The sequence below is a fragment of the Quercus lobata genome, chromosome 10 (assembly GCF_001633185.2).
Source record: "Quercus lobata isolate SW786 chromosome 10, ValleyOak3.0 Primary Assembly, whole genome shotgun sequence".
In the NCBI taxonomy this organism is placed as follows: Eukaryota; Viridiplantae; Streptophyta; class Magnoliopsida; order Fagales; family Fagaceae; genus Quercus; species Quercus lobata.
This window is the reverse complement of record NC_044913.1, coordinates 10,866,388-10,938,476: the sequence shown is the minus strand read 5'-3', so window position 1 is coordinate 10,938,476 and position 72,089 is coordinate 10,866,388. Positions and strand designations below refer to the sequence as shown.

At 35.0% G+C, this 72,089-nt stretch overlaps 3 protein-coding genes across 4 annotated transcripts; all 3 read left to right on the top strand.

Moving 5' to 3' along the window:
• Positions 1 to 37,030: 37,030 nt before the first annotated feature.
• Positions 37,031 to 39,990, top strand: LOC115965382. Its single transcript, XM_031084589.1, has 3 exons — positions 37,031 to 38,050; positions 39,422 to 39,472; positions 39,880 to 39,990. The coding sequence occupies exons 1-3, from the start codon at positions 37,222 to 37,224 to the stop codon at positions 39,924 to 39,926; spliced, it is 927 nt and encodes a 308-aa protein (XP_030940449.1). The 5' UTR covers positions 37,031 to 37,221; the 3' UTR covers positions 39,927 to 39,990.
• A 14,329-nt stretch (positions 39,991 to 54,319) lies between these two features.
• LOC115965741 lies at positions 54,320 to 60,057 on the top strand. Its single transcript, XM_031085036.1, has 5 exons — positions 54,320 to 54,632; positions 56,895 to 56,961; positions 57,269 to 57,670; positions 58,638 to 58,981; positions 59,324 to 60,057. Exons 1-5 carry the CDS (start codon positions 54,552 to 54,554, stop codon positions 59,537 to 59,539), a joined length of 1,110 nt encoding a protein of 369 aa, XP_030940896.1. The 5' UTR covers positions 54,320 to 54,551; the 3' UTR covers positions 59,540 to 60,057.
• Positions 60,058 to 66,832: 6,775 nt separating this feature from the next.
• On the top strand, positions 66,833 to 70,423 carry LOC115962801 (LRR receptor-like serine/threonine-protein kinase GSO1). Of its 2 annotated transcripts, XM_031081674.1 has the most exons (2): positions 67,478 to 67,704; positions 67,905 to 70,423. In XM_031081674.1, the coding sequence occupies exons 1-2, from the start codon at positions 67,573 to 67,575 to the stop codon at positions 70,212 to 70,214; spliced, it is 2,442 nt and encodes an 813-aa protein (XP_030937534.1). In that variant the 5' UTR covers positions 67,478 to 67,572; the 3' UTR covers positions 70,215 to 70,423. The 2 variants fall into 2 exon arrangements, with proteins under 2 accessions (XP_030937533.1, XP_030937534.1); XM_031081673.1 differs by having other exon boundaries at positions 66,833 to 70,423.
• Positions 70,424 to 72,089: the final 1,666 nt, after the last annotated feature.

The window sequence follows — 72,089 nt, the reverse complement described above, 5'->3', positions numbered from 1 at the left end:
CTTTTTCTTAATCAAAATAATTGAGCATCAAATATGTGTTATATATATATATATATATATATTTGGAATCTATGCTTAACTTTACAAAAAGCTTTTGTCTTTTGATATGTAATTTTTTGGGTAACTCAATTTCTAGATTTTGTCTCAGTTGTGGAAATTAACTTTGCCTTTTTGTCAGTGATAATCATGCTTTATGAGAGTCGAGTTGCTACAATGGAATCGAGTCTAAGAAACTCGAGATGTTAGTTTGCTAATTAGTTTGAAAACGATGCTAACTAACGAATATGTTTGAAAATGGGTCTTATGTGCCAATTTTCTCCTTTGAAACAATGAAGCATGTATTTGTGCTACCAAAACTAATTAATAAATCATTGGGTGTTTTTTCATGACAAAAAAAAAAAAAAAAAAAAAAAAAACATTGAGCACATTTAATCACCAACCGCTCATCAATCAGAAGATTCAACAGCCTGTGATTAAAACCAAGTCATAAATTTGAAAGGTGTTCACGTGAGCTGTAAACACAAAAATCAGTTTTTTTTTTAATCGATTTTGTTGTTTTTCATTGTTAGCCTCAATCTAAATACTGTTTTGTGTTCTGTGTGATAATATAGCAATTAGAGGTACCCTGTTATTGCTATTGTTGGACCCATCCTACTTTCATTGCATGTGATGATGAGTCCCATGTCTGTGAAAGCAAGCTTCTTGATTGTCCTCTTGTAGCTTGCCAGCTTCGCTCTCAATTGTTGTTTGTGTCTCTTAAAAAGGGGTGTATAGCCTCCTAATGTGGTGCATCGATCATCTGAGATTGCAAACTGTAGAGATGTAGTTGTTTGTACAATTTCCTTTATGCCAACTTCTGGACGTGGCTCCAACTTGACGTACAATTCAAAATTTGCTACTTGGGACATGTTCTGCATCTTGTTAAACATGATCCTCACATGTTTGTCTTCTGTTATCTCCATATATCTATAATTAATGCATTGATTGAGGACTTCATGTGGAGAACGCAAAGCAGGGTTCACTTGCAGCTCTTCCATAATTTTTATCTTCAAATCATTCAGGGTCTTTAGCTTAAGGCGTATCATCATATAATAGCACTGGATACCCGAACCTTGAAATGGGAATCCGTCATAAGGGTTGGCATTGCCAAGGGGTCCACCGTAGTATTTATTTATATGGATTATTGTCAACCTATAGATCATCAAGTGTAATTGTGTTAGTGACAAAATTAATCACAAAACTTTGCGTATGAAATGCCAACAATACTAACCTTAACCAAATTTGCATATACTCACCTCAGATCACATACAAATATAGTTATTACCTATTTCATATTCTTTTAAAATTCCAAATCATTCTAGGGGCATGACTTTCAAAACCTATTCAAATAAGTTATGATGAACAAAAATATTATACCAACCCACTCATTATCCATTGAAATCTCTGTTACAAATCTTAAACAAATATATCTTGAAATAATTTATGCTAAAAAGACTACAAATACTATCTTAGGTATCAAACTCATAATCGATTTCATACCCATAATAAAAACCTAAAAGTACTAAATATATATACACAATTGATCACAATATTTAGTACTAAATATTCCCAATAATTAATCACAATATTAATTTTTTTTTTTTTTAAAAACCTAGCATATTATTAATCACAATATTTACACTAAAAAAAAAAAAATTCCCAATATGTTGTAATAACATAATTAATCACAATATTTGGTACTAAATATTCCCCCAATACTAAATATTCCCAATAATTAATCAAAATATTAATTTTTTTTTTTAAAAACCTAGCAAATAATTTAATCACAATATTTACACTAACAAAAAAATAAACAAATATTACCCATATGTTGTAATAACATAATTAATCACAATATTTGGTACTAAATATTCCCAATAATTAATCACAATATTAATTTTTTTTAAAATAACTTAGCAAATAATTTAATCACAATATTTACACTAACAAAAAAAAAATCCCAATATGTTGTAATAACATTAATTACAATATTTTGTACTAAATATTCCCAATAATTAATCATAATATTAAATTTTTTTTTAAAAAAAATAGCAAATTGATATGCTAAAAACGTATTGACCCCCTTGTGATAAATTAATTGATTAATTAGCCAAGTTTATTAATTAATCAAATTACATGCAATATGCGTGGTAGCACAAACAAATCACCAACTAAGTTAAATGCAATGGAAAATAAATTTGACACAGTGATTTGTTTACGAATAAAGAAAACCTAACGGCAAAAACCCCACCGGGTGATTTTCAGGTTACCACTCTCGAAATTCCACTATTATTAAAACAAGTGGTTACAAGTAAAGAAATCTTAGTACCTTATACCAACCTACAGTTGAACCCTTATCCCAATACCCAATTGGACTTGTTCTATAGTGACAATTTCCCCTTTAGATGCACGGCTCCCAAGTACGTGACTAACTAATGCGCAAATCCCAGTATGCTACTACAATCACCAACTAGAGAAGGTTGTTGGCTGCAAAGTTCTTCAGTTCATCCCAACGATAAAAATCAAGAAGATGCTTAGTCACAAAACACTACGGTGCACATACACAGCAACTTTTTCACAAGAATGATGAATTAGGGCAAAACTTTGTCTCCGGTTACTTATTGTTTGAACAAACTTTGCTCAACACTTGTGCAACTTGTGTACACTTTGACGGCTCTTAAAATAATCCTTTTATATGTCTAGGGTTAGAAGAAAAGAAAGCCCAAATACAAAATCACGGATTAGAGTCAAAACAGAACTGGAATTCTATTTTTCATAAAGCTCGACAGATACCTGTCTATCGAGATGTTGTTGAGTAGATGTCGAGCCACAGGGCTGGAACAGCTTCTTAAGCTCGATGGATAGCTAGCTGTTGAGTTTTAATGAACAACACTTCTTTAGCTTGAACCTTGGATAGACTTGCATGTCTTCAACACTTGATCTTGAAACACAGTTTCTTGAAGTATTAAACATATCCTAGATCTACCAAAATACAAGTAAAGTGCATTTTGTCAAAGGATAAGCTAATTATATAAAATAGTGACATATGTCCTAACAAGTGAATCACATATGTCCTAACAATCTCCCCTTTTGGCAATCTGTGACAAAACCACAACAAACAAATGAACATATGAGAGAAATCATAAATCAGTCAACTCGTATTCACTTGTTGAATACAATAAAATCTATCCTAACACAAACTCTTGAAAATTTTTGCAAGAAGAGAGTTTATGGCAAGTAGACTTTGACAACCTGTATTTCTGAAACACTTTAAATAAAACTCATGAAGACATCTTTGTGTGAAATAGAAATAATAGATTGCATACACATAATAAGAACCATGTGTATAAAGAAAGAAAAGAAAGAACACATGCAATAGTAGGTGAAAGAAACATACATCCTTATCTATAAAGAAAATAAGTACAATGTATGTCAAAAATGGTCATAAGACCCATGTACAAGAACAAATGTATCTAAAATAGAGAAAAGAAAAAGATACAAGTAATCCTCACTACATCCCTTAGAAAAATCAAAACTCCCCCTAACAAAATGTCCTATACTAACTCTCCCCCTAAGAATAACTAATCCCATATCCAAAACTACTCCCCCTTTTTGTCATGAGTGACAAAGGGTAAGAGTGTCAAGTAGACATCTCATCGGTAGAGCTAGCATCTCCATCATCATCATCCGAAGCATTATTGTCATCACCATCATCATCATCCTCATCCTCAGAATCAGAAGCCATTAGAGGAGGTAGTGGAGGAAAAGCCTTAAGAGCATAATCACCCATGGTCGCCTGTCGCCGTGCAATACGACCAACACTAACGTTCACCTGATACAACTCTGTAGAGAGTGTATCAAGGCGAGCATCAATGCCCTGCAGCTGCGCCATGATGTCTCCTAGAGTCACATCGCCCGAAGAAGAGGAGGGAGCGGATGTGGATGGAGTAGAACGAGACGGAGCAAAATGGGAGGGAGTAGCTGTTGAATCCAACTGCCGAGACCTAAATTGTGCCTCGCTACGTTTAACCGTAGCGTAGTCTATGGCACACATGACAGAAAAGTGGTCGGAAGAGGGAAAAGGAACAAAAAAATGGCATAGAATCCGTGTGATAGCCGAAGGGAAAATGAGCTTATCACGGGTATTCGTATCCCTATACATATCTAAGATAGAAAGAATAAAATGTGAAGGAAAATCTATAGTGAGGTGCTCTAACAAAGAAAGCAAAAATTGAGCACGAGGCTCTGTGATAGAGTTATAGTGAGAGAGTGGGTGCAAAACAAAAGTCATCACCATGTTCATGAATCTAGGACCTTTAGGAAAGGCCTTACATGGTGTAAACTGACGATCACCCCAATCTGCAGGACGCTCAAAGAAAGCAGAAATCATCTTGTCTTTGGACACAGTCCTCAAATGCTCATAACCGGGGTTGTCAGGATGCTCTACCCTCGGAACATGAAGCACATCCGTAACAAGCTGCGGTGTGACTACAATGCGCGTACCTCAAACATGAGTAGAAAAGAGAGGTACTGAAAAGTCAAATCCATATATGTTGGAGTAAAACTCCTAGATCAGTACAGATGGACAAGTGACCGAGACGTCACACAATGACTCCCATCCTTGACTGTGAATGACAGTGGGAAGGTCAGTGTCGGCGAAGTCCGCCAAAATGACTCGGAAATGAACACCTCATCGAGAAAAGTTCTCCGAGAAGTCCTTTCGGGCATCCTCATCATGGAACCGAATATAAGAAGGAGTAGGATCAGAAGAAGACGATGCCCTAGAACGCGAATTCGAAGGGTTCTAGGATGGAGCTGACTTACGCTTAGGTGCCATAGACACGACTAACGTAAACAGAAAAAGTGGGAGAGAAAGAGAGACAATCAGAAAAGTCCCAAAGCAATTCAAATATAATAAGTATATTGAAAAGAGAGTACGTATGCATGGGGAATGCATGAACATGTGACATGCAAAGTAAATTACACCATGGGCTCAGCCCAATCCAATCCTACCAGCACACAAACAATTGCGCACATCTAAAATGCATGATAATACTGTTATTATGCTAATGTGATGCAATGCATGAGATTTTAAACTCATTTAAGCAAAAACCCATCCCAAAATTTCAACAAACACTCATCAATTTTGAAAAACTCCAAAATTTTCAAAAATCCCCAAAACCTAGGTTTCAAAACATGAAATGCATGTAAATGAAGGAGATTAGAAGCTTACCAAGTGAAGGAAAACTTGAAAAAGCTTGAAGAATCACTGGGGAGAGGTTTGGAGTGAGAAAGAAAGGTGTTTGGGAAATGAACAGGTGTGGATAGATCGAAAGAGATCGAAGAAATGAGAACCGGATCACGAAGAACGAATATATAGATCCTTAGTAATTCTCGACAGATAGAGGTGTCGAGAGGTGTCAAGCCATCTGTCGAGAAAGGTGTCAAGAAAAACAACGTCGATAGATACAGCTGTTGAGAAGGTGTCGAGAAACAAAGCAAAGACATAAGAAGAGAAGCTCGATCGATCCACCAGCTGTCGAGAAGCTATCAAGGGTCTAGGAACTTTTTCATTCGATCCACCAGTTGTCGAGAATCTATCGAGATTGCAATAAGAAAAGACCTTAAGAACTCGACAGATAGCCAGGTGTCGAGGAGATATCTAGGAGGCGTCGAGATTGCTTATAAACCGTTTTTCAAGAAGGGAAAAACACAGATATGAATGCAATCAAGCATGCAACTCAACCAAAGATCCAATCAACATTTTAAGCTCTCAAAAACATCTCTCAACAAAAATTTTAAGCACAATGATCCCAAAAACACACTCACACACACTAAACAAGTCTAACCAATTTTATATTTCAAAAACAAGTTAAGACAGATTAGTGAGCATACATTAACACATGTAAAACCTTGTGATGACCAAATCACATTGTACCTGCACATGTATTAAAAGTAGCAAAAAATATTGCGTGTTGTGTGTGATAAATATCGCAAGATTGCATAAGTGTATACATATTACGACGATTTGAGATATGAAAAAATCACTTTAACTCACACACAATCATAACTGTTTGATGGGGACTATCAACTTCGAGGTACATCCTATAACTCCCACATCTCCTAGAATACACGCTTGCAATCATATTTAAAGCATTTTGATTCTTTTTGCTTTTTATTTTCTTTGCATATTTTCTTTTTAAGCAAATCATGCATGGGCATATAAGAGAGAGAAAAGAAATACCCAATTATGTGAAGCTAAACATCACAATTTTGCTATGCCTAAGCATACAGATGTTATATTATGATTGGCAGACAACAGTGGTGAGATGGTTATTTATGTCATTCTCTTAGGATTTTTTAGTTCTTCCCATCAAAAAAAGTGATATGAGTGTTAAGTACAAGAGATTACTTAATCTTCCTCATCACAAACAAAAGCCACAAAGCTCACTTGCTTAGTTGTGCAGAGAGATGCTTCTCTAAGCTAGAAAAGATATAAAGTTTTGAAAACTTTGTTTCAATGGCCATCCAAGGTACACAAGTACCAATGTGCACAAAACACACTGTTTTTGTATTTTTTTTTATTTTTCAATTTTTTTTATATGAAAAACAAAATAAACAAAACTGAAAACAAACAAAAATATGTTAAACAAAGCAAAGCATAAAAACTAGATGCAAATGAATGAAAGCATGATTCCAAAAACAAATAAGAAATCAAGAAAGAAAGTTCAACTTTTGGATAGAAAGAATTAAAGCAAAGGGACAAATAGAAAGACAATTAAGTCTTAGGATCCTTTATCACCCACATAGCACAAGTCTTTGGCAGTGAAGCTAAAAAGGCACGTGTTCTAGTATGGTTACTAAAGGACATAGAGGAATTAGAATTCCCCTGAAATTGAGTAAAAAGCTCAAAGCTTTTAATAACTCATCAAGAATAGGTACAGAGCCTTTAGACAAAGGATGAGACCTATTTGACACTTGCTTATGAGGAAACAACTTGAAACAATTAGGGCGAGTGTGACCAGAACCACCACAATGGTGACAAACATGAGTAGTTTTAAAGCTACTCGGTTTCCTAGAAGGAGGTCTAACCTTAGAGGTTGACAACTTAGGACAATTTAGCCTAATATGACCAACAATATGATAATGATGACAAGTGGGGACAAACTCAGAATTTTTATTCAACCTAGGAGGAGTTTTAGACATAGGTTTAGAAACTTCAGCGTTAACATCAGAATTTTTACCTTTGTCTATCCTAGCAATACTAGCCTTCAACTCTTCATTATTCCTTTTAAATGGAGGAATATAAAAATCTTTTTCTTTTGAGTTAGGCTCAACAAGTTTGACACTAGTTCATTTTTCAACTTCAATTTTAAATTCAACTAGTTGCTCTTCCAAACTCTTAATTTTGTCCACCTGAGATGAAAATTTGATTTTTAAAATTCTCATTCAAATTATTGGCTTCATCCAATTTTGCAATCAAATCATCTTATTCAAGTTTGACCTTTTTAAATTTAGCTTTTAATTTTGTAGAACATTCAAGAGATTTCATACAAAAATTATAAAGCTTGCAATAGGCATCTTGAATATCATCATCATCATTCAACATAAGATCATGCAAATCAAAACAATCAAGAGTTTCCATGACAACAGGGGTCAATGGATCACACAGCAAAGATTAAAACCTAATCAAAGTGTGCTTGTTCTGATACCACTTGATAAGTCAAAAATGTATTGACCCCCTTGTGATAAATTAATTGATTAATTAGCCAAGTTTATTAATTAATCAAATTAACATGCAAGATGTGTGGTAGCACAAACAAATCACCAACTAAGTTAAATGCAGCGGAAAATAATTTTGACACGGTGATTTGTTTACGAATGGGAAAAACCTAATGGCAAAAACCCCACTGGGTGATTTTCAAGTCACCACTCCCAAAATTCCACTATTATCAAAACAAGCGGTTACAAGTAAAGGAATCCCAGTACCTTATACCAACCTACAGTTGAACCCTTACCCCAATACCCAATTGGACTTGTTCTGTAGTGACAATTTCCCCTTTAGATGCACGGCTCCCAAGTACGTGACTAACCAATATGCGGATCCTAATACGTTACTTCAATCACCAACTAGAGAAGGTTGTTGGCTGCAAAGTTCTTTAGTTCATCCCAACGATGAAGATCAAGAAGATGCTTGGTTACAAAACCCTATGGTGCACATACACAGCAACTTCTTCATAAGAATGATGAACTAGGGCAAAACTTTGTCTTCGATTACAAATTGCTTGAACAAACTTTGCTCAATACTTGTGCAACTTGTGTACACTTTGACGGCCCTTAAAATAATCCTTTTATATGTCTAGGATTAGAAGAAAAGAAAGCTCAAACACATAATCACAGATTAGAGTCAAAATAGAACTGGAATTCTATTTTTCATAAAACTCAACAGATATCCATCTGTCGAGATGCTGTCAAGCAGCTGTTGAGGAATGGGGCTAGAACAGCTTCTTAAGCTTGATGGATAGCTAGCTGTCGAGCTTTAATGAACGGCACTTCTTCAGCTTGAATCATGGACAGACTTGCTTGTCTTTAACACTTGATCTTGAAACATAGTTTCTTAAAGTATTAAACACATTCTAGATCTACCCAAATACAAGTAAAGTGTGTTTTGTCAAAGGATAAGCCAATTACATAAAATAGTGACATATGTTCCTGACAAGTGAATCACATATGTCCTAACACAAATAATCACAATATACTAACAAATAAATTAATCACAATATTTACACTAACAAAAAAAAAAATCCTAATATGTTGTAATTTATAAATAAATAAATAAAAAAAAAAAAACCTAGCAAATAATCACAATATTAACTAACAAAAAAAAAAAAAAAAATATTCCCAATATTGTAAAAACATAACACAATAAATATACAACATAACTGAAGTACAAATTTATATAAAACTTTCTCTGTGAGAGAGTGTTGTTAAGGTGAGTGTTGTGTGAGAGGGTGTGAGAGCTGAGGAAAGTTATGACTGAGTGAAGAAGGTTGTGAGAGATGAAGAGAGAGTGTGAGAGCTGAAGAGATTGAGTGAGACGGGTAAGGGGAAAAAAGGGACCACTGGGACCCACATGCTACACGTGGAGGGGCTGGTGACCATTCATGAAAATCGAGTTCATTAGACTCGATTTTTAATAAACAGAAATCGAGACTAAAGGGCTCGAGTTCTGTTTGCACGTAGCCAAAAAAAGCATGAAACAGTCACTGGTGGGACCCCCTATAAATCGAGTCTAATGGACTCGGTTTCCATTTAGCAAACTCGAGTCCGAAAGACTCGATTTCAATGAACCAGAAACCGAGTCCATTAGACTCGATTTGCATGCCTACGTGGACAGTTTGTCCACCTCACCTGTTGGCGTAATGGGAAAATTGTGGTGACCATTCATGAAAATCGAGTTCATTAGACTCGATTTTTAATAAACAGAAATCGAGACTAAAGGGCTCGAGTTCTGTTTGCACGTAGCCAAAAAAAGCATGAAACAGTCACTGGTGGGACCCCTTATAAATCGAGTCTAATGGACTCGGTTTCCATTTAGCAAACTCGAGTCCGAAAGACTCGATTTCAATGAACCAGAAACCGAGTCCATTAGACTCGATTTGCATGCCTACGTGGACAGTTTGTCCACCTCACCTGCTGGCGTAATGGGAAAATCGAGTAGATTTATAACCCCAAAATCGAGACTCACACTCTCGAGTTGTAATTTAGCAAAATAGTTTCAAAAGTGTGCTAACTAACAAAATAGTTTGGCTTTTAGTTTTATTTTCCAAAAAAAAAACCCTTTGAATCTTAAAATGTGTGTATTGGTAGAGTTGATGCTTTTGGGATTCATATCGTTGCTTCTGTTTAGAGTTTGGCCTACTGTTTAAGCTACATGTTTGTGTTTTAAGTTTAGGCTTGAAACAATGTAGTTTTGATTATGTCAGCTATTCACTTAGTCATCACTGAAATGATGTAGTTTTGAGGCAGATTTCGTAAAAATAAAACACATTAGCATGATGATGTGTCACTTAACATCAGAAACTAACTGTCGGGGGTGAATTGCTAACGGAACCAAACTTAAGGATGACAAACTAAATTAGCGTAAATTTTAGGAACTATGAAGTAAGAACGTTTCACAAATGGTTAGGCCCAAGCAGAATACAATAGAAAAGATCAACCATATATGGTGGTTTGGGATATTGCAAGATCCCAGGAGCTGATGTAGCACTTCTTTGTAGTTGAGTTCAGTAGTTGTTACCGAGTCCTTAGCCTTAGGAAATTCCAACGTCTCAGCTCATGAATAGAAACTAAGTTTAAGATAACTATATGTTGTTGTTAAAGGTGCCTATAAATTGAGTTACAAGGCTCTTGACAATCATCTTTAGCCTTGTATCTCTATCCGTCCTCGACCATCCTCTCAATCTCTTGATTGGGTAGTGATCTTCCTTTTCATACCACAGGTCTTCTCTTCAGTGGAAATATTAAGTATTCCATTACATCAATGGCAGCCTTAATGTTTCTACTGAGGAGAAGACCACTGTTGTATATGAATGAATTACTCACCCTTGTATTAGACTTATTTTTTGAGAGAAAAAGGAAATTAATCTTTGTTTGGTATTAGAGGCAATGGATGGCTTCCTTTGTCCATGAAAGATTTTTACTATTACTAGTGATTTGTGGTAGAGTATGAGAAGTGGGCGTTGGAGTTGATGACAACTCATGTAATGCAAATTATGCCATGCCATACTTATCAGATGCTATAGCTCAAATATTAGATTATTAGCAAGGGATAGAGACAAGTCTAGTGGTATTTATTTTTGTTTTTATTTATGTGCTACTCTTTGTTTTCTTGTGCTTTCTATTTTATGATTATCTAACTAATAAATTCCTGTAGACTGGATACACAAAATAATATATGGGTCTAGCTATATGCATGGTTGCTCTGCATTATCTAGATCAAAATGTTTGGGTTGATTAGGATGTAATCTGTGAAAACTTGACTTGCTGCAACATGGCCATGTTAGATTTGGCAAGCTATTGAATTAACTGAACTTTTATTTTTCCCCACTGTTTAGCCTGTTACGTTTACTCTTCCAGTTCCTTGAATGTAGATGCCTCCTCCTCTTCCCTAGTTTGAAAATGGCAAAATATTGCAGTAATAATGGCTGATATGAGTAGCAATAGCTTGGTGACTCTTTATTACTTTTGGTGGAGTTTGTTGATGGCATCAAAATAATTTTGTAGTTCAGCATATGGAATTTATTTGGGAAAGTTGAAGGGGTCCCAAAAGTTTGATAAAATTGTGTAGACAGTAGTCATTGGACTTTGGTAGTGGACTAGATTTCTTGCAAAGAGAACAAGATCGAATAACAATAGTGCATAATCTACAATATCAAGATTACACATACTAATTAAAGGTTTTTTTTTTGGATGGAATCACACCCTAATTATCTCATAGAGTAGTGTTGTACTGAGATCTATCCAACTTGCTTGGAAGAGATAAACATTAAACACTTGTAAAGATTAACTTTTTAATTTTAATTTTACATTTTGGATGATAAGCCTTAAGATTGTATATTAAACCCTTGATATAGTTTAGCAACAATTAAAGAATTCCATAATTTGATGATGCTGATAGTTTTTGGATTTTTTTAGGTACCATCAATTACTCTTGAATGATTGCCTCCTCACCTGTCCAAGAGAGGGGAAAGAAGAACTTTGGAGGTGGCTCTTGCAACAAAACATCATATTTCACTTACAGTTGGAAATAGAAGGATTTAATTATATACACAAGGTTTCTAGCCCTGCATTCCAGCTAGAATTCATCGCTACGCCATTGCTACAAAGCCTAAGTGATACTAGATGAATTACAAAGCTCTTAACCGGTTGAGGTCTAATTAAGTATGTAAATGAGTTTATCCACACAAAAAAAAAAAAGTATGTAAATGGGTTCAAGTTATTTTAACTGATAAATTTGTTTGAATAATCTATGGGTGACTAAATCTCACCAATATAAAATATAAATCAATTGATATCTTAACATGATGGTAATAAATTGTATCCGTATATTTCAAATTCTAATTAATCTGGAATATTTTTTTTTCTTTGGATACATGCACTCCAATGAACCTCACGCCTTTTTAATGAATACATGCACGAGTATTGAACATCACTCCAATTTTCTTCCTTACCTTATAAGCATAATTACTTGTCTCTTGCATAAGCTTAAGAAGGAAAAATTGGTGTGCAATTGAAAAATAATCCATTCAAAGTTGTGAGTTTTAGCTAATTTAGGAAGGTGATATTACAATATCTTTGCAAATATGGAGAATTAATAGGAACAAAGAACAATATAGTTATAGTTGATGGGCTGGAATTTTTGAGCATATCATGTCTTAATGAATAATATTTTACAACTTAGATGTTGCGAAGCATATGAAAACATACCTTCAGGCCTATATAAATTTAAGTGCAGCACCTATATTAAACATTGCACCTAGTGAGTTCTAGAAAAGGAGTTAAACTAGAAAGTGAAAATCATGGAATACCCTTCTTTTTTGAAAATTTTCATCTTCATGATGAATGCTCAACTTATTGGAAACATTTTTGGTTATAAGGAGTTTTGTATCAAAGCTGATCAAAATCCTAAAAAAAGGTCTTTGTTTATGTTAGAGTATCAAGAGAGCTTTTTCTAACTTGGATCTCTCCTAAGCAACAGGTAACCAATCATGTTTTCAATGTTTATAGTTATTAATAAAAATAATTTTGAATTCTTCTAGTAAAAATGTTAGTTCTTTTACTTTGAATTTGGTTTAATGTTTTTCTTTCAAGTACTGAATATTGTCATTTGTTGAATGTGGCAGGAAGTACCATGTACTTTGAGTGCAAACTACATGAAATAAACAATGAATTACAGGAGTAATCCGAGTTGGTTGATGCAAATATTATATTATTTAATAAGATTTTGAGACTTTTTTGTACTCACTGCTTCTTTATTTTGGGAATAATTACTCGTATTCTTCTTCTTATTATTATTATATTAATGTTACATGGGTTTGGGTTTAACTAAATAAGTAGCATATTTCATGTGCTTTAAATTGTGATCGCATGATGGCAATTGACAAAAGATATGATCTATAATCAAGGTCCATTTCTTCTCATGTAGTATGTTGAATATGAACCAAGATTCATGAACATAAGGTACCCTCAAAATGAACATCAAAGCCAATCTTATTTTTGAGATTTGTATCTGTTTCAAGCCAATATGAGCAAAATGTCACTCTTCTTAAAAAATTTCTTTCCATTTTGTCAATAGGACTTAAATTGCTCAAAGATTGACAATTAGAGGCTCCTTCAAGATTCAACATGAAAATCAAAATGACAAGGTAGAATGCATATTCAGCACTTTGAGATGGCAAGCATGACTATGAATACTCAGTTTTTTTTTTTTTTTTTTTTTTTTTTTTTTTTTTTTTTTGGGGGGGGGGGGGGGGGGGGGAAAGTCTAATTTGAAAAATAAAGAATCTCATCCAAGGCACTAAAAAATCTCAAAGAACCCGTATCAAAACTCAATAGAATTTTTGAACCCATGACTTGAGCCTCTTCCTTCTTATAAGAAAATATAGTCATTCAAATATCCCTTGAAAATGAGAAAAGGCTGTGATACTAATAATATTTATCAGAGCGTGTCTAAGCAAAATGCTCTAAGATTGAGTCAAGTTAAGATAGGCTGAAGGGCTCATTCGAGATCTTTCACAATGGCTAAACCCAATCTCATTTCACAATTTGTTGATTTTTAAAATTGAAAAGTTTGAGTGGTCTGTGACTTGACTCGGCTTGGCTTCATAGAAAAATATAAGAATCCATTAAATTAGATGTGTTTGATTGTGTGTTCTTATGAGTTATGAGCATAAATGCATAATAGAATATATTTAGGCTTAAGAATGCTTAATAGAGAATGCCAATTTTGTATATAAGAAGGGTATATATATTGGATATTTCTCAAAGTCGAATAGGGATTGACTTTGACCTTATCGCTGCCATTGGAGAATGCTACATTCTTTAACTTCAATTTTAGTTTGAGATGAATGCAAAACTTGCAAGTTGCAGCCTTATGGGAAAAGAGAAAAGCTGATAATGTTCAATGCAAAACCTGCAGCCTTCTGCCTATATAGTTGTGTAAGTGTAAAAATTTTCTTTAAAAAAGATTCCATAACGGGTCTCTTTTATTCCAGAAAATTAAAGGGAAAAAAGGGGAAAAGAAATGAAGAGCCCACAGGTGTTTGTCCACATTAAATTGTCATAGCAACTTATTTTGTTTGAAGATTAAATGAAAGAGGCAATAAAAAAAAAGTGTAGCAAGGTAGACTGCAATTTTTTTTTTTTTTTTTTTTTTTTTTTTTTTTTTTTTTTTTTACAAGATAGAAATTCTATTCTAACATAATCTAAGTATATATGTATGAGAAACTCCTTCCTAGAGACTTGAACTCTGGTCCTTACCCCCCACACCCCACAAGATTCCATAACGGGTCTCCTTTATTCCAGAAAATTAAAGGGAAAAAAGGGGAAAAGAAATGAAGAGCCTGCAGATGTTTGTCCACATTAAATTGTCATAGCAACTTATTTTGTTTGAAGATTAAATGAAAGAGGCAATAAAAAAAAAGTGTAGCAAGGTAGACTGCAAATTTTTTTTTTTTTTGGATACAAGATAGAAATTCTATGCTAACCTAATCTAAGTATATATGTGTGGGAAGCTCCTTCCTAGATACTTGAACTCTGGCCCTTACCCCCCACACCCCACACCCCACAAGCACTTATACTTATAAAGTGACTATCGCACCAAGGGTAAAGGGTATGCGGTGGTGACTGTAATTTTTAATTTGAAACATTATTGATGAAGCAAAAATTCATCAATTGGATGATGACAAGCTGCTCTGCTAGTCAATTTGCAAAGAAAGACTATGAATGGATAAAAAGGAAGAACACGGTGTGGTGTTGGCTAAAGACCCTCCAATTATCAAGTTGGAAAGAGGTGAAGAGATTCACTTGCTAAGATCAATAAGAGAGTTAAAAATGGCTAGTAGTTGTGGGTATCAAATTGTGTACCTTTTCCTTCGGTATCGTGTTGGTTTTATAGCCCTCATATTTATTCTTGCAATGAACCTTTGACGTTTGTCAGAAGTATCTGACTTTTATTGCCTGCAGCAAGGATCCGTATGTTATTCCTCAGTTGTCACCTGCATTCAATGGCATTTACAACTTCGTCCATCTACCTTGTGGATGATTGTTACAAATTTACACTCATCAATTATCATCTAATAAGGGTGACAACTTTGGCAGTGAAACAAGAATGCTGATTTTATCTTACAGAGATTAGGAGCTTTATTGTGGAAATTTTGTTACTATGTTAAAATAATGAATGTATCTCAAAATTGCACAGGCAGATCATTACTCAGCCTTGTATTAGACTTTCTTTTTGAGAGAAAATGAAATTAATCTTTCTTTGGTATTACAGGTAATGGATGGCTTCCTTTGTTGAATAGAGATAATTCTAGTGGTATTTAGTTTTGTGCAACTCTTTGTATTCTTGTGTGTCATATACGAAGGAATTGATATAAATAACATTTGCTAACATGCTCACCTTTGTTTTTAGATATCTATTGCTCTTATTATTATATTGCCTGATACAATATTATGGAATACTAATATTTTACTAACAAAGCTGTCAGTTTTTATATACATACTAGTGTGTAACCCCGTGCATATGCACAAGTACAAATTAAAAACAATCACAATTACATGGTTCAAATTATACATTTTTTGAGAAAATGGTCAAATTATGCATGGATTTTGACTCTTTGGTTTTTACACCCAACAATTTGCTTGCCACAAAATTAAAAAATTAGATGGACATGTGGCACAAAATTAAACTCCAATTGAAATCTAATTTCGAATCTAGTTGGCTTCGGATTTTTTGATTTTTATACTCAATAATTCACTTGACACAAAAATATAAAAATTAGATGGGACACATGGCACAAAATTGATAATCTAATTGATATCTAATTGAATTTTCTCTAAGTGTTGGCTTATAATATATACTAGTATGTAACCTCATGCTTACGCGTATAATATATACTAGTATGTAACCTCATGCTTACGCACGTGACTTGTCAATTGTAGTGGTGGTATGGGTTATTAAACATATAGAACATTAGTTAATGTAATTTAATTATGACATGGATATATTCAAGGTTTTATCATTTTAGAACTACTCATACATATTTTGCATTTTTTGGAATCCAATTAGATTGTTGCACAGTTCATATTAATGGTGATTGTTGGAGTTGCTCTCTATATTTTTGTCATAATGTTTTTTTTTTTTAAGTAAATAGTAATACTTATTAGAACACACACGAAAATAATAATAGTGTTTTAAACTAGGTTTATAATACATTATATAACCAGAGTAGAACTACAAAAGGGCCTAACCTTTGTAGTTGTAGACTGGGGTTATAAACAGCAGATACTAGACACACACAACTAATGTGGGATAAACATCCCTATTTTCTTTTCTTTTTTGAGTAAATAGTAATATTTATTAGAATATACACGAAAATAATAATAGTGTTTTAAACCGGGTTTATAATACATTATATAACCAGAGTACAACTACAAAAGGGTCTAACCTTTGTAGTTGTAGACTGGGGTTATAAACAGCAGATACTAGACACACACAATCAATGTGTGATAAACATTCATATATATATATATATATATATATATATATTTTTTAGTAAACAGTAATACTTATTACAACACACAAAAATAATAATAGTGTTTTAAACCGGGTTTATAATACATTACATAACTAAAGTACAACTACAAAATGACCTAACTTTTGTAGTTGTAGACTGAGGTTATAAACAGTGGACACTAGATACACACAACCAATGTGGGATAAACATCCCTATTTTTTTTTTAGTAAACAGTAATACTTACTAAAACACACACGAAAATAATAATAATAGTACAACTACAAAAAGGCCTAATCTTTATAGTTGTAGATTGGGGTTATAAAGAGCAGACACTAGACACACACAACTAATGTGGGATAAACATTCCTATTTTATTTTTTTTTGTGAACAGTAATACTTATTAGAACGCACATGAAAATAATAATAGTGTTTTAAACTGGGTTTATAATACATTATATAACTAGAGTACAACTACAAAAGAGTCTGACCTTTGTAGTTGTAGACTAGGGTTATAAATATCGGACATTAGACATACACAACCAATGTGGGATAAACATCCCAATTTTCTTTTTCTTTTTTTAGTAAACAATAATATTTATTAGAACACACACTAAAATAATAATAGTGTTTTAAACCGAGTTTATAATATCTTACATAATCAGAGTACAACTACAAAATGACCTACCCTTTGTAATTGTAGACTGGGGTTATAAACAACGGACACTAGACACACATAACCAATGTGGGATAAACATTCCTATTTTTTTTTTAGTAAACATTAATATTTATTAGAACACACACGAAAATAATAATAGTGTTTTAAATCGGGTTTATAATATATTACATAACCAAAGTATAACTACAAAAGGGCTTAACCTTTGTAACTGTTTATAACCCCAGTCTACAATTACAAAAGTTAGGCCCTTTTGTAGTTGTATTCTAGCTATGTAATGTATTATAAACCCGGTTTAAAATACTAATAAGTATTATTGTTTACTCAAAAAAAAAAAAAAAATAGGGATGTTTATCCCACATTGGTTGTATGTGTTTAGTGTTCGCTGTTTATAATCCCAGTCTACAACTACAAAGGTTAGGCCCTTATATAGTTGTACTCTGGTTATGTAATGTATTATAAATCCGGTTTAAAACACTATTATTATTTTCATGTTTATTCTAATAAGTATTAATGTTTACTCAAAAAAAAGAAAATAGGGATGTTTATCCCACATTGGTTGTGTGTGTCTAATGTCCGCTGTCATAATGTTTCTATGATTTATTATTGACCACAATTTGATATTTTGGTTTTGGCCTTTGTTTCATAATAAGAGCTTATTGTTTTGTCAGTTTCTTGCACTTTGCTCAAACATATATGACCATTAAATGAAGGATATTGAAAATTTGAATAATTAAACTAAAATTAAAATTGGTTAAGAATTTAGATTAGATACTTTTGAAGAAATTTTTAAAGCAATTTTCTGAATTATTTTTTCTACTTCTTTATCAAAAAGAACAAAAGAAGTTGTCATCTTTCACTTGGATCTAACCGAATATAATAATGAAAGAAATAAAAAATGTAATAAGCTTATTTTTACATCTATAATTAAAGCAATTATCATTTTGGTTTCCTATGCAATAATTTTCATAGCTATATAATATAAGTAATGAATAATGGTCACCTAGCACACAAAAACATATTATTTTGCTGCTTTAATTTTTATTTGCAAAGCTGACATGGGGTATAATTCCACCCAATTTCTGCTTCTATGTTTACAATATCAGCGTAGCAAATAAGAAACCTTTCCTACAAAATCATTTATTGGGTTAGTTTTAGTTTGCATAATAAAGATGTATAATTCCCCCCAATTTCTGCTTCTATGTTTACAATATCAGCGTAGCAAATAAGAAACCTTTCCTACAAAATCATTTATTGGGTTAGTATTAGTTTGCATAATAAAGATGTATTTGAAATAATTCAAGATAAAGGAAACCTTTACTCCTCCTAAGCCTTCCAATGCTTTAATTTCTACTAATGACATCATAGTTTGGATTATCAGTTCTAATTCAGATTTTGGTTTTTTGTCACATGCTGGAATATGTTGAACAACATTATCTCCTTCATCCTCAACAACTATATATTTGAACATTGTAAGAGATGAATTAAACAAAAAATCCATTGGTAATCCATCATAGAGAATTATTAAAGTAAATGTCTATTAACCTATCAATAAGCTCAGAAATTTCTATATTTCTGATTAATTAAAATGGAGAAGATGTGAAGTAAAATATTTGGGATTTACTATAATGATTTATATATATGAAGTAGTTATTTGATGAGCCAAGAGAAAGGTATCAGTCTCCAGAGTTGTGAGAATGAACTTGCAAATTAAAAAAAAAAAAAAATATATATATATATATATATATATATATATTTTGAAGATTCTAACAATACTATAGAAAGTGAAATAGACAAAAAAAAATTATTATTACGAAAGATCACAAATTTTCCAATTATTACGTCTAAAGGCAACCAAAGGAAAAACACCCCCAAACACAAACCCGGCAAAATTTAAGCACTTAAAAGCATATAGAGTAAGAAGCAACAACGTAAAAGAAGAAAAATAAAATAAATAAAATGAAAAATAAAATAAATAAAATTATAATCAAGTCCATGGTTGTGGAGGAGGAGGACCTATGTGAGATCATGTGCGGCGCTAAAGTGCGTCCAATCAATTATTAGGCAACCATTGCAGGAGTGAAAGAAAAATGGTTTGGAGGGGTAGACCGTAGAGGGAGGCTAAGAGATGGGATTTGTGTTGAGCTTGAATGTGATTAACTCACATTTAATTGAGAAAAAAAAAATATTCAAACCTAATTTAATAAAAATTTGTTTGTTATTGGGTTACTTTATCATGAATCTGAATTAATTTAAATGAACATAATTTAGGAACATGTATAATTTTTCGAACCATATTAACATTATTTATTACATAAATAATATAGATTTCTAAAATTTATGTTTGTGTGTAGAAGGAAACATAAAATCAAAGGCTTATATTTTATATTGCATTTTACCAATCACATGCTCACATGATAGGTGACAGTTTCTTGTTAATCACAACATGAAACTCTTGTGCACAATTGCAATGTAATACCGATTGTAGGGTTGAGGGGTCCAAGAATGTATGTTGGGCCTTAGGCCTTTTCCAAGGACGCTTAGTGGTCCGAGGGCAGATAAATAGTAATGAAGATGTGAGACTCAGAACTCCATGAGCAAGCTACGAATGGGAAGGCTGGGGAAGGTAGGCTAAGGAGGAGTATCTCCTTAGCTAAACGAAGCGTGTTTTGTCATCCAGAGTGACGTTCCAGGAAATTCTATTGATAAGGATATGCCTTATGAATGTATAGGACAAATGGGAGCTGGGAAATATTTAAGGGAAAACTACTATCACCGCATTGAATGCTCTGCAGCTAACTCTTTGGCCGCATTAATGAGGAAGTGATACCTGAACAATAGTTTTCAGCCTTACAGCTACTCCCTAGAGACTTCAGGAAGGTGCTAATGTGACAGGAATCAACACCAACAATCTAATCTACACATGGAGAGCAGAGATGGAAGGGAAAAGATAGTATAAAATGGAAGGGAGGCCCTGAGAGAAAGGGTCAAAAAAATAAGAAAGAAATACTGTTGCAATAAGAGCTGTACTTGTAATCAACTTCAAGAAATATATATAAGAACTAATCTCCTTGGACTGTGCTGAGAACCATTTTCTTTAGAGAAAACCAGTCTATCTTTACCTTATTGTCATTTGGATCCACTATAATTGCTACCCAACTCATTATAGCCTAGTTTTTCAACTCACTCTCTACAAATTCATTGTATTGGGCTCTTTGGGCCTAGATCCTTCTAACTTTTGGGCTTAGGACTCAAATCCTACCCATACACTGATGTTTTAGATTAATCCTGCTATCATTTAGTAGAAGTCATGGAAGAGGTTAGAAGAAGAGCAAAACATATTGTTCACATAGAGCTTTGTTCCAGAGGATTTTGATGATCTGTACCCAAGCGTCACAAATACATATACATGAATAATACACGAATATAAAGAATATAATAGTAATTAAAGTCAAAGTAGAAAAACTTTTACCTCAACAAAATATTGAGCTTCAAATCTCTATTTACCCTTACGGAAACAATCGATGAACCTACAAAACCCACCGAATTTAATACCTAAAAAAATTCACCTTCCCCAAAAAAAATACTAACACAATGAAATTATAAAGTAAAACATGAAGATCCTACCTCGTATTTGACATTGTGTTTCTCAGAATCCTTGAAAGGAACATAAAACTTAGCTAGATGGGTCTTTCCTTGCTTATCTTGTAATAGTATCATACTATTAGTATGAACCATATATGCCAAAACCAAAGATTTTGATATTGAAAAATAAAAAATAAAAATGAATGTTATAAGTGGAATACAATTCTTAAATATAATAATAATACACACGGAGATAATGGAATAGAGCATATGGTAATAAAAATAAAAATGATATAGAGCGAAAATCCAAGTTACAACACAAATTGTATTTGCAGGTTGAAGTCTTTGTGAGAAAGGAGATGAAGAGCGATGAGTTTGAGTTAGTTTGGTGATTACATCTGAATTTTAGTAATGTGATCCTTGGATTTTGTTTTTGGCACAAGATGGAAGAAGTAGATAAGCTAAATGAGGGTTGTGACTTGTGAGTGGAAAATTGAAAGGGAGAGAGTGAAGGGGGATGTAGCTGCATTTTATTCTTTCAAGAACATCTTAGCCATAGATATTGTATCAAGATTGAAGTAGATGACTAAAAAATTTCATTAATTGAATCAAAATTATTTATTCACAATGAATACATTGATGAATATTTATGGTGTGGCCCCCATATTTGGCACACAAAAAAATTGGGACACATGGCAAAATATTAGCTCACAATTGAAATCTAATTTTGAATCTAAAGGATAATTATGATGTGGTTCCCACATAAATCTAGACACATGGTACAAAATTGGAATTCTAATTTGGAATTTTAATTTGACTTTTTCTTAGCTTCACCTATTATTTTATATATATATAGATTGCCTGAAAATTTTTTCTTCACCTAATGCTATAGAATATAGATTGTAGGTGATATGTCTTTGAGCAATTCATTTTCAATGTTTATGCAAACTCAAACTTCAGTCATTAAGTCTAGAAGCATTCGATTTTGATCACTTGCCTAGAAATTTAAGTTTGATCTTTAACTATGAGCTACTTGATCCACTTATTCTTTTCCTATATATAATAAAACCATGACTAAATTTTTTTATCCTTTTATAATTCGTTGAATTTTATTATGAATAAACTATTTATATATTATCAATAAACCACAAATAATATTTTGATATTATATGAACCCATTTACTAATTTATACAATCCAATTTCAAGGTACTACTTTCTCAAGAAAAAAAAAAAAAAAATTCAAGGTACTAGTTGAGCTACAAGCTCTTAACAAATTAAAGTTTAATTAAGTATATAAATGGGCTCAAGTTACTTTAACCAATAAATTTGTTTGAATAATGGATGAGTGATTAAATCTCACCTACATAAAATATAAATCAATTGATATAAATTTGATCCATATATTTCAAATTCTAATTAATTTGGAATAGTTTTTTTTTTTTTTGGATCCATGCACTCCAATAAACCTCATGCCTTTTTAATGAATACATGCACAAGTATTGAACATCAATCCAATTTTATTTCTCACCTTATAAGCATAATTATTTGTCTCTTGCGTAAGCTTAAGAAGGAAAAATTGGTGTGCAATTGAAAAATAATCCATGGAAGGTCATGAGTTTTAGCTAATTTAGGCAGATGATCTTACAATATCCTTGCAAATATGGAGAATTAGGAACAATAAAGTTATAGTCGTTGGGCTTGAATTTTGAGCATATCATGTCTTAATGAATAACATTTTACAACTTAGATGCTGCATAGGAAGCATATGAAAACATACCTTCAGGCCTATATAAATTTAAGTGCAGCACCTATTTTGATCATTGCACTAGCTAGTGAGTTCTAGAAAAAGGAGTTAAACTAGAAAGTGAAAATCATGGAATACCCTTCGTTTTTTGAAAATCTTCTTCCTCGTAATGAATGCTCAACTTATTAGAAACATTTTTGGTTATAAGGAGTTCTGTACCAAAACTGATCAAAAGCCTAAAAGGAGGTCATTGTTTATGTTAGAGTACGAAGAGAGCTTTTTCTAACTTGGGTTTCTCCTAAAAAACAGGTAAACAATCATGTTTTCAATGTTAATTGTTATTGTGAATAATTTTGAATTTTTCTAGTAAAATATTATCTCTTTTGCTTTAAATTTGGATAATTAAAAAAAAAAAAAAAAATTAGTGCACTGAATTTTGTGCCTTTCTTGAATATGGCAGGACAAAGCATGTACTGTGAGCAAAAGCAACATGAGGAAAGCTATTAATTAAAGGAGTAATCCAAGTTTGATAAGAATTTACTATTCCTATTCTAAACAAGAAATGAACATAATATTTAGAGAATGAATGGAACAGTGAAGAATTAGAGAGAAAAAGGAAGAGAGAGATTAGGGAGAGTAGAGAATTGGGTATTGCATCAGATTCTTCATTGATTCCTTCCCTAAAACCATTCCTCCCCTTTATGCCCAAGCCTTAACAGAGCTATAGTACAATGGTATCACCCTATAACTACTTCTAACTAACTAACTAACCACCCCATCATTTAACAGATGTCACTAACAGAATGGTCCCTAATAGCTACTCAATTAACTAACCACTCACTTGCTGCCACTGTTACATTTTAGCTTAGAACAGATTATACTCTCATCAGCACATGGCAGCAACAACACTTGATCACAACCAAAGCAGCCCTTGACCACATCAGCACCCCAATGCACCAGAATATTTAAGCAACTCCTATCAAAGTTACCTATATACAAAATATTACTATTAATGAAATAATGACAATGTCTAGCTTCAATAAAATTGATGCATTAAAAAAAAAAAGACTTCTTGTATTGTACTCTCTCTGCATCTTTCAACGTGCGGTTTAAATTGTGAGGCATGATGGCCTCTCTTTTTTTGTGAAAGAGTATTGTGGGGCCCGAAATCTAAGGTCCCAGCCCATTTTGTGTTAAAAGCCCAAAGCCCAGTCCGAGGAGCCCTAATGCTAAGAACGCGCAATGAAAACTCCTTGAAAGGTCCAAGGATGTTGCCGAGGACGACTTTATGCCCAACATCTCACAAAAAGGCCTGAGGAAAAGGACAGATTCAGCACAGGAACAGCATAAGGGAGAAGGCTGCCAGCACCTTAATGTGGAGCCCAGCGCCTGACAAACCCATACTCATACCCTGCTATCCAGCTTTCCCCAACCACTCTGATGTGAGGATTGATAAGACAAGTAACCACCCTGAACAAGGGGAAACGGACATGTAGATGAAGATTGGGAAGGAAATACTAGTATAAAAGGGAAGCTCATGGTATTAAAAAGGGGGACTCTTTCTGGAGGAACCAGAGAAAAAGGAGGAGGGGAGAACGAACTCATGAGAAAGAAGGACGGTGAGGACAAGACGCTCCTCGGACTAATTCCGAGGAGAAAGATCTTCTCATCATATCCGGGTAAAGCTTAGCCATGCAGGCCTAACTTACCTTTGTATGGGCTTCCATGAAAATCTCGACCTAACCGTTGCCCAACGACCAAGGTCCAGCCTTCCAAAGCCTGCTCTCTACAAATCGTATTGTTCGGGCCCCTTTCATATACGAGCCCATCCTTGGGTCGTTAAAAATTGTGTCCTTACAATTGGCGCCGTCTGTGGGGAGGCTTGCGCGTTGGCGCGGGTGGCGGTGGAGTCAACTCTCTAGCAAGCAGAGGTTCGTGAGGTTTCCTACGTCTTCGGCGACATACAGCTGTTGCTCCGACGTAAACTTCTACTAGGGGCTACGCTTTGCAGTGCCAAGGGCGTGGGCATCTCTAGGGGCTTCCGGCCTCAGGCCAACTCTCCCCGCCCTGGTATAGGGGCTTAGGGTCGAAAAATAAACCAAGTTTTGGACAGAACCAAGGCCTTGCATGGTCCTCGGACTCAAGCCTATGGGGAAACCAAGTACAAAAGAGAAATCCTACAAGTTTTGGACAGAACCAAGGCCTTGCATGGTCCTCGGACTCAAGCCTATGGGGAAACCAAGTACAAAAGAGAAATCCTACAAGTTTTGGACAGAACTAAGGCCTTGCATGGTCCTCGGACTCAAGCCTATGGGGAAACCAAGTACAAAGAGAAATCTTACTGGACAGAACAAATGGTCCTCGGACTCCTTATGGGGAAACAAGTACAAGTTTTGGACAGAACCAAGGCCTTGCATGGTCCTCGGACTCAAGCCTATGGGGAAACCAAGTACAAAAAAAAAATCACAAGTTTTGGACAGAACCAAGGCCTTGCATGGTCCTCGACTCAAGCCTATGGGGAAACCAAGTACAAAAGAAAAATCACAAGTTTTGGACAGAACCAAGGCCTTGCATGGTCCTCGGACTCAAGCCTATGGGGAAACCAAGTACAAAAGAAAAATCTACAAGTTTTGGACAGAACCAAGGCCTTGCATGGTCCTCGGACTCAAGCCTATGGGGAAACCAAGTACAAAAAGAAAAATCTACAAGTTTTGGACAGAACCAAGGCCTTGCATGGTCCTCGGACTCAAGCCTATGGGGAAACCAAGTACAAAAAAGAAAAAATCACAAGTTTTGGACAGAACCAAGGCCTTGCATGGTCCTCGGACTCAAGCCTATGGGGAAACCAAGTACAAAAGAGAAATCCTACAAGTTTTGGACAGAACCAAGGCCTTGCATGGTCCTCGGACTCAAGCCTATGGGGAAACCAAGTACTTGAAAGAAAAACTATGTTACATAAAACCCATCCGAGAAGAACTCCCCGTTAACAGTTGGGTTAATCCCTATACTAAACGGATTCCCCAGTTTACCCTCGGACCCTCAGTACCAAAGGGATTAATGCAACATAGAGCAATATGTTACCAAAAACACGATTGAAGCCCCTCACTGCTCGGCTACCTTCTCCGATGAATTATTTAGAAGTTTATCGTTTTCGGACATTTGTCTAGCATGCATCGCACAGCGCTCGGCCATTATCCCGGTTAGTTCCAAGAGTTTAATTTATTGAGGATTGCCATTATTATACTTAATAGTGTCTGTAGGTTTAAACTAGTAGGAATCTGTACTAAGGCATTTTTCTGCTCTGAGTATCATTAAAGGCAGGCTTATATTTAACATTTATGCACAAAGTAGATGTTGCAGGAAAGAAAAGTATTTAGAAAGAAATAAACTCATTTTTTATTAAGACAAAGGAATAGTACAGTATACAATGAAAAGCTTAAACAAGCTTACATTACAACTAACTACGTAAGTAAAAAGAAAAAATACAAGGAAGTAAAGATAAAGCCGAAGGAGAAGCACAGAGGAGAGGTTGGCTGCCGTGCCAAGACATTGAGTAAGGGAACCATTCCGCAATACTTTTACATGCCCATAACTCAGGCAGCCAAAGAACCCCATGTGGGGCCTGCAGTGTTGAAGAAAAGGTGCAGGGAGCACCTGGCTTCGGGCTGGCGCCGCTGAAGAAAAGGTGCAGGGAACCCAACTTGAGGCCTACACCATTGAAGAAAAGGTGTAGAGAGCTGGAAGTTGAGGAGCCCCCACAAAAATTTGCCTACTACAAGGCAGACGGCGCTGATGGCGGAAATTCCTTCTTCTGACATACCAAAAATCTGGCATGACCAGAACCTGCTTCAGATTTTGACTAAAAGAGGGAGGAATACCATCTTCCTCCTGTCAAAACGGAGGACTGGTTTGAATCTGTGCCATCCTTGTCCATACCATATCACCTTGAGGATTCAGTGCCTCTGAAGCATGCGGAGACCTTTCATCCCTATCCACGTCTCAAACATCTTGCTTTGAGGCAGAGTGGCACTAGAAATGAAGATCACAAATATGAAAGAAGAAGTATGATCCTGAAGAAAACAGGAGAGTTCATGTGCAGATGGAGTGACCCCCTGCCCTATTTATACACAGAAGTAAACCGGTGGCATTTAATGCATGTAAATTTCCAAGGGATGCGACGAACAAAGCAGGCTCAGCTCAATTTCCAACCTCATCCTCAGCCGTAGGATCTGAAGATCCTCGAGAAGGCGCGCCTCGAGTACTGAAATGTCAGAAGACCCTGCGTGAGCGAAAAATAAAGGAGTGGTCCTTATCTTGACACGCCTCCCATGTAAATGAAAAAATGCAAGTAATAATGGAATACTGGATTTGAGCAAGCCGTAATGTGGGCCTAATGTCACCAAAACCCTCCTCCCCAACTGAAAAGTCGGGCAGCAAGATTTTTGAGGGGCTATTGTGGGGCCCGAAATCTGAGGTCCCAGCCCATTTTGTGTTAAAAGCCCAAAGCCCAGTCCGAGGAGCCCTAATGCTAAGAACGCGCAATGAAAACTCCTTGAAAGGTCCAAGGATGTTGTCGAGGACGACTTTATGCCCAACATCTCACAAAAAGGCCTGAGGAAAATGACAGATTCAGCACAGGAACAGCACAGGGGAGAAGGCTGCCAGCACCTTAATGTGGAGCCCAGCGCCTGACAAACCCATACTCATACCCTGCTATCCAGCTTTCCCCAACCACTCTGATGTGAGGATCGATAAGACAAGTGACCACCCTGAACAAGGGGAAACAGACACGTAGATGAAGATTGGGAAGGAAATACTAGTATAAAAGAGAAGCTCGTGGTATTAAAAAGGGGGACTCTTTCTGGAGGAACCAGAGAAAAAGGAGGAGGGGAGAACGAACTCATGAGAAAGAAGGACGGTGAGGACAAGACGCTCCTCGGACTAATTCCGAGGAGAAAGATCTTCTCATCATATCCGGGTAAAGCTTAGCCATGCAGGCCTAACTTACCTTTGTATGGGCTTCCATGAAAATCTCGACCTAACCGTTGCCCAACGACCAAGGTCCAGCCTTCCAAAGCCCGCTCTCTACAAATCGTATTGTTCGGGCCCCTTTCATATACGAGCCCATCCTTGGGTCGTTAAAAATTGTGTCCTTACAAGTATGATGGCAATTAATAAAAGATAAGATCTAATCAAGGTCCATTTATTTTAGACCAATTTTTTTTAATGTCCATATATTAAGAATTAATTTCTCACACAATAGGTTGGATATGAACCAATATCAGAAATTAAATATTTACACAAGTTGTTGGGTTTCACAGAGGCTAAACCCAGGCTCATTTCTCAAGTGGTTGAGTTTTGAAGTTGACTAGTTTGAGTGGTCTGTGTCTTGATTCAGCACCATTCATCTAGGTCTTAATAAATTTGGACTTAGGGCTACATGGAAACATATTATATTCAATTAAATTTGCTGTGTTTGATTGTGTGTTCTTATGAGCATAAATTCATGATAAAATAGATATGGCTAAGAATGCCAATTTTGCTAATAAGATGAAGGGTATACTAGTTGTACGTTTTGCATTGGCTTAAAAAACTAGTTTTTTTTTTTTACTATTCTGCTTATTTTTGGTACTATTCATGGGTCCTACTATACTTTTTAATACTATTCATGAGTCTCACTGTACTATTTCGGCTACTTTTTAACTTTATCTACCATACTTTTAGTAAAAAGTTTTCAATTTCAACTAAATAAGTTGTTCCCAAACAGACACTAGATAATTCCCCAAGTCAAATAGGGAATAGCTTCATCATCTTTAACCCTATCGCCCCCATTGGGAAATGCAACATTCTTTAATCTTCTTAGCTTTAATTTTAGATTGAGATGAATGCAAAATTTCCAAGTTGCAGCCTTTTGGGAAAACAGAAAAGCTGATAATATTCAATGCAAACTTGCAACCTTCTGCCTATATAGTTTTGTAAGTGTAAAAATTTCTTTAAAAAAATTCCAAAATGAGTCTCCTTTATTCTTGTAAGCATGGACTGATGGACACAAATATGGGTACAGTCGTACAGATATATATGGGTACGAAACTGTGATACAAGCAACTTCTAAAAAATTATAACATGATATGACAGGTACGACACTAGTATAATACAAGTACAACACAAGTATGGCACCCCAAATGAAATATCTGTGGCCAGAAAATTGAAGGAAAAAAAAGGGAAAAGAAATAAAGAGCCCACAAATGTTTGTCCACGTTAAATCATCATAGTAATTTACTTTGTTTGAAGATCAAATGATAGAGGCAATCAAAAAAAAAAAAATGTAAAATGGTAAAAAAGTGTAGCAAGGTAGACTGTACAATTTAATTTGAAACATTATCATCTAGCACTAGGTTCACGATTCAACTTTCACCAAATGTTAATAAAGAGAGAGTGGACCATTCATAAATTAACTTCCTGTATACATTTCATCTAACAAGACAAAAAGATGTGTATGTGCCTTACTTAGTGAAGATGCCATGGAGCCCCCAACGGCCAAATCATTATAGATCTAACTGTGACTTTAGACAATCCACATGAAAAGCTATTTGCTAGGAATTTGAGTTTGCTCGACTCAATTTTTACTTGGAATTCAAGAATTGAGTTTGACAAACTCAAGTTCCAAAAGGGGCTAGATAACAAAATAACTCTGAGCAGAGATTTTTAAGTAATATATTATTTTTTGCAAAAACTGAATATTTGGCAAAAAAAAATGCCCAAAGATCCCGTATCAAAACTCAAAAGAAAAAATAATAATAATAATAATTACAAGTGATCCATTTGCAGTGTTGCAAGAATTCAAATGTGGTGGCTTTATCCAACGATGTCAAACAGTCAAAGAGTCTTATTATATTTAAGCGACAAGCTGGTCATACAATGCAACATTTCTTACAGAGTAACGCTAGAAATACATAAAATAATACAACTTCTGACACAACTCGTTTTTGTGGTGAGTTATAAGTGGTAGAGGTGTGATGGTAGGCCTATGTGAGGACACACTTTTACCACTCACAACTCGCCACGTGGGCAAGTTATAGCACAAATTGTGTCATTTTTTTGTAACCTTAGCATTACTCTTTTTTACATGCAAATCCATCTCTACTTTTCACTCGTAATGTTTCAATGACATCTACTATTGCAGTCCTAGAGAAGCAGGAAATTTTGCACTTTATGATAGAGCAACCAAGTGACATTATTTCGGTTTTTTTTTTTTTTTTTTCCTCTTTAATTTGGTGGGGGCTGCAATGCCAAAAAGCAAACTATTGCCCGCTGAAGAACTAAATTATTTTCTTAAGTTTTAGTCTTGAATGATCAGCTTGCAAAGAGGAAGTTAGGTTACATTATCATTGGTGAATGGCTGACATGTATCATTCAAAATGGCAAAAAATTAAGAAAACTACATTTCTCCTCAAGAATATTGGTCGATCTGATCACATTTATTTAATAATGGTTCATTAATACGTTACATATTTATATAATAACTAAAATTTGAAGCATAATATTTATTATTACTATGCTTCTGGTGAACTATATTAGTAGTCATGTCATTATTTTCTTTTCATCATTTTTAATTTATATATATATATATATATATATATATATATATTTATATATATAATTGTAACTTACCAATCATAATAGGTTCATCACTTTTTATTACCAAGACTTTACATATTCTTAAACCTTAATGTAACTTATAATAGAAAATACAAGTAACACAAGCATTTTTGGTGGAGACACTATTTATTTTTCGTTTATTCTCACTGAAAAAAATAAATTTTAATTTTCACCACTGTGTTAATATCCATATGCTAATGTAGTATTTAAGGCCATGTTGAAGGTTCTAGTTCTGTTCCTACTTAAAGAACCATATATCATTTTCATTAATTTAAAGAGAGATAATAAACACCCACTTTGGTCCAATTTGGTCCATTTCGGTCCAATTAGGTCCACTTTAGTCCAATTCAATCCACTTTGGTTCATTCAGTCCACTTTGATCCAGTTCGGTCCGTTTCGTTCCAATTCTGATCACTTCGGTCCATTCAATCCACTTTGTTCATTCGGTCTCTTTGGTCCATTTCGGTCCATATCGGTCCCTTAGGCCCACTTTAGTCTATTCAGTCCGATTAGGTCCTTTTGGCCCATTTCAGTCCATTAGGTCCATTTTAGAGCAACCGGTCCACTTCGGTCCAGTTCAGACCATTTGGTTCAACTAGGTCCATTTGGTCCAGTTCGGTCCATTGTTCCCAAACAGAGACTTAGTTGTTCTGAACATGCTTGAATTGAGTCTACAATGATTTGGTTGAATTGAGTTGATAAGAATTTTGTGTTGTTTGATCCTTATTAATAACTAGCCTCATCACACGCACTTTGCACGTGCGATGAGGCTCTTTTTTTTTTTTTTTGGGTCTAGTGTATATCGTCTTGAGGAAAATATCAAAGTGGAATGAGATTTTTTTTTTTTTTTCAAATTTATGGATAAATTTGTTTTGAAAACATGGATTAGTAGGAGAATGTCTTATTTTGTAGGCATTTTACGTGAAGTTGAAGATATATTTTTACCAAGTTGTTCTCAAATTTTGTTCCTATTAAATGTAGGGTTTATGGGTACTTCTAAACCAAACAAAAATCTAATCTAAAGAGGGAAATCCTCTTATAGATAGTATTGATAATAATAATAAAAAAAAAGGTGCATAACTTATCCAATTTCATCGGTAAATTTTGAAGCTAAGTGCTGGTAAAAATTATGTTAAAACTATTACAATTTCAAAAATTAAATTAATATAAACGGTAACGCAACAAAATTAAAATAAAATAGTCATTTAAAATAAACACATGGTGTGGGACTCACGTGCTTGATAATTTGGCTAATATATATATATTTTTTTCTCTAAAGGTTATATGAAATTCATATAACATGCATGTCAAGTTCTTTACTAATTATTAAAATAAGTTTGACACTTCGAATAAAATTAACTAGAAACAAATTTTAAGTTAGAAAGTGTTTTCAATAAACTTATTAATTAAAAAAATTAAGGACGAAAAAACTAAATTAATGTAAATTTTAGGTACTATGAAGTAAAATCGTTTCAGAAATGGTCAGTCCCAAGCGGAATACAATAGAAAAGATCAACCATATATGGTGGTTTGGGATATTGCAAGATCCTAGGAGTTGATGTAGCACTTCTCTGTATGTATTTGAGTTGAGTCCTTAGCCTTAGGAATTCTAACGTCTCAGCTGAATAGAAACTAAGTTTAGTATAAATTTATGTTGTTGTTAAAGGTGACAATCAGTTGAGTTACAAGACTCTTGACAATTATCTTTGGCCTTGTATCTCTTGATTGGGTAGTGATTTTCCTTTTCATACCACAGGTCTTCTCTTCAGCGGAAACGTTAAGGATGCCGTTACATCAATGGTAGCCTTTAATGTTTCTACTGAGGAGAAGACCACTGGTGTATATGAATGAATTACTCACCCTTGTATTAGACTCTTTTTGAGAGAAAAAGGAAATTAATCTTTGTTAGAGGCAATGGATGGCTTCCTTTTGTCCATGAAAGATTTTTACTATTACTAGTGACTTGGGGTAGAGTATGAGAAGTGGGTGTTGGAGTTGATGACAAACTCATGTATTGCAAATTATGGCATGCCATGCCATACTTATCAGATGCTATAGCCCTAATATTAGCAAGGGATAGAGACAAGTCTAGTGATATTTATTTTTGTGTTTATTTATGTGCAGCTCTTTGTTTTCTTGTGTTTTCCATTTAATGTTTATCTAAATTGATAAAAAAAAAATTCTCCACTGTTTAGCCTGTTACATTTAATCTTCCAGTTCCTAGAATGTAAATGCCTCCTCCTCTTCCCCAGTTTGAAAATGGCAAAACATTGCAGTAATAATGGCTGATATGAGTAGCAATAGCTTGGTGACTTTTTATTACTTTTGGTGGTGTTTGTTGATGGCATCGGAATAATTTTGTAGTTCAGTATGGTTTATTTCAGAAAGTTGAAGGGGTCCCAAAAGTTTGATAAAATTGTGTAGTCTGTAGTCATTGGACTTTGGTAGTGGACTAGATTTCTTGCAAAGAGAACAAGATCGAATAACAACAGTGCATAATCTACAATATCAAGATTACACATACTAATTAAAGGTTTTTTTTTTTGAATGGAATCACACCGTAATTATCTCATAGAGTTGTGTTGTATTGAGATCTATCCAACTTACTTGGAAGGGATAAACATTAAACACTTGTAAAGATTAACTTTTTAATTTTAATTTTACATTTTGGATGATAAGCCTTAAGATTGTATATTAAACCCTTGATATAATTTAGCAAAAATTAAAGCATTCCATGATTTGATGATGCTAATAATTTTTGGATTTTTTTTAGGTACCATCAATTACTCCTGAATGAATGCCTCCTCACCCGTCCAAGAGAGGGGAAAAATTGGAGGTGGTTCTTGCAACAAAACGTCAGATTTCACTTACAGTTGGAGTTAGAAGGCTTTAATTATATACACAAGATTTTTGGCCCTGCATTCCAGTTAGATTTCATTGCTACAAAGCCTAAGTGATACTAATTGAATTACAAAGCTCTTAATCGGTTAAGGTCTAATTAAGTATGTAAATGAGTTTATCAAAAAAAAAAAGTACGTAAATGGGTTCAAGTTATTTTAATTGATAAATTTGTTTGAATAATCTATGGGTGATTAAATCCCACCTACATAAAATATAAATCAATTGAAATCTTAACATGATGGTAATAAATTGTATCCGTATATTTCAAATTCTAATTAAACTAGATTTTTTTTTTCTTTATATACATGCACTCCAATGAACCTCATGCCTTTTTAACGAATACATGCACGAGTATTGAACATCACTCCAATTTTCTTCCTTACCTTATAAGCATAATTACTTGTCTCTTGCGTAAGCTTAAGAAGGAAAAATTGGTGTTCAATTGAAAAATAATCCATTCAAAGTTGTGAGTATTAGCTAATTTAGGAAGGTGATATTACAATATCTTTGCAAATATGGAGAATTAATAGGAACAAAGAACAATATAGTTATAGTTGTTGGGCTGGAATTTTTGAGCATATCATGTCTTAATGAATAATATTTTACAACTTAGATGTTGCGAAGCATATGAAAACATACCTTCAGGCCTATATAAATTTAAGTGCAGCACCTATATTAAACATTGCACCTAGTGGGTTCTAGAAAAGGAGTTAAACTAGAAAGTGAAAATCATGGAATACCCTTCTTTTTTGAAAATTTTCATCTTCATGATGAATGCTCAACTTATTAGAAATATTTTTGTTTATAAGGAGTTTTGTATCAAAGCTGATCAAAATCCTAAAAGAAGGTCTTTGTTTATGTTAGAGTATCAAGAAAGCTTTTTCTAACTTGGATCTCTCCTAAGCAACAGGTAACCAATCATGTTTTTATTGTTAGTTGTTATTAAAAATAATTTTGAATTCTTCTAGTAAAAATGTTAATTCTTTTGCTTTAAATTTGGTTTAATGTTGTTTCTTTCATCTACTGAATATTGTGTTTTCTTGAATGTGGCAGGAAGTACCATGTAATTTGTGTGGAAGCAAAATGAAATAAGCTATGGATTGCAGGAGTAATTCACATTAGCTATTGATAATATAATGTATTGGGACTTTCTTGTGCTCTCTTGCTTATTAATTTTTATAATAATTATTCTATTAACGTTACATGGTATTTGGTTCCAGTAATTTTTTATTTTATTTTTTAATTTCATGTGATTTATATTGTGATGGTATGATCACGAATTTCGAAAGATATAATCTACAATGAAGGTCCATTTTCTTTCTTTTTTAATTTTTAAAAGTCCCTTTATTTTAGACCCCCCAAACAAAAAAATCCATGTCCAGAACTAATTTCTCACGTAATATGTTGAATATGAACCAAGTTTATAAGGCTCCCTCAAACTGAATAGCTAAACTAAGCCAATCTTATTTTTGAGATTTGCAACGGTTTCACAACATGAAAAAAAAAAAAAAAAAAAAAAAATGAAGAAGAAGAGGAAATTCAAGGTTTAATATGAAGAATTAAACTTTTATTTTGAGAATCATATGAAAAACTAAACTGAGTTTGAGCATTCTATATATGACTTCAAATTTAAATTTGGACTGTTTCCAAAAAAAAATTAAAATTAAAATTTGGACTTAAGTGCCAAGGATTGGCCGTGTGGCACTGACCATATATTAATTATGTTTATTTTGAACCTAAGCTTTATGAAAAATAAAAAAAATTAAAGGTTTCAATTCTAGCTTGGTGTGAAATTTTTATAAATCATTTTCTAAAAGCGGGATTCTTTATGACCAAATAATGGAAGTGAAAATTGGTGATACATATATGCGCTCTAAAGAATTGTATTGTATTCTAGCTGAAGATCAAAATAACAAGGTAGAATGCATTTTCAGCACTTTGAGATGGCAAGCAAGACTATGATTATGAATACTCAGTAGAATTTTTAAATCCAGGACTTGAGCATGTTCCTTCCTATGAGCAAAGGCTGGGATAATAATAGTATTTATCAGTATGTGTTTAAGCAAAATGCTCTAAGGTTGAGTCAAGTTAAGATATGCTTAAAGGCGCATTCGAGATCATTCACAAAGGCTAAACCCAATCTCATTTCACAATTTGTTGATTTTTCAAATTGAAAAGTTTGAGTGGTCTGTGACTTGATTCAGCTCGATCGGCTCCATAGAAAAATATAAGAATCCATTAAATTGGATTTGTTTGATTGTGTGTTCTTATAAGCATAAATGCATAATAGAATATATGTAGGCTTAAGAATGCTTAATAAAGAATGCCAATTTTGCAAAAAAGATGAATGGTCTATTGGATAATTTTCAAAGAAGAATAGGGAATAGCTTCATCATTAACCTTATCGCTCCAATTGGAAAATGCTACATTCTTTAATCTTCTTAACTTTAATTTTAGTTTGAGATGAATGCAAAAATTGCAAGTTGCAGCCTTCTGGGAAAAGAGAAAAGCTGATAATGTTCAATGCAAAACCTGCAGCCTTCTGCCTATATAGTTGTGTAAGTGTAAAATTTTCTTTAAAAAAGATTCCATAACGAATCTCCTTTATTCCAGAAAATTGAAGGAAAAAAGGGGAAAAGAAATGAAGGGCCTGCAGATTTTTGTCCACATTAAATTGTCATAGCAATTTTTTTTGTTTGAAGATTAAATGAAAGAGGCAATTAAAAAAAAAAAGTGTAGCAAGGTAGACTGCAATTTTTAATTTGAAACATTATTGATGAAGTAAAAATTCATCAATTGGACGATGACATGTTGCTCTGCTAGTCAATCTGCAAAGAAAGACTATGAATGGATAAAAAGAAGAACACTGATGTGATATTGGCTAAAGACCCTCTAATTATCAAGTTGGAAAGAGGTAAAGAGATTCACTTGCTAAGATCAATAAGAGAGTTAAAAATGGCGAGTGGTTGTGGGTATCAGATTTTGTACCTTTTCCTTCCATATCGTGTTGGCTTTATGGCCCTCATATTTATTCTTGCAATGAACATTTGACATTTGTCATAAGTATTTGACTTTTACTGTCTTTAGCGGTCATTCGTTGGTAATGATCCTAATGTTACTACTTAGTTGTCACATACATTTAATGGCATTTATGACTTCGTCCATCTATCTTATGGATGGCCGTTACAAATTTACACTCATCAATTATCATCCAATACTATGTTCACGATTGAACTGTCACCAAATTTTGATAAAAAGAGAGTGATCCATTCATAAATTAACTTCCTGTATACCATTCATCTGACAGGACAAAAAGATGTCTATGTGCCTTACTTACATACTCAGTCATGGAGCCCCCAAAGACAAAATCATTATAAATCTAACTGTGCCTTCATCATTTCATAATTTCTTTACATAATTGAAATTTTGGATCACTCACACTATTTTAGTCATAGAGAAGCATGGCGCTTGAAATAAAGCAACCCAATATTGTATATCACAGTGCCAAAAAGCAAACTAAAGCTAACAAAGCTTCAAAAGGCAGCCGAATGAACTTTTTTAAAAACAAATAATTCTGCTCAAAAAGGAAAAGGAAAACCCATAGACAATTCAACCAGATTCCTCAACACTACATGTGAATAAAGTACCCCCACAATTCATACCCTTACACATTTTCTCAAGGACCTCAACTATCCAAGAAAACTATCATTTGCATCCCCACTAGATCACTATACTTAACAATCTTCCTCTTCCCCATACACAACTTTTTTCTTTTTTGGTTTTTCCTCTCACTTCTTCTTCCCAATCTTCACTCAAAGCCATGACCATACACATTTTCACCATCACCCTCTACCTCTTGATTCAAGCACTAATAATCCCAAGAGTAATTAGTTCAGCTATCCATGTTAACACATGTAGATCTTATTGTGGAAACATAACCATAGATTACCCATTTGCACTCCAATATGGCTGTGGCCATCCAGGCTTCAGAGACCTATTGTTTTGCATGAATGATGTCCTAATGTTCCACATTAGCTCTGGTTCTTACCGGGTCTTAGAAATAGACTATGCCTATCAAGCTCTCACACTCCATGACCCTCACTTGTCAACATGTGACAACATTGTGCTAGGAGGCAGAGGCAACGGCTTCGCGGTCGAGCCGTGGCGTGAACCATACATGAATCCAACTGCAGACAATGTGTTCATGCTAATTGGTTGCTCAGCTAGATCACCACTGTTCCAAGGTTTCCCAGGTAAGCACTTGCCATGTAGAAACGTTTCAGGCATGGGATGTGAAGAGTACTATGATTGTCCAGCATGGGACTTAGTGGGCCATAGAAAAGTGGGCTCAGGTTCTTATGGGTCTGGCCCACCTGAGTGTTGTGCTCTGGCATTTGAGGCAATCAAGTCCATTAATCTCACTAAGCTTGAGTGTGAAGGGTATAGTAGTGCTTATAGTTTAGCACCATTGAAAATGAATGGGCCTAATGGATGGTCTTATGGGATACGTGTGAAGTATTCAGTCCAAGAGAATGATGATTTTTGCCATGCGTGTGAGGCCACTGGTGGTACTTGTGGGTATGGTTCTGATGGGATTAGGCAAATGTGCATGTGTGGGAGCTTCAATTCCACATCAAATTGTGATTCAGGTTAGACCATTTTTAAGGCTTTGATTTTCTTTCAACACCAACATCTTTCAACATCAAACTGCACATGTTGTCCATTACAAACACTAATTGTGTTTTGAAACTCGAATTTTTGAATCTGAATTTAGATTTTAAATCAATAGATTTAAAAAGTCATGATTTCAAATCCATTAATTTTAAATATCATTTCAAATCCAAGAATTTTAAAACGGTGGATTTGTCAAATTTAAATCCTTAACCTTTTTTAAAACCATCCAAACAAGATATTTGAATTTTAATAACTCAAATCCAAATTTACATGCCCAAATCCTACAATCCAAATGTATTCTTGAATCTCAATAGAATAATTATAATCAAGCTTTGCTTAGGTTAATGTTTTTGTGTTGGATGCAAGGTGAATGCGCCATGTATATGTTTATTTGTACATGTGGTTTGTCTAGCCAATGTCAGATACTCAAGCTCTGTTTGGATAGGGATGTTTGCGTCTGCATTTGGAGTAAAGTCACATTTTTGGCCTTTTTTTTTTTTTTTTAAACCAGCGTGTTATGTATTGTTCATTGGCCATGAACAGTATATTTAGGCTAAAGAACAGTGCTAAACAGTAAAAAAATTATTTTTTTATTGTTTTCAGCAAAATAAGCCAAATCTAAACGCACACTCAAAGTCATTGAAGGCAAAACCACTCATAATCATTATCAATCATATAAGTGTTTTAATCATGATCAGTTATCTTAGGGTTAATTTTATTGATTTAGTTCCTTTACTATTAATTGTCAAAATTTAGTCCCTTAACTATTAATTATGAGAATTTAGCACTTAAAATTTTCAAAATCAAGTTGATTCGACTTTACAGATTGTGGTTAAAAGTTATGGAAAATATAAATATTTTAAAATAAAGTCAATTTCAATTATTAATTCTATTAAATTTTAAATAGTTGAGATCCGATAATCACGTTGACTTGATTTTAAAAATTAAGAGAATTTTTTTTTTTAGAGAGAAAAAAATTAAGAGATTGAATTGACAAAAATACTAGTAATAATTAAGGGATCAAAATATCAAATTGAAATTTTGTCTAATAATTGGATGATTAGATTATTAATTCTGTTAAAATTTAAATAGTTGAGATCCGATGATCTCGTTGACTTGATTTTAAAAATTACGAGATTGAATTGACAGAAATACTAATAATTAAGGGATCAGAATATCAAATTGAATTTTGTCTAACAATTGGATGATTAGATTAATAAAATATTAGTCTTTTATCTTCTCGTTGCATACTATATAGTATATATATATAGTGGATATTCCTACTGAATTACTTGGTTATACTGAAGTATTGTATAACAATAAGTGATCTTTGCATTAATGTGCAGTCAAGTCTTCATCAAGTGGAAGAACTTGGTCTATGGTGGACGCATTAACAGGTAGCTTTTTAGATACATCTTTTCATATGTTACATTTTCCTTTTTATAAAATAAATAAATAAAAATAAAACAGTTAATTTAGCTGATTTTAATTGTCAAAATAGTACTATTATTGATGCAAGTGAGTCAAGTGACTATATAATAATCTTGATACCAAGAGTAACTGACATTTCTTATTATTTTCAATTGAAATATTTAAGATTAATCCCTCCTAACCATTCTCTCCATTTCTCATGAATATCACATACGTATGTCATCACGTACCATATAGATAAACTTTTTTTTTTCCTAAATTGCTGTAAATTTTGTAATATTTCAAACTTTACATATTAAAATAATTATTTGTTTTCTCTTTTTCTTTTATAGTTTTAATTTTACCAATCTAAATTTGATATATTTATTTGTAGGATTTTCTATGGGTATGCTAGTATGGATGACAGGCAATCAAATTTGAAGAGGTCCACCCAACATTACCATCTATTTATCTGTATCTCATGTAATTTTCTTGGGTTTTTTTTTTTTTTGAAAAAGGGGTGGGAAGGGGGGAGGGGGACATGAGAGAAAGAGAGAGAGTTGATTTTGACATTATTTTGAAGTTCATGTTTTTTTTTTTTTTGGGTGAAAGAAGTCCATGTATTTCAGAGAAAGAGTGCAAGTACATAATCAAGATATTGGATTCTCCAAAAAAAAAAAAAAAAAAAAGACTTTGTAAATATAAATTTTATATAAAGGGAAATTCTATTCATTGCATATCAAGGTCAAATGTACAGGCTTTCCATACCCAAAACAATGGCGCTGAAGAGAGTGACACCCTTGATAAAAATAAAATACTAAAATGCAAATGGCACATTTTAAGTTTGTATGAAATTTATTTCAATTCTCTAAATTTAATTTCGTTCATATAAGTCCTCTAAGTTTTAAATTTATTAAATCCAAGTGTATCGTCCAATTCCATTAAAAAATTTTCATTAAGTGTTCAATTAACTATGAAAAAATAATTGAAAAAAAAAAATCTTACATAAAAATCTGTAAAATATTTGTATTAATTTTATACATTATTTCATAAGAGGAAAAAATATTTTAAAATGCAATTTCTTAACAAAATTGTACAAAAGACCTAAATGAACGGTGAATTTCATAATAAATTTAATTAATAAGATTTATTACCTAAAATGATAAGGTGCCATATGTATTTCTGCAATACTATTAAAATAATTAAGCGAAATGTTACTATTGGTTTAGAAAATTTTTTTATGGAAAAAAAAATACTAACTTTTTTGATAAGTTTTTAAAATTTTATGAAAGTGGTATTTAAAGTTTTCTCAACACCACCCTTACAATTACTTGAAATTCGTCAAATCTTACACTCTACACACCCAAACAAACTTATAATATTCCTTTCATCTATTTTAATTAAAAGAAAATCTTACCCTCCTCCATAATTTGCATTGGCCTTTTGATCCTTCATATGGATAAGTTGTTGTGGAGATAATTGTAACAGCTTGCTACCTCTGACGATTTTGCTTTTGCTTTCAAACGTAGCAACTACTACAACCAACAGGCATCTAACAAAAGTCCAGCAAGCATCTAAAACATAATATGAAGTAATTTTAGAATATTTTTAGAAATGAAGTATTTATTTGGGTTTTTTTTTTTTAATCAAAATCAACATTAAGTTAAGTTATAACATACAAACATTCCTATTCTTTTACCTTTTTATCCTAATCCCCTAATTCCACCATGTGATTAGCTTCTGTGTAAATCGGCACATATGAACTCTCTTGAACTCATTTTCTTTCTTCGCCTGGAATTTATCTTATTTCTTGGCCACATAACTTAAGGGTTCGTTTGGTTGGTGGGGTAAAAAAGTGGGAGGATAGAAAATGGTGAGAGGATAGAAAAGTGAGAGGATAGAAAAAATTTTAATTTCTCTCATTTTTGTTTGGTTGGGAGTAAAAAAGTGGAGAAATTGAAAAAGTAAGTTGGTATAAATTTACTCATATACCCATGTTAAAAAATTATGGCTAATTGAAACAAAAAAGTGACAAACAACCAAAAATAAAAATAAAAAAAAGCAATCACCCAATTTATTAAAAAATAAAAATCATGTTCCAAAAAAAAACAACTATCACACCCACAGCATAGGAAATCAAAAAAAAAAAATATATATATATATATATATATATAAAGAAGGCAACATCTAGGGAAAAAAAATGAAAAAAAAAAAAAAAAAAAGGACGAGTTGCACATGGGCATTTTTGTCCATTAAGCAGCCTATTTTCTTCCTTCAGTTTTCTTTTCATTTTGGGGAGAAAACTTTTTGGTGGGCCCGGAGAAAAAACACTTGGGTCATACTATCTATTTTTCTTCCTCCCCACTCAACCAAACACACTCCAAAAAAGTTTTCATTCCTATTTTGCCTCAAAAGTTTTTACAAACACACCGAATGAATCTAATCAAATTGAGAAAAAAAAAAAGCGCGCGCACACACACACACACACACACAAAAACACAAAAATCTCAAAACCATTAACCATACAGATCTACATCTACCATTTACGTTATATGTCAACCCAACATAACAAGCGAAGAAATAAAATGAGATGACTCACCTAAGCAAGAAAGTAAGAGAGAGAAAGACTTGCTATTTTGGTTGATGAGAACAAGAGAGAAAAGAGATGGTGAGAGATGGAAAAAGTGAGTTTGTATAAATTTACTCATATACTCTTGTTAAAAAATGATGGCCATTTAAAACAAAAAAGTGACAAACAACCAAAAAAAAAAAAGCAATCACCCAATTTATTAAAAAAAAAAAAATCAATGTTCCAAAAAAAATCATGTCTTAGTTACAAAAAAAAAAAAAGAAAAAAAAAAAAGGAAAAGGGAAGAAGAAGAAAAAAAACTACTCACACCCCAAAAAAAAAAAAATGGCAACATCTAGGAAAGGAAAAAAAGAAAAAAGAAAAAAAAAAGGCAATGTGCCACTGCCCAGGAAAGCAAAGCAAAGCAAAAAAAAAAAAAAAAAAAAAAAAAGGACGAATTGCCTATGTGCAACTGCACACATTTTTGTCCATTAAGGAACCTATTTTCTTCCTTTAATTTTCTCTTCATTTTGGGAAGAAAACTTTTTGGTGGGCCCAGAGAGAAAACACTTGGATCCTATTATCTATTTTCCTTCCTCCTCACCCAACCAAACACACTTCAAAAAAGTTTTCCTTTCCGTTTTCTCTCAAAAGTTTTTCATCCACTCTATTTCACCTCCAAAAAAACACACCGTATGAATCTAATCAAATTGAGAAAAAAAAAACACACAAAAATCTCAAAACAATTAACCATACAAATCTACCATTTACGTTATATGTCAACCCAACATAACAAGCGAAGAAATAAAATGAGATGACTCACCTAAGCAAGAAAGTAAGAAAAGGAAAGACTTGTTGTTTTGGCTGATGAGAACAAGAGAGAAAAGAGATGGTGAGAGATTTTAAATGCTGGTCTTAATAAATAGAGAAGTATTGTAGAATTGCAATGAATCCAAAAATTTTAGTATAAGATAAAGATTCATCACTTTTGTCACAATTATACATGTATAGACTATGAGTAGTGGATTTACATGAGAGAGAGAAACAACTTATCGAGAAACAATATATGACATTTTATTTAAATTAAGCTAAACTTAGAGGATTAGCATTAGATCATGTAAAAATTTCTGTCTATTTTAGACATAAGAACTTAATTAAATTTCTGTCTATTTTAGACATAAGAACTTAATTTCAACGTGTACACGGTGCGTGCAGCTAGTTTTGGGGGTCTATTTAGCACCACAACTCACCTATGGAGGGGTGAGAACCAGTCTACGCAAGATGCGGTGCAACATACCTGTTCAGTGCAATTACTTCGGTTAAAAAAAGTAGTCTAAATATTCAAAAAAAACAAAACCCAAAACCACAAGGAACAACCCACGAATCATTCAACCCAAATAATCATTTAAAAAAAGAAACAGACATATTCCTAATATTTCTCTAATACCCACAAAAAAATATCTTAAACCAAAATTCACAATCTTTCTAAAAAGCATAGAAACGAAAAACATAGTTGTTTGACATTAAGCATCAAATAAATTCACATACTTGGTAGCAAGGAGAATTGGAGAAGCATAGTAACCTATAGCCCTAAACACTAGGTATGGAGATTCAAAACCATCTTTAGAGAATTTTTGTGACAAAATGGAGAGAGGAGAAGGGGACACTTGGTGAACAGTGGTAGCAAGCAGCAACGAGGGGTAAAGGACGAGGAGTGAGAGAGTGATAGAGCGTGTGTGTGATATAATTTGAGAGAGCAAATATTTAACCTAGAATATAACGATGTTGTTCTTTTGTGTTTTTTTTTTTTTTTAAATATATTTTAAAATATGATGTTAAAACGACGTCACATTGAACTTGATATTAAATTTAATGTTTAGTCCAAAACACCATCGTTTTAGTATCTATTTTTGTTTTTTTTTTTTTAAACCCAAACAACGTCGTTTTATCGCTATATATTAAGAAGATTCAGAAAGTTAGTTACGACTTCATAAAATATCAAAAATACCCCTAATCTAAATAGATAATCCTTATTCTTAAAAAAATTTTAAAAAAGGGGATTAAAATTGTAATTTAATAAAATTCAAAAAAAAAAAAACTAGAGAAACTTTTTCTTAATTGAATAATTTTAGTTTGTTTTTTGTAATTAGAATATGGAGCTTCTTGCTAGTAGTACTGAGTACTGACATGATTTAAGTGGCAGACTCTAAGGCTATGTTTGTTTGGAGTGATTTTAGGGAGGATGGAAAATGAAGGAGAGAAAAGTTGAGAGAAAATGATATTTTTGGTTGTTTGGTTGAGGGTAGAAAAGAGGAGAGATTTTGGTGGGACCCACCAGTTTTCTCTCCTCCCTCTCCAAAACACTATCTCTCCAAATTGAAGAGAAAATGGTAGTGAATGTTGGACAAAATTGCCCACATTTTCTTTTTTTTATTACTATTTTTTTTTTGGCAACCTCAACCTAGCGTAATAAATGTGGCTTGCCTACCATTTGGGTTTCACAGTTTCACTGGACGCTGATTTTTTTTTTTTTTTTTTTTTTTAATATGATGATGTGCATTCATGAATTCGTGATTCACCATAGTACCATACAGTGATTTTTTTTTTTGAACGTTTTTTCTTTTTAAATTTTTAAATTTATTTCTTATATTTTATCAAACATGAATTTTCATTTTTAATAAACTTTGGATGATTGCATTTTTTTTTGTTGTTGGTTGTTTGCCTTATTTTTTCTTAATTGAACATTATTTTTAATAAGGACATATAAGTAAATTTATACAAACTCCATTTTCTATCCTCCCATTTCTCTTTCCGACCAAATAAAAAAGTTTTTCATCCCTCCACTTTTCCACCCTTCCAACCAAACACAAATGAGGAAAACTAAAATCTTTTCTATCTTCCCACTTTTCCATCATCTTTCCATTTTCTATTCTCCCACTATTCCATCCTTCAAACCAAACAGACAATAAAGGGAAAGGCCAAAGAGGTAGAGACTTATGATTTATGATGCATTTGAGCTAAGGCAAAATATAGATACGGTAGAGATTCTTGGATGGATCTCACTCTGTTGTTGGAAGATTAATAGTAAAGTGAACACTTCTTGACTAACCACTACCTGTTATCAATTCTTGATTCATTTGTTTTAGTTTACTCTACATTTAAGTAAAGTGTTGAATCATTTGAGTTTTGCTTTCCTTCGTACCCCTACATCGAAGTCAATTATCATTTTTTTTTTGTTTTAATATATGTTGTAAAATTTATTATATCTTATAATTGTTGTCAATTTATATGATGAAGCCAATATAAAAAGTAGCATAATTGTACTAAGTGAAGCATATTTTCTTTGTCTTTTATGTCATTGCAGGTTTTGGTATGGACTATTGTGTTTAGCTTGTTTGCTATAAGGGCAAAGGACAATCATTTTTAAGAGCATTCGTATCAGCTCGTGCAAAAACTTCTGTCTATTTTAGCATAAGAACTTACTTTTTTTTTTTCTTTTTTTTTTACGTACTTGCTTTTCAAAACACCTCACATCAAATTATCTATTTTACACTATATTTCATTAAAATATAAATTAATAACAATTTTTGTAATATACAACTTAAATGTAGGAAGCATCTATGCTTTGATCTAAAGCATAGTGCAAAGGAATCAACTTAAGTTTATGTTGAATGAGTTCAAACTTCTAAGTATGATGATAACAATATAACATAAAATTGAAACCAACATGTATACTATTATGTAGTTTGGTGATCCTCTTAGTTTTGTAAATGACACCTCCCTATTCAGTATCTAAGATCTTTCCTTTTGGTCCTAAAGTTGAAATGGGCCATGAGATAGCATCTTCAATTTCCACTACACTTGGTCCTAGTTTGTTTGGCCAACAGTGGAATTTGTACGGATTATGCCCAGCGCAAAAATTTAACATGAGTTGGTATTCGGCCTTCACGAATTCAGGAGCTGTGTAGATGGACTGGGTTTAGACTTTTGGGCCAACATTACCAACATGGTTTAAAACATGAGCAGATTAAGAATTGAGAAAAAGGATTGGTTATCGGTTTTTTTTTTTTTTGTCTGAATGGAGTTTGACTATAGTTGCATTGGTGAAGTAATAATTAATTTAGTTAATATTTATTAATAATGCAAATAAATAAAATGGTAAAAAATAAAAAATAGAAGGATGCAAACCGTAATGAAAAGAGTTCTGTCACTTTGTAAATGACAGAAGATATGAGAATGCAATTTGTAGATCTATTTAGTATTGACTTTGTAAACAAAATGATGAGTGCTAATGTAAGTTCTTTAAGATTTTCAAATTTTAAGGCATTTGATTTGCTAAAATCTTATAGTTACTAAAAATTTTCTCGTGCATCGCATGGGTTAGCGACCAGTTTAGTTAATATTTATTTAATAATGTAAATAAATAACATGGTAAAAAATAAAAACCAACCTGAAGTTTGGGCTATTGATAAGTAACATTAAGATTTTTTATAAATATCTAATTTGTCCCTTAAGCATAATCGACACTTAACTTTGTTTTATTTTCCCCCAAAAACCAATTTTTTCAAACACAAGGGAGTGTTTGAATAGCAAATGATAGATGGTAATAGTTAGAGATGGAGAAAGAAGTAGAGGACTTGGAGGCCCAAGAAAATTTCCAAATGATGACAAGTGTTCTTTGAACTTAGGGGGCAGATTAGATAATTAAAAAAAAAAAAAAAATCTTAGTAGTGCCTTACATTAACTCAATCCTCAATGGTGACTTTTGTATTTTACCCTAAATATAATATTTTAAAAACAGACAAAGCTTAGCTATAAAATTAGTTGTAGCCTGTGGGTCCGAGAGTTCTGCAGTCCGGCCCAAACTCTATCTGGGCCCAGGGCCCGTGCCGAGGAGGTACCTTGCCGAAAACGAATGATCAGTGGCCGAGGTAGCAAGGGGAACGGCTGAGAACTTACCCTGTCCTCAGCATTCCATAGCTTCAACAGGAAGACCAACACCCTGGTGTAGGCAATCCCTGAACAGCCCCCTCAAGGGGATGTGAACGGAATGGGGCCCAAAGGGAAGCAGGGTGTGAACTCGGACCAAGGAAAGTGCGTCCCACCCCCTTTAGTAAATGCACCTGCCAATACCCAGAGCTGGTTAATGAGAAAAGACGTTTGGGCGGTGCAAACGTCGGTCCATGCAACTAATAGAAAGTTAGACGGGACGGTTGATGGGATGGATACAGAAGTAAGCTCCTGCCTGATCTACAAGTGGAGGGTCAGGATCAACCAAGACGGACTATATAATAAAAAGGAAGGTGTACCAATGAGGGGGTTGGGAAAAATGGCCAAAAACCAGAGCCTCCCAGCCCACCTCCAGGAGAAAGACTCCAGGGGTGTAGGAAAACTTAAACTGGTACGAACACCGCGAAAAACCCACCGCCTATCGATCAAGGCCTAGCCTTCCAAACCCACGCTCTACAAATGATGTTGTTAGGGGCCTTTTCACGTGCGAACCCGACACTGTTACGGTCCGCCACGAATCGCGTCCTTACAATTGGCGCCGTCTGTGGGAAGGCTTGTGTGTTGGTATAGGAAGTGGGTCAATAGAGTTTCTTCGTTATATCTAACCGTTGGTTATAGAGTTCTAGTACAAAGTTCTGTTACAGACTACGTTTCTTGATTAGGGGCTTGGTTGAGGAGCTAACTCCCTTAAAGCCAAGGTCCCCCGTAAAGAGCAAATAGGCACTTGGTAACGTTAACCGTATGGATAAACTCTAGGGGCTTGGCTGCGGAGCTAACTCCCCTAAAGCCAAGATCCCACACAAAGAGAAAACTAGGTTTTGGACAGAACCAAGGCATTGCATGGTCTACGGACTCAAGCCTCTGGGGAAACCAACTACCTGGATGTGGAAAACTAGGTTTTGGACAGAACCAAGGCATTGCATGGTCCACGGACTCAACTCTCGGAACGGAGCCTCTGGGGGAAACCAACTACCTGGATGTGGAAAACTAGGTTTTGGACAGAACCAAGGCATTGCATAGTCCTCGGACTCAAGCCTCTGGGGAAACCAACTACCTGGATGTGAAAAACTAGGTTTTGGACAGAACCAAGGCATTGCATAGTCCTCGGACTCAAGCCTCTGGGGAAACCAACTACCTGGATGTGGAAAACTAGGTTTTGGACAGAACCAAGGCATTGCATAGTCCTCGGACTCAAGCCTCTGGGGAAACCAACTACCTGGATGTGGAAAACTAGGTTTTGGACAGAACCAAGGCATTGCATGGTCCACCGGACTCAAGCCTCTGGGGAAACCAACTACTTGGACGAGGAAAACTAGGTTTTTGGACAGAACCAAGGCATTGCATGGTCCTCGGACTCAAGCCTATGGGGAAACCAACTACTTGGATGAGGAAAACCAGGCACTAAGCGAGTTTTAGCTATTATGCGTGACGTTAAAAATGGTGCTTATATCTTCGTAAGACGAAGGTTAGGAATAAATCTAAGGCCTTTGTGGGCGCAAGTAAATTAGGGTTCGGGGAACATGATGATGAATGTATTACATGCATAGCTATTTGTACATGTTAGAATAAATCAGCGCAGAGTTCATAAGCAAATAGTGCGCATCAACGAGGGCGGTTAACGATGCAATCAGAAGGAAAAAGGAAAAGCAAGATTTCATATATACATGTTCAAATGCTTGTAAACCATCAATAAATTAGGAAGTTTGTGAAAGGAAAAGAAACAAGTTAATCGTTCAAATAGAAACGAATACAAAAAGCCCAACGAGGGCTTCTACTTTTCTGCTTCTTTGTCGGTGACATTTTGGGAGATGGGAGCAGATTCAGCTTCGGTGCCTGGAAGGATGGTCCCTTCTGGGGAAGGCTGAACAGGACCAGCACTGGTACTCTGGGGAACCACAGCAAGGGAAGTGGCCTGTGGCGGCTCTGCAAGTATGGTGGGTTCCTCTGTATTAGGCACCTGAATGCCAACCACGGGCTCGGCAACCTCTTTAGGTGCCTCAGAATCCGTGTGCTGGGATATCACTGTCACATCCTGAAGTTCTCCTTCTTTGGGCGCCTTGCTAGAAGAACCGCTGGCCTGCAAGTCTTCCAACGGGGTGATCTCTTCCTCGGGTTGATCACGAGTAGCCGCGGGGCTGGTCGAAGTGGCCTCGCGGATGGCTGCCGGGTAGAATATGCTCTCCGCCTTCCACAAATCAGATGAGGCATCCACCCCAGCTCGCTTCAATGCTTCCTCCCAAACCTGGGAGTAATAAAACCTACACACACCAGGGATCTGCGCCTTAAGGGTGGCCTGGGTCTCGGCTACTCCCATGTTGTAACCATCGTCCTCGGCCGTATTCTTGGCAGCTTCTGCCTCATTCCTGGCAAACTCGGCCTCCTGCTTTGCCCTTACGGCTTCATCACGGGCATATTCTGCCACTCCTTTCTCATGCAGAGCCGTGGTCAGCTGCTTATTTAAATCCTCGATCAGAGTTCTGGCTATTTGCAGCTGATCCTCGGCTTCAATTGCGCGCTTGGTTTGGTCCTTGGCCTGTTTTTGGGCACTGGCAAGGCCCGCCGAGACGTTATCCCTCTCGCGAGTGGTCATTGTTAAGTCATCCTTGACTTTGGCAAGTTCCTTTTCAGAAGCTTCGAGAGTCTTTGAGGCCGTTATGCGCCTCTTGCGTTCGTTCTCGGCCACCTTACTCCTGTCATGCACTTCTTCCTCCATCCTATAGGTTGCCTGGAGAGCCTGTCAAGAAAGATGAACGTGTAGTGAGTGACAAACTGGTGACGAGAATTAGTAAAGTGTTAGGTTTCAAGAAATCTTACCATGCCCAAGTATCTCTTAGTACTGAGAAAAACCTCCTGCATCCTCATTCTCTTCAGCTCTTCCATGTCATTAGGGAGTAGCATGGTTCTCCCTAATGCATCTGCCACGTATCCACCCTCGCCGTCTCCAAGGTCCCTCAGAGAGGCAGTTTCCAGTAATGGACCCCCGTGAAGCATTGGGGCAGGAAGCCAGGCGCTCGGAAGGGATTGGGAATCAATTCCTTTTCCTTTGCCTTGAGAGGTTTGAACTGCGGGTCCTTTGCCTCTGCCTTGGGGTCCGGTCTTCGGTTGTTTTGTGGGCGGAGTCTCATCCTTCTCCTTAGGAGGTTGGGATTTTCCCTCGTCCACGATGTCCTTGCCCTTGGGGATCCTCTTTCTCTTGGAATCAGCACCTTCGGGTCGAGGAGACCGAGCTGGTTGGGAGGAGGTGGGAGGTTCATAGCGGGTGGATTGTGGTTGGGACTTGGTGGAGGATGACCTGGTTTGGATTGTAAGGGGCCGAGCTGGTGGAAGAGGAGCATTGGGTTGTGGTGCCTCCTGGCTATCCTTCCCTGGTTGGTCCTCGAGGAGTTGGAGAAGGGGGGTTAAAGGTATTCTTTTGACTCCCATCTCGGCTTGAGAAGAGGTGCCTATTAATGATAATTCCGCCTCGGACAAGGCTAGGTCACCAGGAGGGTCCTCGGATTGGTAGACTAAGTCAAATACCCCGAACCCTTCCTCCGGCTGATCTGGCTCACCTTCATCCTCTGCTGCTTGATGAGACAAAGAAGGGCCCGCCAAGGGGATGTTCTTGGGGACAGCTGGCTCCTGCGAAATCAAAAATCCCTTCTCTACCACGGTAATTTTTGGAAGCCAAGGACGGCGGGCACTAATCACGTGCTTCGCGTCCCCGAACGACTTCTGAACCGGAGGGTACCCTAGTATTTTGTGAGCTGCACGGACTTGGCCATCACTGTCATTCACAAAAACTGCCGCTTGTAAAACGGTTTCCAAGTCTGCCCGATTGACTAAATGAAAATGCCGTTTATAGGCGCGTTCATCTACAAAAGCAACAAACATATATGCGTAATTAGTTATCGAAGGAAGTTAGGTTAGAGTGGTTTAAAGGGTTATCCCTCTTCCATTCCTAATACCCCACCTGGTTCTCCTTCTACTACAGGGCATGGATCGCCATCATGCCACTCCCTAGAGACGATAAGAAAATCCTTGTTCAGTCCCTTGTTGGAATCAGGGAGGCACTGGATCAACCGAATCCTATCATCCCTCTACCTCATGTAGTAAGTCTTTCCTTTCAATTTTTGGAGGTTATAGCACCAGTTTACATCATGGTGGGTCAGTCTTAAACCCATCTTCTCGTTTAAAGCGTCCACACAACCCAAAATCCTAAGAACGTTGCCGGCGCACTGGGTAGGGGCTAAACGGAAATGCCTGAGGTAACCCCTTGTCACTGGTCCCATAGGGATTCTCATACCTCCCTCTACAAAGGCGAGGACGGGAATTACAACCGCGCCCGTCCCCCTCTTAATGTGCCATTCCCCCATCTTACAGTGTTCCAGCCTTACGTTGGGGGGAATCCTATAATCAACGATGAACTTATTCATCGCCTCTTCAGAATCGACCAACTTCCTCAATCTCAATTTAGCCGCCTTTGCCATTTACTAAAACAAACCTAACCCGCGACGGAAAAGAAAGGGAGCCAAAGAGAAATAAATCCAGAAAAGAAAAAACGTGAGTTAATAGAGATAGGGAACTTACATAAAAAGAGAATTACGCTTCGGATGGGCTATATGTGCTTGAGATAGACTTGAATTTGGGCGGAAGTTCGGATGAACCCTGGATACACGCACTAAAACTCTTAAGTATAGAACTGGAGAGACGGATCCATCTCCAAAAAATCTTTTATACTTTCTAGGGTAAACTGCACGCCCTTTTTCCCGCCCAAAGAGGCCAGGAGATCACCACAGTTCGATTTCCATCACACCGTTGAACGTGGGAAGCACCAAGCCGCCCGTATTTAATGAGGCCACGTTTCGCCTTCCAACGGCTCTAGGAACGTGCCTTGGGCAGGTGAAAAACCTCGGGAATCGCTAGATGACAAGGATTGATAGGCATTGGCAGATCCATGATGTCATCAAAACCCTCCTATCCGTCCGAGGGGACGGATAGCAGGATTTTGAAGGGCTATTGTGGGTCCGAGAGTTCTGCAGTCCGGCCCAAACTCTATCTGGGCCCAGGGCCCGTGCCGAGGAGGTACCTTGCCGAAGACGAATGATCAGTGGCCGAGGTAGCAAGGGGAACGGCTGAGAACTTACCCTGTCCTCGGCATTCCATAGCTTCAACAGGAAGACCAACACCCTGGTGTAGGCAATCCCCGAACAGCCCCCTCAAGGGGATGTGAACGGAATGGGGCCCAAAGGGAAGCAGGGTGTGAACTCGGACCAAGGAAAGTGCGTCCCACCCCCTTTAGTAAATGCACCTGCCAATACCCAAAGCTGGTTAATGAGAAAAGACGTTTGGGCGGTGCAAACGTCGGTCCATGCAACTAATAGAAAGTTAGACGGGACGGTTGATGGGATGGATACAGAAGTAAGCTCCTGCCTGACCTACAAGTGGAGGGTCAGGATCAACCAAGACGGACTATATAATAAAAAGGAAGGTGTACCAATGAGGGGGTTGGGAAAAATGGCCAAAAATCAGAGCCTCCCAGCCCACCTTCAGGAGAAAGACTCTAGGGGTGTAGGAAAACTTAAACTGGTACGAACACCGCGAAAAACCCACCGCCTATCGATCAAGGCCTAGCCTTCCAAACCCACGCTCTACAAATGATGTTGTTAGGGGCCTTTTCACGTGCGAACCCGACACTGTTACGGTCCGCCACGAATCGCGTCCTTACATAGCCTAAGGCAACAACCTTACTCAATATCTTTTTATTAGAGGTGAATTTTGACAAATCTACAATTAGATTACATCTTCTTCTTATATCCTCTATGCTTGCAAAATTTCTAAAAAATTAAAGATCAATAGTTATGTCATCAATAAATTGTTTAAATTGCAAGTTTTTGTAATTTAAAATTATGCATAAAATATAAACTTATAGATCATATAGTAAATAATATCCGATTAACACAAAATTTGATATGTGTATTGAGAGCGTAAAAAATGCAATTCAACTATTAGATTTTCAAAACATGTAGTGATATTTATTTTGTAGAGTAAGGTTGTAGCCTTAGGCTACAACTAATTTTGACTACAATCAATTTTGTAGCTGAACTTTGTCCTTTAAAAAATTTACATAAATAAATTAAAATGATAAAACTCATAGTTCAAAGCAACTTCTAATATTGTATGTGCATATAGAATATGAGCATGATTGAGCATGCATAAAATATGGGATAGGGCAGATTAGAGGTATTTTGCCACCCATAATTAGGTGATTTAGACATTGATGATATAGAGATGAACTAGAGGAGGAATGATAGGTGGGAGAGAAAGAAAGCAAGTTTTTTGGGATGGTAATCGATTATGTAAAAAAAAAAAAAAAAAAGGATTTGTATAAAAAAATTAAATTATATAAATTGAAAAAATATATATCCAACTACATACACACATTCCTGGTTGGGCTGGACAAGATGAGTCAAAACGAGCAAAACTTGTCCCAATCTCATGTTGTCGCCTTTTTGCGGTGGAAAAAACTTACGTAGGACAAAATGGGTGAGATGTATCCAACATAGTGGAGAATTTTGCCACCCTAATCATTATGGCAAAGTATATCACATGGATAACAAAAAATGGGTAAGTGCTACCCAAAAAAGGTCCTATCCTCAAAGTGGTCTCTTTCCCTCCAACAATTTTTGAAGATATCCAAGTTTACATAAATACACTCATACACAATAAATGACCCCAATTCATACCAACCCTAGGAAGGAACATTCACATCTCGCAGCTTCCCTAGAGCCTCCTTAATTGTTCTTCTACTCCACCTCAAAATTTCAAAGCGATCATTTTTAGTACTTATGGGGTGACAACATGTCATTTTTTATTAGTTTGGTCCCATCATCTAAGGGACTAAAAGTGGACTATTATCTGTGAATTAAATTTTAGATTAAAAGAAAATGGTGTATTAATGAATTTGGTAAAAAAGAAAAAATTTTGTAATTTAATTGACATCTTGTAATATTTTCAACAAAAACTTTTAAGGTTAAAATCTATGGTTTTAAAAATTAGATTGGATTTGTTGATTTAACTAGGAATCAAATCCTAAACATGTCCAATAAAATCCAAAAATCAGTTAAATTTTTCTGATTCTTTGACCGTATGGGTTTTAAAAACCATGCTAAAATCTCACCCCTCCCGTCGTGGTTATCAAAAATAAAAATAAATTGAAAAGAGTGATTGGCCGATAAATGGCCTATTTTTTTTGCTGATAATGACCTTAGTAATAGGACTAATTGTCCAAAAGAGAGCCGCTACTCTCTCTCTCTCTCTTAAAAAACTCCAAAACCAACAACTCACAATCCCTCATTTTTCCCACCATTTCCTTTCTTTCTCGAGAAAATTCCCATATGGGTACTCTTAAATATTCTCCAAATCAAATGGGTTTGCTTTAAAATTCATTGACATGGAGTGGTTGAGTCCGTGACAAACTCTTGTCCTGTTTGTTTTTGCTTTCAGACATGTCTGTAAAAGCTAGTTCTTCGTTTTCTGGTTTCGTTGCAACTGTTTCCTCTCCTTTTCAATCCACGAAAATTTCCCAGGTATGCTTCTACTTCAGTTTGGTTACTCTGTTTTCACTTCTTTTTTTTTTTTTTTTAACAAGTAAATTTGATGGGTCAAAGTTATGAGTGTGCATGCATCAGGGTTTTTCAGTAACTATGAATTTGATTCCCAGTGCTTATTTACACTGCCTATTGATGTTGCCAATGTTAGAAAATAAAATAAAATGGAGGGTCAGGTAGTTTCAATTAAGATTGGCAGTGTGGTCTAGTAGTGGCCATTGCGCAGAGATAGGATTGTTTGTAGAGCCCTATTGTTTTGTTCAACTCAAAATACAAAATGGGGGCAGATTAATCTTACTTGTTTTTCACTTTTGATTTGTTCTCTTTGAATAGGCATTTTTTGGTGATACATCAATGTGTAGCTGAATATACGTATCATTAGAACATTGTCTGTTGCAATTAGAGTACTTAACACTTTTCATGAGATTATAATTAGAGAAAAAAGTAAATAAAAGAGAAGGCAGTTTTAATAAGATTGTTGATTGCAAATGGATTTGTTTTATGGACCTTTGAATAATTGAATTTTGATGCCAAAATTCTGACAAATAAATGATTGAACTCACCATTTCCTAAAAGCTTACGCTTTTGGAAGAACTGATGAGTTATTATGATTTGTAATTTGTTTAGGTTACTTTGTGTTCGTCACAACATCGTGAGCATGGAGTAATCTACTTTTTAGATAAAATGCCATTAATTAAAAAAAAAAAAAGAAGGGGGTATTGGACCAAGTGGCTCCTGGGTTCAAACACTGTTTCCATTCTACCTCCCATTAAAAAAAGCTAAAAATCATGTGTAGGGGCCCATGTATTTAAGGGGAGTCGGGGCCCGCATGCAAGGGAGAATGTTAGAATAATTAATTAAATGGTTAAATTCATCCTTTTCTAACTTAAAGTTTTATGATTTTTTTTTTTTTGCTTGGTAAGTGCGGGGGATAGAACTCCTGAGTAAGTTACAAAGGAACCTGGATGCCACTTGGCTATAAGGCCATTGGCACTTAAAGTTTTATGATAAGTGGTAATTTATCATCATCAATGCCAACAAAATTTGAAACTGATGATAGAGCCTGCAGCTTTTTGATATCATGTTACATGCCTAAACTGGGAGAGTAAGTGTGCATAATCATTAATCATTTACAATACCAGAAGTACAAATATTACTTTTAATGTATTTACATGGATTCTGAACTCTAGGCATTATAACTTGTAAATGGGCCACTTTGCTGAACTTTGCCCCATATAGATGGCAGAGGGGAAATGTGGAGCCTGGCTTATCACTTAGTTCTATGTGCACTAATTCTACTCTATTCAAGCCAATGAGCTCAGCTCAACTGACACCTCCCCTTATAAGTATTAGGTGGAGGGTGAGGTGGGTTCAAGACCCATTAGGTGCGTTTGTAACTTACCAATAATACTAATTCTACTATGCTCAAAAGAACCTTGCCTTTAAAGAACTTTGTTCAATGGCTTGGTTTTTGTATTGGCTGTGTCACCTCCTAGTAGGTTGCATTCCTTCTTTCTTTTTCTTTTCCTCATTCTCTATTGTAATATTTTTTGTCCATAGTCTCATCCTTTTGGTAGAGGTCACATCTGTTGTTAGTTATTAAAAATAAGTAAATAGAGGTCCTAAATGATGTCACTGTATTTTCAACAACTGCTTTGCTTTGAAGAGATCTTTAAATAGCTATGCAAAGAAACTGGTGGTAGTATTTAATTAGCTATTTTTTTGGTGCTAAATAAATAAGAGTATATAGAAAGGAAAGAAAAGGCAAAATCTATGCGTAAATAATGTATGGCTAGGATGGCTACTGCGTAAATGCTAATAAATTTTTTTTACTAATGATTAGGAATACAAACTTACACCCAAGGCATGGCTTTTAGAAACTAGAGGATTCTGTTGCTGACCTAGTATTTTAAGTTCTTTTAAGGTACTTTTATAGTTTTATTGCCCTAAACATGAATGGGATGCATGGTATTACACCTAATTGTGCTTCTGCATGTCAGTAGCTTAATGTCAAGTATGAAGCCATACTAGAAATTGTGTTACATCCTTCTCTGTGGATTTTCGCATTATTATTTGAAAGGTTATTTTTATTTGAAGAAACTCAGTTATTGGAATTGCTATTTTTTTCTAATCTTATTTATGATTACCACCCCCCCCCCCCTCTCTCCCCTGGGTGGCAAGTAATTTTATTTAAAAAGTGCAAATTGGTCTTCCCTATAACTTTTTCACTTTGATGTTCAGTTGAGCTTATCACGAGGATATTTTGAGAGACAACAACATGGTTGTCAGCAATTAAGTTATGTTAAAGGTAACTTCCATATTTGTTTGATAGTTTTCAAAATTCTAAAATTTTCTTTAAGCTGCAAACTAGGTGGTGCACTCATTTCTCTTTGACCTAGCTGCAAACTATTCAAACTAGGAAGTCTAAATACAAATCACAATAACATGAAAGCTTTTGGACTCTGTTTTGAATATAGCTGCTAGGCCTTTCTTCATCTATCTAGATATTGAATGACTTGGTTGAGTATTTCTTGCCTAAAATATAAGAAGTTTACTTTGATTTGTTCTGTGAAAAGTTCCACATTGATAATTCAGGCTCTAAATATGTATTGTAGTCAAGTCATGCCAGTGCATAGCAAGAAAGCTGAATTTAAATGGAAGGTTCCTGAAGAGGCGAAGCATTCTTTGTGCTTTTTCTTCTGAAGAACAGACACAATACAGTGAGGTCAAACCAGATGCTTCAGAGCAAGAAAATAATCATCCTAATGCTGTAGAAGTCTCTCCCACAAGCAGTCCAAATATCCGTTTTGAGGGAACTAGTGGGAAGCCGGGTTTAATTTCATTTTATATCCGTCCTTATCAAAGGGAGAATGATATCGTCATATCAAACCCACAACAGAGCCCAAGCAACCTACTATGGTTTGTTGGTCCAGCCGTCCTTGTAGCCTCTTTCATTTTCCCATCACTTTATTTGCGCAGAATATTATCCACTATATTTGAGGACTCTTTGTTGACAGGTGACCCCACATTCTTATGTTGATCTTGTGAATTGCCTTATTTATTTTCAGTGAGAATCTTGAATTTTTAAAACATGCTTTTAACAAAATATCAAAATAAAACAAAAGATTGGACATTGGATAATGAAAGAACAGGCAAGGTGATTTCTCCTTCTTTATTTATTTATTTATTTGGTGGTGGTGGTGTGGGGGATGGTTTATATGTTTTTCTAGTCATTTTGCTTTAGCCTCTCAAAAAGAGAGAGAGAGAGAGGCTAAGACGGCCTTCCAAGTTCCAATCACCTACCCTAGACCTTACAAAACTGGGAGCATTGTGGATTGGATATAACCTTTTATATTCTTCCAGAATCTGTCTAGGTCTTGCGATGTATCACTGTATGTGCTGCCCTGTAATTTCAGATGTGTCACTGTAATAGGAGGTGAAATTTGATGCTGCTTTTAGAAATGGGGGGGGACAAAGGACAGGGCAATTACTGGTGGACACTAGGCAATTATTTAGGATGCTTTGGGTTTTATTGAGGAGTGTTTTAGTTGCTGAGGACTAGGTGGATATGATGGTGCTAAAGTTTCTAGAAAATATATGCACTGTTCGAGAAAGTGAACTTAAAAGCTTATTCAACAGGGATTTATGATTAATGGTATGGTGAAATTTCTTGAAAGAAAGGGCAATAATCAACAAGGACATGGATGGGAATAACATCAATGTGTTTGTGAGAGCCTAAAGGTAATACAGGACGTGGTTCAAAATGGAATGGATTGGTGGAACAATCTGTAGTTGGCTCAATTGGTCAGATTCAAATGCTAGAGTCTTACAATTTCTGAAATTCAAACTTGGCTTGTCCTTATGGATTGCATATTGATTTTTTGGCTTATACAAAACATCTATTTTTTAAATCCTTTTCTGTGAATTGGCTTAGGAGTTAAAATTGTTTCAGTCTCTAAGCTATTTTCTGTTCTCCATCTGCAGATTTCCTCATATTGTTCTTCACAGAAGCTCTTTTTTACTGTGGAGTTGCAGTATTTGTTCTTCTAATAGACCACTTAAGGAGGCCTATTGAGCCAGATTCTGCTACAGGCACTAACAGAACCCTGGTCACTCATTTAGGACAGCGTATATCTTCTGTAGCTGCCCTGGTGCTTAGTCTAATAATTCCTATGGTGACAATGGGTTTGGTTTGGCCTTGGACTGGTCCTGCCGCATCTGCAACTCTCGCTCCATACCTGGTTGGAATTGTTGTCCAATTTGCATTTGAGCAGTATGCAAGATATAAGAAGTCCCCTTCATGGTCTGTTATTCCAATTATCTTTCAGGTAAGGGCAATGCCACTCATTTCTGACCAAACTTGTTTTGGTGTTTCTTTCAGTATTGAAAATGGATAAAAGATAAAATCTGATCCACTCTGATATGCATGCTTTTTTCTCATTGTTTAACTGTTTGTGAGAGTTTTTATTTTTTAAGCTGCCTGGTTAGCAGCTTTCAGGTTAATGGTTTAAAACTTTTTTGTTTTGGCGTCTGAATCAGTCAAAAGACTTTAAAATTGTGTTCCTTCGAAAAACTTTAATAGTGATGTTAGGGATAGACCTGCGTGGAATCTTCATTTAAAGTAAAGAGGTCTTTAGCAAAAAAAGTAAAGAGGTCTTTATTCTTAACAGGTTTATAGATTGCACCAGCTGAATAGAGCAGCACAACTGGTGACAGCCTTGTCATTTACAGTGAGAGGAGCTGAAATGACCTCGCACAACTTAGCAATAAACAGCTCTTTGAGTACGCTGCTGAATGTCCTCCAATTCCTTGGGGTGATCTGCATATGGTCTCTCTCAAGCTTCCTGATGAGGTTTTTCCCTTCTACTGCCATGAGTGTGGAGTGAAGAATTTCAGAAAACGATTGGTAAAATTATCACCTCACCTAATAGAGAACAACACTGCAGTTAGTCTTGTTTCAGGTGATGTAATAAATCTGGAGGGGGACTCTTAGCTTAGTTATGTTCTGCTGGGAACTCAAAATGAAAAGGGTATTGAAGCAATTAACTCGTCTAAAGGAAATTAAAAGGTGATTGCACGAGATTGAGGCAAAAAAATCTAAATGCAGGAGAGTTGAGTTTGTGAGAATTGATATGCTCTATGTCTACATGTTCATCAAGCTCCACTGTTACTTGTATATAGAACATTTTAACTACAGATTGATCATATTCCTGACAAATGTGCATTTTTTAAGGTTATCTAGAACAGTAAAAACATGAGCAAGCCTGTTGAGCATTAAGCTCTTTCTGTCATCAACATGTTGCAAATTTTGTCTACCGGAGTACTTTGTTTATACTTTTGTACTCTTGTAATTTTTTTGTTGGACTAATGTGTTGAAAATGCAGGTTGCAATGTGCTTTAGATACCATTATTGTACTTTGCCACATATATGTTGAGCTTGCATGAGCAGGTGCTTCACATTTTTTGTTTTTCTCATGCATCTGGTTCTGCACTTTACAATCAAGGTTCTGGGTTTAAACCCAGGATATCTCCTTTTCTGAAAACACTCCTGCCTTTTGTGCTTTGCAAGTGGCCAAAATGAAAGAAGAATTACCCAAATCTCTTTTGCATTCAAATTCTGGTGGACTCTAATAAGTCTAGAGAGACAATTTTTCCGACGAAGTCTTGAGGTGCTAAGTTGTCAATGGTGAATAATAAAGCGGAGTCAATAGAAAGCCCGTGTGAAATAACAACTTGCCTGTTCAAGAAGCAATGAAAATGTTGTGGTATTAGTGTATTATTCTTAAACATATACTAGTTGCAAACCCACATGATGTGTGGGAATAAATAATTATTTTATAATTGTGGTATAAAATATAATTTGTTTTCTAAATTTTGTTCTCCCTAAAAATTAAACAATTTATAAAATTATTTCATCTTTCTAACTATACCAATGTATCTTTATATTATTTTGGGTTGCATTTGATTGATATTATTCCTTTATGAGGTGGTCCATATTATTTGAAATTATGTTATAGTGCACTATGTTTTTCTAATTTTTTTCTTGTGCAATTAAACTTTTTAAGTTTTGAATAAATCATTCGAATTCTTCATTCTCTTAAAGAAGATTATTATGATAATAAAAAATCATATTAAAATTGCAATTACTCAAATAATTGAAAGGCATATTCAAATACATATCCAAGACTTTTTATTTTTATTTTTATATAAATTCAAATTCTCACTTACAAAATAACTAAGTAATTCAAACAAAAATCAAACCAAAGCTATAAGAGGGAGAGAGATTACTTGTGATGGAAAACTAAAAAATGTAACTGTAAGGACACGATTTTCACGACCCAAGGATGGCGTTGGGCTCGCGTGTAGAGGGCCCAAACAATATGATTATAGAGAGTGGGTTTGGAAAGGCATGACATTGGGCGCTAGGCAATGGTTTGATCCAAGTTTTCATGGAGACCCATGCGTAGATGAATTTGGCCTGAAGGATCCTATCTTACATGGATGGGGTTTGAAAGGTCCATCTCCTCGGACTTAGTCCGAGCAGCGTCTCATCCTTCCCCCTTGGTAGCAGTGTCTGCCCCCCCTTCTTTTGGGCATCCCCCCTCCTTTTATATTGGTATTTTCTCCCGTTCCTCAGATACGTGTCAGTTTCTCCTTACTTGGGGTGATTACTCGTCTTATCAACCCTCACGTTGGAGTGGTTGGGAAAGAGCTGGATAGCAGGGTGTGAGTATAGGTTTGTCAGGCGATGGGCTCCACATTAAGGTGTTGGCAGCCTTTCCCCCTGTGCTGCTCCTGTGCTGAATCTGTCCTTTCCTTTGGGCGCTTTGCGAGATGTCGGGCATAGAGTCGTCCTCGGCCACATCCTTAGGCCTTTCAAGGAGTTTTTATTATGTGTCCCTGAAGATAGGGCTCCTCGGCCTGGGCTTTGGGCCCTTAATGTGAAGTGGGCCGGGATTCCAATTTTCAGGCCCCACAGTAACACTAAAACATATTAACCTAAAATAAAGTTTTAAAAAATATAATGATTCGTCAACCTAAAATAGAGTTGCAAGAAAGAATAAAAAATCGAGAGAGAGACAGAGAAACAAATTTATAAAAAATAAGATAAGAACAAAAAAAGGTAAAAATATAAGATATAGTAATAAATATCAAATTATTCAAGTCATGCTATATAATATAACAATGATATATTCTAATAAACTATTTTTATAATGTAATAAGATGACATCTATTAAATCAAAGAAAAAAAAATACCATCATAAAAATACAAAACTAAATCACATCAATCTAAAGTAAAGTTCTAAAATACATCAAAATTCATCAGCTTAAAATAAACTTTGAAAATAGCTTACGTTGATAATATGAGATTGAAATAATTCAATAACCTACAAAAGAATGTTAATTATTCAATAACTGAAAATATACTTGCATTTTTTTATAGTGTAATATGAGGCTAGCCATACCACATCAACCACATTATAGGATGTAAAGAATTAAAAATATATATAAAAAAGAAGGAAAATAATTATGAAACTCTTCAATTCACAATTATCAATAATACTTTGGAAAGGAACTCATAATCTCAACCAAAGAAAAAAAAAATGAAGACTTAGAAACTCATATGGTCTAGGCATATTTGATAACTCAAAAAGATATGCATCTCAAAATTTGGCACGGTCATGTTCAATTTAGGCCAAGTATATAGGTTCATTACTTCAGTTCAACAAATAACAATGATAACATAAACAACAATTGTAATTGACAATTAATAGTGGTATACTTAGGCTTTCCAAGCATTGGTAGTATACTTATTCCTTACTCCCATATCTATTATCAGATTTACTGAAATCACAAACATGAATTCTATGATGTGGCTTAATGCAAATGAGCTGCAAACAAATATTAATGATAAATACAAGAAGAAAAAAAAACTTTTGATACACTGAACCATGATCACAAAGGATTGGGAGTGGACCATGATTTCTCTAGCACAACAAATCCATGGGAGTCACATAATAGGAAATCAAGACCACCAAAAAATGAAAAAAAAAAAAAAAATTTGAGAGAGAGAAATAACATTTTTTGTGTGAGAAATCTATGCACAGAATTTGAGAGAGAATTGGAAATTTATAATAAGAAGATGAGAATAAGAATAGCCAAAATTAAAGGAAAATAAAGGAATAGAGGAAGAGAGATATTAAGGTAGTTAGTAGTGGGAAGATGAAAAGGTAAAAGGGAGGGGAAAAGGTTTGAGAATATGTAACAATAAGTTAAGAAAATTAATAAAAAGAAAAATAGTTAAGAGAGAGAGAGAGAGAGTTGGAAGTGAATGATGTGGCTACTGATGTGTCTTAATAGAAGCATAGTAATAATAAATATTACGCTTCAGTTTTTAGCTATATATATATAGAGAGAGAGAGAGAGAGAGAGAGAGAAATTTGCTATCCTATGATTGTATCCACCTACCTTGATACAGTATATGAGTCGGCCCACCAAAAAGTTGGTAAGGTTGATGTGAACATGATACCAGTGAAAAATGACAATGGACACCCAAGTGTAACCGAATGATGGAAATGACATTATGACACCAAAAAATGTCGGATGACAATGCAGTAACCTACCATAATAGAACATAAGTAGAAAGTTGCACCAAACGTGTTGTAATAAAGTTGATCATTCAAATCTTACTAAGACAAGGCTTTTCTACTTCCACTAGAGTCTATAAGAAATTAGATTTTGATTAGCAATATTGAAAATCAATGAACATTATGATATTATGCAATATGCATCATAAATCAGAAAGGCCTAATTTTTGTAGTTATAGACTGAAGTTATAAATAGCGAACACTAAACACATACAACCAATATGGGATAAACATCCCTATTTATTTATTTATTTTTTTATTATACTCAGCTCTCTCACAACATGCGGTGGATCTCACATATTGTGAGAGCATAAGTATATACAGTGACTATACAGCCGAAACATGAATATACCCTCTTCTAAAGTTCCGACTTCCGGCTTTAATTTGAAGTTGTTTTTTTTAATCCTAAAACTCTTTCGCAAATTGTCAAACATGACAGATTTTGTGAAAGAACTTCAAGGCTTTTAGGAACCTTAAAATTCAAAGTCTTTAAGGTAGTGCTCAAAGCACTACCACACGGGTGCAAAATCTTTAGCACCTCTCTCTCTCTCTCTCTCTTTTCTACGCATGTATACGAAATTGTTGGGCCTTAAGTGATAAAGATATGGGTGCAACTCTTTTGACCTTCTTGCCATAAAAATTCATTGCACTTTCCCTAAAATTTCATCTTGCAGATACCCTTCGTTGAATTTGAATGCCAATAGCAGAATCAAAAGGGGGCTGGGGATTTAGTGCACTCCTCTCTCATTACGTTACTCCCATTGCATTAAGCTTTTTCGATCCTATACTCAACATATTTAACATGCAGCCATACCATATATATATATATATATATATATATATATATATATATATATTAGTAACATTGAAAATAATAATTGATTAATTTTTTAAAATTTTAGATGACTTTGATTGCATCCTTGTCATATCTTTAAAAAATATGTATTTTTCATTTCAGATATATTTTCCAATTAATTGGTGAAATCTCTTTTCCTCTAACAATATACTTGTGACCAAAACACTCTTACACAGACACAAAAAAAAAATCATTAATGTTTTAATTTGATAGTAAAATCTTATCATGTCAATAAATAAAAAAAGATACATTATTCGATTCTTTGATTATTGTTGGTATCTTAATTCAATGGTAAATAGTAATTATCATAAACTAGAATACTAGATACTGTAAATTCAAATTTTATCATATCAACAAAAAAAAAAAAAAAATTACATTATTCAATTCTTCGAGAACCATTCCTGCTTTTTCCATACTAGAGTACACTCCAAATTTAAGATTTGTAAATATGAATACTCTAATTAGAGGTGATGAAAAACTAGAAGTGGTTGTGTAAAAATGGAGAAGCTTTATTAAATCCTTTTCTGATATTTGGTCGTAGTGATCTGGCTCCCAATAGGCACTGAAAATATTTGGCTACTAAGACTAGAAAAACCTATAACTAAAGAGCACCTTGGTCAACATCTTATATAAATAAAAGAATGATGTAAACTCTATCATATGAAAAGGCAGATTAGCATGATTAGTCAACAACTGATGCAAACAATTAGAGTATGAAAGCATTGAAAAGGCTGATTAACATAAGAAAGAAATAGTGGTTAGTGGTTGAGACTAAATAATACTAATACTATCTGACTTGACCATTCCCTTTTCAACAAAGTTTGATATATCATATAATATCTTCACTTAGGTAATGCCATTGCCTGTTTTCTCTGCCTAAGGGGTCCTCAATTAATAAATAAATTATTGTTTTACCATACAGACAAAGGATTCACTGAATTTAAGTAAAACAATTACTGAAAATATAGTTTTCCTTCATTCTATATTGGTATTGATTCTATTTTATCAAAAAGTGTGTATTTAATAGTATTTATTACCAGATAATATAACTTTTTGGGGACCCTTTTCCTTTTAATTGAAAGATAAATAAAAGCAGAATATAATTAGTTTCTTATTATCGATGTGTTCAATAATTTACCTTCTCCTTTGGCTGTATGTCTTTGTTAACCATCTTCGAGATTCCTTTTAAATTCCAGAGTAGGTAATGTTCAGACTTTCAATTAGGTAGAAAATGGAAAAAGTTCCTGTGGAATGATCCATTTGACTTATGGAATATTGTGTTTGCATGGCTTTATGATTTTGTAAGATGATTTATTAATGTTTGTTCTTGGATATGACCAAAAAGAAAGGAATCTTTCTTGCTACATGGCTTTCATTATCTGCAGTAGCTGTGAGTAGAATATGAAGAGAATGTAATATATATGTTTATTTAACAAACCCAATTTTATGGCATGGAGAAAAATAGGACGTGGACATATCCTGAGCATGAAGATTTGTACACATGAAGATGTTTCTGAACTACATATTGCGTGTGGAAAGTAAATAGTAAGCACTTGGGTAACAAATGGTCCAGATAGAACATACTTTGTTTCCTTGTCTGAATGTTGATGGGACACACCTAGTTGTGCTCTCATTCATATTGGTTCCCTCTCTGCTTAAATCCTAAGAAACTAAGCAAAGTTGAAGATAGAAAACTAGAGGTGAAAGCAAAGAGGACAAAATTATGAGTCATAGAAAATTAAAATGAGGTGAAGCTCTTTGTCCTCTTTTGTTTGGTTGTTTTTTCAGCAGGTATCCATTCACTAAAACTAGGCTCTCTCACTGTCTTTCAGAGCTAAATTTAATTAGGCTTATAGGGCTAATGCTGTATTTTTTTTTTGATGTGTTACACCAACCTCACATGCTCTTGTATCTATCTGTATATGAACATGATTGATGCAGCTGGTATCAATTGTCATGTGAAATTGAGCACTGTGGTTGTTTTGTTTTGCTGTTTTCTTCTTGTATTTAATCTGGAATTAGGTATAGTTTAGGTTAAGAGTGAGGAGATTTTATGTTTGGAACAGTCTATTATCTCATTAGATTGAGATGGAATTTTGCAAAGCTGGAGACACGCAAAAGGAATAAAATAAATACATAAAGAAAAAAAGGCCTAAATCAGATTCATTGATTGTATTCTTTTATTTTTTGATTTGATGTTTTAATACTCACCATTGGATAGCCGAATAAACTTTGTCAAGGAATTGTTTAGCAAAGCTAAAAATGTAGGGTGACCAATTATCAACTTAAGCATCCTAGTATTTCAGTAACATGATGGGTTTATACCTATTTGGTTGACAATCCATGAGGTTATTTTGACCACTTCTCTTACATAGTAAAACAAAATCTTTTTTGGAATAATTCTAATAGATTCTAAAACAAAATTTTATGTGAAACATAATAGGGAATCTTTCTTCTTTTTTATTTTTCATTTATAATTTTTACAGCTACAGAAAATCTTTTGTTCTATGGTGGAAATCCATTCTAAACTTCACAGCAAGTAGAGCCTAGAGAAAAAGAAAAAGAAAAAAGAAAAGAAAAGAGAGAGACCAAATTATATGTTTCACTTCAGCACAAGTGGTCTCTCTTAACTTTTTGTTCCTTCAGCATGCCCATCAAAATCTTATCAATGCACTTGCTCATCTCACAAGCTACTAAGACATGAGAGAATAATGCATAATTGCTTTGAGCAGACAAATGAGAAAAAAACTGCCATATACACCTTTTATTAGAACTGAAAGGTGGAGGGGAAAAAAAAGGGACAGCTCCTGCCTTTAGTGAAAATTTTGAGGCTAAAGCTTAATAACTTTATGGTTATTAGCTTCCTTTACAAACTGATTAGGTAGGCCTACTTCGATAAAACTATTTAATCCCCTTAGCTTCCATCATCCCTAGCAGTTAAAACCTGTCTTATCTCTGATTCAAATTCTCTCCTTACGAGTTTCTATTCCATCCATTCCTGCTTTTTCTGCTGATTCTGTTAAACTTGAGGTTCTCTTGTTATTTTTGCCTTACCTTTCTAAATAGGATTAAGCTCCCTGAGTAATAGCATTGAATCTTTAGTAAGGTATCTGATTCTTGAATTGCAAATCAATCTTGGCCATATGCTTTGATATGGACAGCATTCAAATGTCTCACTTGAGGCTGCTTTTTGTAGTATTTAGCAGTTTTCTTGCTGCTACTATTGGAGATGATTCAACAGATTCTTATTGGCTGCTGAGAGTTAAATCAGAACTCACTGATCCCGCGGGAGTTCTTGAGAACTGGTCTGCCAAAGTTCACATATGCAGCTGGAATGGACTGACATGTTCAGATGATCAGGCTCATATTCTGGGCTTGAATCTATCTGGTTCAGGACTATCAGGCTCACTCTCACATGAGTTTGGGCACCTCACTTCACTTGAAATACTTGATTTGTCCTCAAATTCCCTCACTGGCTCGATACCTCCAGAGCTCGGACAGCTTCAAAATCTACAGATACTGCTCCTCTTTACAAATTACCTCTCTGGTAAGATTCCTGCAGAGATTGGTCTACTGAAGAAGTTGCAAGTTCTTAAAATAGGAAATAACTTGTTGACAGGTGAAATTACACCAACTATTGGTAACTTGACTGAGTTGAGAGTATTGGCTCTTGCTTATAGCCAATTTAATGGAAGCATTCCAATTGGGATTGGTAATTTGAAGCATCTGATATTTCTTGATTTGCAGAATAACAGTCTCAGTGGCCTTATACCAGAAGAGATTCATGGCTGTGAAGAACTCGAAAACTTTGCAGCCTCGAACAACCAGCTCCAAGGGGATATCCCCTCGTCAATGGGATTGCTTAAATCACTGAAAATTCTTAACCTGGCTAACAACAGCCTTTCTGGATCAATTCCTGTTGCATTAAGCCGTCTCTCCAATCTGACGTACTTGAATTTGCTTGGGAATGAATTAAGTGGTGAAATTCCTTCAGAGCTTAACCAGTTGGTTCAGCTTGAGACGCTTGACTTATCAGAAAACAATCTCTCAGGAGCCATAAGCCTTCTCAATAGCCAGTTAAAGAATCTTGAATCCCTTGTTCTTTCTAACAATGCTTTGACAGGTAGCATTCCAGGCAACTTCTGCCTAAGAAATTCAAATTTGCAACAACTTCTTCTGGCTCGAAATAAGCTCTCGGGCAAATTCCCTTTGGAGCTACTCAACTGTTCCTCACTCCAACAATTAGACCTTTCTGATAACAGGTTTGAAGGAGAACTTCCATCACTCCTGGACAAACTACAGAACCTGAAAGATCTCGCACTCAATAATAACAGCTTCATCGGTGCTCTACCTCGTGAAATAGGAAACATGAGTAATTTGGAAAATCTTTTTCTGTTTCACAACTTAATCACAGGTGAAATTCCAATGGAGATTGGGAAGCTACAGATGTTGAGTGTCATTTCCCTCTATGAAAATCAGATGTCAGGACAAATACCTATAGAGTTAACAAACTGCACAAACTTGACAGCAATTGATTTCTTTGGAAACCATTTTACAGGGTCCATTCCAGCAACAAGTGGGAGGCTTAAGAATCTATTTCGGCTTCATCTGAGGCAGAATTACCTGTCAGGTCCAATACCACCAAGCTTGGGTTACTGCAAAAGGCTTCAGTTTTTGGCCTTAGCAGATAACAAGCTCTCTGGATCATTGCCACCCACATTCAGGTTCCTTTCAGAATTGAGCCTCGTTACTCTTTATAACAACTCCTTTGAAGGACCTCTTCCCACTTCTCTCTTTCTTCTCAAAAGCCTCAAAATCATAAATTTCTCTCACAACAGGTTTAATGGAACTATCTTTCCACTCTCTGGTTCAAATGCTTTGACTGTATTAGACTTAACAAACAACAGCTTCTCAGGTCCCATTCCCACTACACTAGCCATGTCAAGAAATCTAAGCCGTATCCGCCTTGCACAAAATCATTTCATTGGAAACATTTCTTCCATATTTGGCCATCTCACAGAGCTCAAGTTTCTTGATCTATCATTCAACGATCTCTCAGCAGGACTGCCACCTGAACTCTCAAACTGTAGAAAACTTGAACACCTATTACTTAACAATAACCAGTTCACAGGCACAATGCCTCCATGGTTAGGAAGCTTACAAGAACTTGGTGAGTTAGACCTTTCATCCAATCAGTTCTATGGAACAGTGCCTGCAGAGCTTGGAAACTGTTCAAGATTACTAAAACTTTCTTTCCAGAGCAACAATCTCTCGGGAGAGATCCCACCGGAGATTGGAAATCTAACTTCTCTTAATGTCCTTGCACTGCAAAGAAACAAAATTTCGGGCTCCATTCCTTCAACAATCCAACAGTGTAAGAAGCTCTATGAACTGAGGTTCTCAGAAAACTTCTTGACAGGTTCAATACCATCTGAGCTAGGAAGCCTCACTGAGTTACAAGTGATCTTGGATTTGAGTAAAAATCACTTCATCGGGGAAATCCCATCTTCTCTTGGAAACCTTGTTAAGTTAGAGAGACTTAACCTCTCTTCTAATCAACTCCAAGGAGAAATACCCTCATCACTTGGTGAACTGACCAGCCTCCACATGCTAAACCTGTCAAATAATCATCTCCAAGGCCAACTACCTTCAACCTTTTCTGGTTTCCCACTCAGCTCTTTCTTGGGTAATGATAGGCTATGTGGTCCACCACTATTATCATGCTCAGAATCCGTGAGGCAGCGAAAAAAAGAGCTATCCAATTCTGAAGTGGTGGGAATTATAGTGGTCATTGTCTTTATCTCTACAGTGATATGCTTTGTGATGCTTTACATCATGTTGAGAATCTGGTGCAAGTGGAGAGAAGTTTCAATTTCAAGTGCAGATAGTGGTGGAACTGAGAAAAAGAGAGAGGAAGGGAAATGGGTCTATGGAGATGAGAAGAGAAGGGGTGAGTACTGGAAAGTTAACTCCTTGTCTCCAGTCTCTTCACAAGATAAGCGAACTTCTGGAATAGCATGCATATTCCAACTCAAAATGGACTCAGAAGCAATGTAAAGTGCTTTTGTTCTAAAGTTATGTAGTTATTTTATTTCTTTGTTCTATTTTCTATGTTCTTGGTTATGCATTATTTTCTCTTGTGATTTCTTATCACTCTTTGTTTCTAGAAGTGGATGTGTTATATATAAGGCTCTATACTGCAATCTCAAACTGTGAAGCACTGTAGGGTTCTGACTTTTTGAGTTTATAGATGTACCTGTTAAAGAAAACATGCACTTGCGTTGAATCTATTTTTTTTGTGTTTTCTAAAGATCCATTTTTTTTCATGGCCTTATGTGAAATCACTTATAGAGTCTGTTTGGAATTGAGCTAAGATCTGCCTAGCTAGTATTAAAATAATGGCCAAAGCTTGATTTCCTTCCGTAAAAGGAATGTGCCAAGACATGCAATGCAGCCAAAAGCGTTTTAATGATGTACTTGGCTCTGGATAGAGGCATGCACATAAAAATAAATAGAAGGCCGCAGAAATTTCCATAACTATTGGCTTGGTTCATGGTAAACATGGCGTTAAAGATAAGTCCAAGTGAAAATTTAAATTGATATAGAGTTCGTTTGAACAAGTTTTCAAGTTTTGGTCTTAAAACGTACGTTTGCCCAACTCAAACACCCAAATAAATGGGCTCATAATAACAACTTACACGTACCATTTAAAAAAAAAAAAAAAAAAAAAATTGATTGGAAGATTTGAATCCTAGTTCTTTTCATTAGAAACGCCAAAAAGTATTAATTGAGTTACAAAACTCTTTAAAATTCATAGTTACACATACCAACTTAACAAGTTATGAAAATTTGCTTTTTTAACATTGCTCAATTAACATAACCACCGTTTATTCAACTCCGATCTAAAGGACTCCTTTTTACGTACACAAGGCCAAGTCTAAATCTAATGGCCAAAAACAGCTACAAAACTCTTAAAAATACACAATTACACATGCCATCTTAACAAATTATGGAAATTTACTTTTTTTAACATTGCTCAATTGATATAAGCACTGTTTATTCAGCTCTAATCTAAAGGACACATTTTTACGTACATAAGGCCAAGTCTAAATCTAATGGCCAGAAACATCTGATGATTCTGATTGGTTATATTTCTTAGAACCAGACGACAAATTTTTGCCTATTATTGCACTAAAAAGCGAAAACCTCAACCGATCATATGGTTCTCAGAATCTTGGTAACTAGTATGAAATTAAGCATCATATATACTCAGAACCTTGGATTCCAAGGAACATTAAGTTTCTTTGTCGCATTCGTATCAAATTCCTGATAACATAACATTCTTGCATATAATTGATTATATAGCATATCATTCTTGAAAATAATTACATCATTGATCCCGGATTTTTCAAAGATACATGTGCATTTCATGTACAAAAACTCCGACATTCCCACTAGGTGGATTCTTGTATCATCACAATTCAAAATGGTAATCACCTCCCAAGAAAAATGAGAATGTGACATTTCCAAAGATGTGATGTTTAATTAGCGGATAAAAAATTGGGATTGAAGTAGAAGTGTTAATTTGGGTGAAGGTCCTTGTTATAGTATGGACTATGGACCTTAATTAGGCCCAGATTTGCTTTAGGGAGTTTACCTAACCTAGAGTATCCACAGCAGTATAGTTAAAAATTTAGTTATTTAGTTCTACCAAAAGTTACTTTATCTATTTTACCTACACACATGCTGCAGAAATTGATTAATTTTAGCTTTCAACACAATAAAATAATATAAACATCACAATAAAATAAGATAACCACTTCAATAAAATAATATATCCCACTACCCAAAAAAAACATCCACAGCACCAACCACAACCACCTCTACCATCAACCACCTCTACCATCAACCACAACCACACCCACAACCACC

What these genes read in the sequence shown, in the direction of transcription:
- LOC115965382 (XM_031084589.1), top strand. Translation starts at nt 37,222, where the DNA reads ATGACCATACACATTTTCACCATCACCCTCTACCTCTTGATTCAAGCA. An exon ending in CACATCAAATTGTGATTCAG is followed by an intron (nt 38,051 to 39,421) that starts GTTAGACCATTT and finishes ATTAATGTGCAG; the next exon opens with TCAAGTCTTCATCAAGTGGA. An exon ending in TATGGTGGACGCATTAACAG is followed by an intron (nt 39,473 to 39,879) that starts GTAGCTTTTTAG and finishes ATTTATTTGTAG; the next exon opens with GATTTTCTATGGGTATGCTA.
- LOC115965741 (XM_031085036.1), top strand. Translation starts at nt 54,552, where the DNA reads ATGTCTGTAAAAGCTAGTTCTTCGTTTTCTGGTTTCGTTGCAACTGTT. An exon ending in TGAGGACTCTTTGTTGACAG is followed by an intron (nt 57,671 to 58,637) that starts GTGACCCCACAT and finishes CTCCATCTGCAG; the next exon opens with ATTTCCTCATATTGTTCTTC. An exon ending in TTATTCCAATTATCTTTCAG is followed by an intron (nt 58,982 to 59,323) that starts GTAAGGGCAATG and finishes TATTCTTAACAG; the next exon opens with GTTTATAGATTGCACCAGCT.
- LOC115962801 (XM_031081673.1), top strand. Translation starts at nt 67,311, where the DNA reads ATGGACAGCATTCAAATGTCTCACTTGAGGCTGCTTTTTGTAGTATTT.